Consider the following 68,788-nt stretch of genomic DNA (forward strand, 5'->3'; position numbering starts at 1 on the left):
ATTAAAGACACACCGGAGATTAATATCTTACAATACCATTTTAAAATTACAGTAGAGGCCAAATAATAGATTAAACAGCATCATACAAGTATTTCACCCTTTGAGGACTGGTCAATGTTGCTGAGGACCTGTTGTTTTGTCACCTTGAAGGTAACCGAGGGAAATGGGCATTGGTTGAGAATGAATATCAAGATCTAAATGGGAATGTCCACTAGTCCAATGAATTGATCAATATCGGATGTTTTCAAGAGAACGTCAATTACATCTCTGTATAAATTAATACAGGTTATGACAAACCTCGGGGACTAAATTCCACCGCCAGTGTTTACCACCTGCAATCTGGAAGGGTTGTACTTAAGAGGCATTTAACTCCAATGTAGTATGATTTCATCAAAGGGTTAGTCCTGAGGTGGAAATGTCTACGTCAGTTGTGATAAGGTCACGCTCATTAATACTTTTCATTGAAACGGAATTTTAAATTACTATCGACTCCATTATTTACATTTTAGTTTTAAATGCATGCTTTAATTTCTGTTTTGTTATTTCAGACCATCACTGAAATGTTTCACGAGATAATGTATTAACTGGTGATATATAAAGCAAGGGTTGAGCACAACAACACTCAACATCGTGATTTGGGTGTTAGAAAGTAGGACACTGATATATCTTTCCAATACGAATGGTACATCTAAACACGGATATGCCCAACTTAAAAAAAACATCCGCGATCAATTAAAGGATTTCCTTTTTGTTGGTAACAAAACTATTTTTGCACAAGGTACAAGGTGACTTGTTGTGCAAGATTGTATCGATCGGCGATCGTATCCCCCAAATGAGTCCTCATATCACACGTTTCCTAGTAACGTAGATTAAGGAGTTATATATCTAGATCCCTTGGGGCCCACTACATGTATTCAAATACCCACACCTAGTATTTTTATTACATAAGCAGTTACGTATACGACAGTCGTTGTCTTACAGCACGCTGAAACCCTGGTACTAGTGATAACACTACTCCATCTTACAGACTAGATTATCTAGTGTGTACATCGCCTAAGTATTTACTAAATAATCCCTATATGTACACAGGGTTCCGAAGTGAAATTCGAGTTTTGCGGAATTACAGATCGAAATGCGTGGTATACATGTAGAAGCATATTAAATGATTTCATTTATTCTTGACATATTTAATAACATGGCGGTTTTCGCCGACATATCTGATATTCTGATAAATTTAATGTTGGTAATTCCACGGAATGTTGGAACGTTGCATCGTGTATAGAAGGAATCCAGTAAGCTTATCACAAAGTGTTTATGTCTTTTATAATTTCAATTTTAACAGTTTAATGTCTTTGTTATCACATTTTTACTCCACACGCCCAATAAACCAAAACATATGTTTGAAATATTTGGCTATAAAAGATGTTTATGCAACTCAAACGTTTTATTTAGACATCTTTTTGCCCAAATTTTAAGATACGTGTAGATACCATAGCAATCTTCGAACAAGCCAATGGTATTTGCGTTTATCAGTATACTGAACATTAAATAAACAGTACTTTTTAATCGTATGCTGGAATTTATGACTAACAGATAATATCGTGATGTTTTTTCATTGTTTAACCTTGGTTTAAGAGAAACAGGATTAAGAACACAACGATATCAAACATGACACTTTATGTAGTAGACTTAACGAATTCCGAACATCCCCTTAAAACAAATGGTGTTTCATTATTTTGTCTACATGATGAAGGTGACGACACTTAAAAAATCACGGAAATATCCCATGTAACTGTGGCAGTGAAAGGCTGTTTGCTATGACGTTGCATTTTTGAATACGATTTATGTATTTGTATTAAAATGCACTTGCCAACTCATGGAATGATTACTACTTATGTGTGTCAGAGCGAACGAAAGATCCATTATCATGAAAAATAGAAATTCGTTTTAATATATATATCTACTACCATTAATCTGTATGCTTTTAATTCACTGGAATAGTGACACGCTTCATAGCATACATATGTAATTAGTGTCCTTTTAAAACTATCCGATATTCGAAAATTATGAAGTTGTTCGAAATATGAGGCTTGTGCACATCTCCATCTAGATTTCGATCATTTTGGATTTTTCTCAGTTGCCTGTAGGTTTTAACCGAAGGGCTTAGGCATCACTGCCGAATCAGTTGTTTTGTGTGTATAAATGCATAATTTGGCGCTACCGTGCCCAATTTCAAACGAGTGAAAGGTATTTTCTCTCGTGTCTGGTTTTTACACATTTATTCATCTGTTCATTAAATTGTGTGCGATGCAAGTACATGTATTCAATTCACGTACATGGCGTCGTCATGGTGGAGGAGGGTTATCTTAAATAGAAATTACGTTACATACAACAAAAACCCATTATATAGCTTTCGCATTTATTTTATGTTTTTAAAGGGTTATAAATGATTACATATGGTTCAAAGGTGTTACATAAAAACATACATTTCCCTGAACGTGAAAGATGTACGAATGGTTTTTGATGCAAGTACAGTACACGAACACTTCCTTACAGATCACATTAAACGCTTTACCACAAAACATTGACACCTACATACATTTAACTGCGTTCAGTTGTAAACATCAATACAAAACATAGTGTGAAAGAGGCTCTTTCGCGAGTTTCGCTGTGCTTATGGAGCAAGACTCAATCGTAATTCACTAATGCAAGCTCCCATGATGGTCTTTTTGGTTTGATATCCGGGTAGCAAATGATCTGGATTGCCAAATTAACCGGTTTATTGGAGTCAATATTGGAGAATAGGTGAACAAGATACCGCGCATACGACATATTTAGTTAAGTACAATGAGACAAGTTGTTCGCTTATATATTAATTCAAATATTTTATCGTCCGATTCAATATATATACGGAACTGACTGTAAATAATCTGCCTGTATCGCCAAATGTCAATGTAGATAGATCTAGATCCATAAAACAAGTCAGTAATTAGACTTAGCCTATCTACATGTTCTTTCACACAGAACAATACGGTATAGCATTAAGATGTAGTCATTCCGAGTTTTTCGTCCTAGAAAAACAATTTCAGAATTTTAAGGAGTAGAAGGTTTCTTAACGTCCACCTTTATTTTGTAGATTGATTCAAAGAACTTGTCAGTTAAGGATGTAGGCAGGTACATGAGGACATTCGCTCGAAGGTTGGACATGAAGTTAGGTACATAGCGCACGCGCGGCTCCTTGGTAGTGACTGCCTCTACCATCTGATCCACCACCTCCTCGACATTGCTGCGTGCACGTTTCATTTGACCCTCAATACTCTTTAGAAAGGCGTCAAAATACTCCTCTCCATACACGTCCTTCACCTCTGTAGGCGTTTCCGCCCACGACTTCCGGTTAGTGTCAATAAGGTAGTCCGTGGCGGCTATAGGTGTCCTGTAGAGCAGAAATAAATTCAAACGTCTTTTTTATCGTTTATATTTTTATAAACATACAGGTAAATTTAATATTTAACCAACGTAAAACATATATACATTTCAAGAGTGAGTTACCGGGTAGTCTCTTGTGTAAATAAAATCCACTGATATTTTGGCTAGCTCAGAACATAGGTTTAAACGATTGCTTTCGTGTGCTGACTAGGTTTGTCGATATGTTGCTATTGGATACAGGAAAAAAACTATCCCCAAAATCCATATTTCAATTGGGTAAAACATTTTTTAAACAAACGAAAACATTAGTGTCATAAATGACTACTACAGTTAATTCAACTTCTAACACTGAAATGGTAATACTTATAGCTAGCACTTCCGCACATGAATAAATGGAGTAAAAACTGCAATTATGTTTATGGTAAGGATAACGTAGAAGAAACAAGTCTTACTTGTACAAGCCCGGTTCCACAGTGATCACTTTGATTTCAAATTTGTGCATTTCTTGGCGTAGTCCATCCGAAAATGCTATACATGCCTTCTTAGACATCGAGTAAGCAGCAAACGATGGCACCGTGAACCGACCTGTAAACATACAGCACACATTAACCGTGAACCAACCTTTAAACACATAGCACGTGTTAGCCGTGAACCAACCTTTAAACACAAAGCACGTGTCGACCGTGAACCGACCGGTTAATACACAGCACACGTTAAACCGTGAACGACCTGTAAATACACAGCACACGTTAAACCGTGAACGACCTGTAAATACACAGCACACGTTAACTGTTAATTGACCTGTAAATACACAGCACACATTAACTGTTAATTGACCTGTAAATACACAGCACACGTTAACTGTTAATTGACCTGTAAATACACAGCACACATTAACTGTTAATTGACCTGTAAATACACAGCACACATTAACTGTTAATTGACCTGTAAATACACAGCACACGTTAAACCGTGAACGACCTGTAAATACACAGCACACATTAACTGTTAATTGACCTGTAAATACACAGCACACGTTAACTGTTAATTGACCTGTAAATACACAGCACACATTAACTGTTAATTGACCTGTAAATACACAGCACACATTAACTGTTAATTGACCTGTAAATACACAGCACACGTTAAACCGTGAACGACCTGTAAATACACAGCACACGTTAACTGTTAATTGACCTGTAAATACACAGCACACATTAACTGTTAATTGACCTGTAAATACACAGCACACATTAACTGTTAATTGACCTGTAAATACACAGCACACGTTAACTGTTAATTGACCTGTAAATACACAGCACACGTTAACTGTTAATTGACCTGTAAATACACAGCACACATTAACTGTTAATTGACCTGTAAATACACAGCACACATTAACTGTTAATTGACCTGTAAATACACAGCACACGTTAACTGTTAATTGACCTGTAAATACACAGCACACGTTAACTGTTAATTGACCTGTAAATACACAGCACACATTAACTGTTAATTGACCTGTAAATACACAGCACACGTTAACTGTTAATTGACCTGTAAATACACAGCACACATTAACTGTTAATTGACCTGTAAACACACAGCACACATTAACTGTTAATTGACCTGTAAATACACAGCACACATTAACCATGAACAGAACCGACCTGTAAACACACGTTAACCGTTAACCGACCTGTAAATACACAGCACACATTAACTGTTAATTGACCTGTAAACACACAGCACACATTAACTGTTAATTGACCTGTAAATACACAGCACACATTAACTGTTAATTGACCTGTAAATACACAGCACACGTTAACTGTTAATTGACCTGTAAACACACAGCACACATTAACTGTTAATTGACCTGTAAATACACAGCACACGTTAAACCGTGAACGACCTGTAAACACACAGCACACATTAACTGTTAATTGACCTGTAAATACACAGCACACGTTAACTGTTAATTGACCTGTAAATACACAGCACACATTAACTGTTAATTGACCTGTAAATACACAGCACACATTAACTGTTAATTGACCTGTAAATACACAGCACACATTAACTGTTAATTGACCTGTAAATACACAGCACACATTAACTGTTAATTGACCTGTAAATACACAGCACACGTTAAACCGTGAACGACCTGTAAATACACAGCACACGTTAACTGTTAATTGACCTGTAAATACACAGCACACATTAACTGTTAATTGACCTGTAAATACACAGCACACATTAACTGTTAATTGACCTGTAAATACACAGCACACGTTAAACCGTGAACGACCGGTTAATACACAGCACACGTTAAACCGTGAACGACCGGTTAATACACAGCACACATTAACCATGAACAGAACCGACCTGTAAACACACGTTAACCGTTAACCGACCTGTAAACACACAGCACACGCTAACTGTTAACCGATCTTTAAACTCACATTATACGCTAACTATGAACCGACTTGTAAACACACAGCACCCGCTAACCGTTAACCGATCTTTAAACACACAGCACACGCTAAGCGTTAACCGATCTTTAAACACACACCACACGTTTCACTATGCACCGACCCGTAAACAAATATTGAATGAATCGTTCTGTCAGCAAGTTCCGTGATGAATTGTTAACAAATTAATATAATGTCATGAAACAACGTAGAAATGGACTTGAAAGGAGTACGCTTTTAAAAAAGTAAATATCATGTACGCTAAACAACGATCACTAGGAATATTAAGTATGCTACACAACGAGCATAAGGGATATTAAGTATGCTAGACAACGATCACAAGGAATATTAAGTATGCTAGACAACGATCACAAGGAATATTAAGTATGCTAAAGGTAATATATCATGCACGCTAGACAATGTGCATGAAAGAACACATTCAGTATGCTAGACAATGAGCATTAAGGAATAAATCATGTACGCTAAACAATGAACATAGCCCGTTTACACTTAAGACTATACTTACAATGAGTACAAAGCAGCCTATAAGACTCACTTGACACTGTATTTAATAGGACTATACAGTTTATACTTGGAAGTAAACTATCAAAGATCAACAGAGATCCATTAAACTCACTTGACAATGGACTAACAAGGACCATCCCACTACATTTGATCTAACCTTACAAATACCAAAACGGAACCCATAAGACTCATGTTATCATGGTGTTAATTCTAGCTGCAATAAACCGCTCGGCTACAAAGAACTTCTCTTTTACTCAATCGGTTGAATGTCACACTAGTAAACCAGAGGTCGCGAGTTCGAACGCTAAAGATGGTCATGAAATAAAAATAACCTCTTTTAAATTTGCGCTCCTGCTAGAACTCGGACATGGCGATTAGCATTGTACAAACGACATCGCTGTAACCCCTGAAAACTCGAGAACATATTCTTTCCTGGAAGGGGTTGGGGTAGGTAACCATGGTAAATACTTGTCGCAGTAAACCGCTCTGTTACAGATTACTTCCCTTAAGGTCGATCGTCAGACTAGTAAACCTGAAGTCCCTGGTTCGAATCCTAGCGGTGGCATTGAAACGAAAATTAACTTCTGTTATACTTACTTGACGCAAGACTTTTAAGGAACATTTCTTGTAAACTTCTTACTAAACATACACTGACCTCCAGGATCTCATTAAGCCTGCTTGACAATAAACTTATAAAGAAACCCCCATATACTCGCAAAATTGGCACAGAAAAGACTAGAACTGCGTGATCCTAACATGGTTTCTTGACATTGAGCTTATACCCTGTATCTTTGGTGGTATTTGACGTTGGATTGTTTGAGCATGGTTTATTGAGTTATAAATGGAAGTAAACGAATTCCTCATTTAAAAATATCTCAATGTTACATGAAAAATTACACATGACATTGCCATATTACCGACGTGACACTATTGATCAATGTACCTGCTAGGCTGGCCACGTTGACAACTCGTCCTTTGGACGCCCTTATGAGCGGTAGGAAGGCCTTCGTTACCCTGACAACACCAATCACGTTCACGTCCATGATCTGTTGAAACTGAATAACCGAGCACCATTCAATCTCCTGGAACACGGCGATACCGGCGTTGTTTACACAAGCCCATAGTGCTGTAAAACACACCGAAACACGTTAATCAGAACAGGATATACACACACTACTGTTTACTCGAATGCTTTGAGGGCAAACAATGATTCAACGGAGATCAATAGAATAAATACATTTGTAGCAATTGAACCAATATTTTTTTTCTGATTTGATTCGGATTTGATATGTATGTAACTTGAACTCGGTTATAAATCTGTACAAACAACAGACATGATGTCAGCTATATGCAGTTTTCGGTCGATATTATAAAAGTCATTCATTATGGGATGATAACTTAAGTCCAATGTCCTGCTGTTACTTTTTCATAAACCAAAAACTGAAGATATTTTTTCGTTTAAAATCATCTCAAACTCTCAAATAGTTCTTTAATTATTTTCGGCTACAATCAATGTGTGTTTTCTTTTGTTTTCCTTTTTAAAAGAATGACACAGATGCTGTAGTTACTCACTGTTTTCGCCAAGATTCTGTTTGACGAACATTACAGCAGCTCTTACATGCTGATCATCTGTGACGTCGAGTTCAACCAACTTAATTCTTCCAGATGAATCTTCCTCGAGCTGTTTAGCCCCCTGACGGTCCGGAGCTAAACATCCGGCAAAGACCATGAACCCGAGCTTGTCCAAGCGTCTGGCCAGGCTGTTTCCGAACCCACTGTCGCATCCTGGAAAACATCATTATCTGGTATCAATAATAATTTGTTTTATGATCGGTTTAATTTGTTTGAAATGTAAAGTTACTTAAAGATCTGACTTTAAATAATTTAGTCTGTCAGTGTATCAGTTTTCAATGAGAAATCAATACCTGTCTGGATTGTTTCTTTATACAAAAATTCAAGACTAAAAGTGAATTCTCTTCCAAAATACGTCGCTCTATTTGTGAGTTAAGCATCGAAAGCAATTTTTGATGTTGGTCAGTTGAAGACCATTTTCATTTCTCCGTGTGTATGTAGTATCAATTCCAAGCATATCGTTGGAATTTCAGGTATCAAATGACGTTTTAAAACATGTTTTCATCTATCACTTGATAGGTGTTGGACAGGTAACGAGGCTGTGAATTGATAGGTAACGAGGTTGTGAATTGATAGGTAACGAGGTTGTGATTTTAAACCAGTTGATGTATCTACCCTCTCTCACCAATAGATCGATTCTATCAGATTTAATTATGATAGATCACCTCACTTTAGTAAAATTTATAAATATATAATGATGTGCCGTTGTAGTATACAAACTGGACGTCTTAGACGCAGATGTCTTTAGATGCAGATGTCTTTAGATTTCTCGATTTGGGTTGTTTTACAACTTTTACAACTTTTGCAACTGTACAACTCTCAGTAATATAGGTATTCGGCGAACACGTGACATTCTCACAATACCATTTTCTTTTTTCACGATCGAATTAAACTCAAAAGCGAAAAATTCTCATCTGTGAAATTGTCATTTTATTCTTTAGGTAAGCTGCTTTGAACAAAACTTTATACCCACAATTGTTCTGCATTCATTCATTGAAATGAATAGATAATTGAACATCTGAGAAAATGGTGATGGAAGTTCTATTGCTGACAAGTTGACATTAAGCCTTGTTAGCTTGTCAACAATAGCCACGCGTATTATAGGAAAATATTTATAATGACCGTTGTAATGGACTTTTTAAAATTCTTATCATCATTATAGACTCGTTCGCGTAGTGATATGACGTTATGAATGAAGAAATCTCGCGTAACGTCACCGTATCACACGCTATGTTTCAATTTCGAATGATTTAAATGCCTCCGCAAAATGAGTTCCATTTGTCATTCTTTGTCAAACTTTTGAGTTTTTTTTTTAATTTACAAAATCTCAATAAAATAATCGTTTTGTATTTATCAAATGATACATGACTATATGTAAGACACTTTCTAAAACGTTATTTTTTTCCTGTGGTATCAGGTTCCCAGATAGTAGGTTTTAGGGCGGCTAACTGAATGTTGGAATCATTGAAATGAAGAAAAATGTTTATTGAAGAAAAAATGTAAATATAAGGATTAAACTCACCTTAAATAATGCGATTTGCTAAAACATCCATTGCTGAATACAAGTGTAGCTCTGCAGTTAGTCTCGCTACATATAAAATTTAGGTGCAGTAGAGCTTGGTTCAGCTGAGGGTTTAGCATCAATATAGTACCTGATACATGCCTACAATACACGTACCTTGCAAAATGATATCTTTGAGTTTGTGTTTGTTAAACAAAGTGGATGGCCAGATGTTTAACTGTATTGTCTATCTACGTGCTGAAACATGGATCATATTACCGATGTCTACAGACTGTGACTGATAATCGGTAACGTAAATGTAACGAAAAAACATCCGTGGTCAGTAATTGCACGTTAATATCATGTTCACGGACATTTATCGCGTGCTTATGGTGATATTTAGTTCAGTTATCTGCTGGTTGTTGACCCAGTTGTCTGTAACAATATACATATTCACCTGTATTCAATTTCACTGTTTTATTGATGTAAATCAATAACCAGGCATATCAACCCACGACACACTAAGATGAGAGGACGAACAGAGTGTTTTAATTATGTCAGACAACCTGCCGCTCGCAGAATGATTTCCCCAAAGTATAACCAGATCTCGTTAGTCCCCATTCGCTTGTTGAGGTTTATTTGTTGTAAATGTACGATGTCAGAATTTCATCAGCTTGATTTCCCACTTTGTAAAGTGTTTAACCTGTAGAACGATGTAAATTTTCGGTCACGTTTTCTGGAAGGTTTGAACGCCACGGCCGTTGATATACATATTTCTCCCACAGTTTCAAAGACTTAAAAGTCACAGCGTTGACTCTGAATTTCTAAGAATAAAAATGAAAAGAGGTTCAACTGTTTCTGCTGTGCACACAAACTTTATGGAAGTATGCCGTTCCATGTACGTTCTTTGTATGGCCATGGGTGCAATTGCGTGGTTGAACTGAATTGCGGACACATAACTTAAATATATTCTAGCGGGTGTAATCTACACTGCGATATCATGAAAGCCTTGTAGGTATAGGTCCCATATGTTCAGGAATGTGGGTCAATTACGCCGTGCCGATAAAATAACGAATGTTGGAGCCCCGATCGCAGCTTGACGTGACAATAGAGGACGTCCTCAGATAAGTTTGATCAGGTGACCTATTCCAACGTTTTCTCCATCCAACTATGTTAATGTACGTGAAACCTGGTGTGTATATGGCATGCCATGTATTAGATACATTGTATCAATTGTACGTTAAAGACTTGACCAAAATAAAGACTCGCCATGATGGAATATTTGACTATTTTGAAGGATTCCTATGTCAGTAGTTCTACCTGGTCTTTACTTTCACTATTATATTCCTTTCTGACCTTTTGCGACACAGTTCGACCAGAATGGCGGTGTCGAATCAATGACGTCACTGAAATGGTTACAATAGCATTACCGGAAGTTACGTGACTCGTTTCTTTACTGTACATCTGCAATCGGCTACAGGATGAGGCGGTTTACGTCACTCTTAATGAGTACTAAGGAGGGGGTAATGTATTGCAGGTTAGAAGGTGAATAGTAGACTTTTCAAACGCTTAGAAAAGCCATTACCTTTTATCTATCACAGGGACTATATTGACAGAAATTACAAACAGTTTTATCCTTGATGTACGTAAGTGCATGGTCTTGTGGTTGACCCTCTTCACGCCCGACTTCCCATCGGAACACCCAATCAAGGTACATAAACGTATATAGATGTTGTATGTTTCCGTATAATCATGTTGAAAAAAACATCAAGAAAATACCAACATATCACAAATAACATCAATCAGGGGTGTGTCCGGAACAACCTATCATATTCCTCTACTAGTTATGAGAGGATAACATGTCTTGTATATCGGATACAGACCTTGACACTCTGACTGAAAAATTGGTCGTTCCTCTGGTTTTGGGTGTGGTTCAACTCGTTAGAGAGCATGTAACAGGTATAGCGAGTAAAATCCTAAAGCGTAACCATCATTTTATGATTCATATCTGAAACAGTATTTGTTGACGGGGCAAGAGTACATGTAAACGTGTGTAATCTGTTTCAGGTGTGCTCATTCTCATCCAGACCCTAACGACATGATGGAAAGGTTGATTAAATGGTTGTGTTGTTACCATTCTGTCAACTCGTGGTGATAATTGTAAATGCAAGCGCTACCCAGCTTAGTACCAAAGTACTCCACATATCGGCATGGTGACCAGGAAAGTTATACTTTCTTGTGTACTTCAGTTCGTCAAGTATTGTAGGAAGTAATGACATGTCTTCATCATCGTGTATGTAATTAGGTAACAACATATTAAATAATTTTCTCTTCCTTGTGTCAGTCATCTTGGTCACATGTTCTCCTACATCTGATTGAGGAAGGTGACGCAATGACCTTTAGTCTGATTCTCGCTAAGTGCTGGAGTACTCGCCGCATTCTGATGCCGCTCCGAGTCTCGTGTGATTTCAATTGGTAAATACCGATTTCAATTTATGTGAAAATGAAAATTCAGATATCCCGAAAATCGCTGATTCAACAACAACATAACAAACGTTGTTACTTGACATTCGCAGCCGACCAATAGAACAACCCTTCCCAGTGGGCATTATTTTGTTTTGACGGCGTGTGGTATTTAAGTTTATACTTCGGGTGACAACCGGGTAGTATGAGCGCTGTCAAATCGTCAATTCAATCCAACCGCAATTATTTTAAAGTTATAACTACGTGACCATAAAAGTTCGCCTAGACCGTCCTGACAAATTGGCTTGGTGTCACAAAAGGCGACTTCATATCCTAGGGGTTCGGCGATTCAATCTTGTTTACCTGACTAAGGTACATTGTATTCCAAAGGTTCGTTAGAAGTAAACAAGGATCATAAACAGGTGCGGAGGGGATCGATGGAGGTATGGGTTTAAAACGTTTTACTGGCGCTTGCTGGTATCCTCGTCACTAGAGACATGCATGGCTGATTCCTCCTCAAAACATGTTAAGATATTTCTATGATTAAGTACGAAAGATGCATGCTAAATAAGTTATTTAAAATTCACATTACACTACATTACACTAGAGGCGAATGTCGGTTTAATATATAACGCACACATGTACAGTGTAACTTCAGTGGTGTATATATTTACATACAGATTACAGTCGACAATAAACTTACCTGTAATTACAACAGCTTTTCCAACAGGACTAATACAAAGTCTTGGGCTTTTACTGGTCAGGAGAAACACAGCGGTCAGTCCCAAAACAGCATAAAACACAACAGCATACAGCGGTTCAGATAACACGGAAGCACACAAAACTTGCGGTTGGGTAAAATATATACCAAACCCCAACACTAATGTGACGAGTCCTGCTACACGCTTCATATTAAGTTATCAGTTGTCGCATGTAAATAGTGAGTGCGTATATAAGCACAGGTAATAAACACATACAGGTGTGTCACCCGGTGTCCATTGTCATTTGTATATTAAGAGTAGGTCACCCCTCCGTTCACCGCCCCTATAAATACCTACGGAGATAGGTACTGAGTTCAAAGACACCACAAGCTCTAATGTTTACAAATGTAGCCCAGTCCATTTCACGGTTAGGGGTATCGGGGTTTTATGGCGATCCGCTTGATTCCTACCTGGATAGCAGTTACCTCTAATTATCATGAAACGTTTTACACACGAACAATAGATCTCGAAATGAAATGTATATTGTAATACCGTACCAATCCCCACTATATAAACAAAACTCGTAACATGTCATTCGATGACGGTGCGAAATCCACTGACGAATTGACTATTTGCTGAAATCCATTGAATTGATTTCATATGTACATGTAATAGCACAAATTTAATGTCATGTCGTTAGATCACTGTTTCTTCATCGCTGTGTCAATTACATAATGTATCGAGTTTCTCGAATTCCTCATCCATAGTAGATAATGACGATCGAATGTTAATTGCCAGGAAGTTAATTAAGCTTATTGATACACTTAATTGAGAGGCACAGTGATTCACAACACTTCCATTACCCAGACACTTTCCTATACAGAACGTGCCTCTGGCAATCTGATGCTGCACGTCATGGAGCTCTCAGTTATAAGGCTGTTACTATCCTATAAATGCTTACTACTAAGGCGATATCATCTGGGGAAATCACTTTCGAGATTTGTTTGATCTCGCAAGGTATTTATAGCAATTGAGTCTGTCCGCTGAACAGAGACGTCGAAAGTCATCGCTATGCGCATATTTAATCTGTAATTCTCATCCCAGTATTGTTTTGCTTATTGTGATTGTCAATTGCCACCAATCGAGTTGCCTACAGGTATTGACGTTACGGTTAAATCAATATGCCTACACAGTTTTATGCGTGCTTGGTTTATTAGGCGTTGTATTTATTTACCTTATGGTGCTTGAAAACGGTATACCTGTCTAAATATGTCGTGTGCTTGCCTATATGTGTGTTGAACGCTTTCCTAATAGCGCATCTTCAGTTGTATTTGCTTTCGTGTTGTGAACCTTCTTTTATTGGCGCATCACCTTATTGTTTGCTTTACCTGCTGTAGACGTTCACGTTGGTTCATTATCTGTTGTACATTCGTATGTGTTGTAGGATTTCCTGTTGGTGCACATGTTGTGTGTGCATCCAGGTTATGTAGACGTTCACGTTGGCGCAACAACGGTTGTATTTGCGTATGTATTGTAGAGTGTCCGATTAGGCATTGGGGGACACAAATGTCCTGGTATTTCCTTAGATGTTCTATTTGCTTAAATGTTCTAAATTTTCCTATTGGTGTATCATATGTTGTGTTTGCACACGTGTTATAGACTTTTCTGTTGGCGCTTACATTTAGTAGAATTTATACTTGGCACATTAGATCTTTTATTTGCTCTAACTACGTTCTTTGCATGTTTTAAGATTTTTTTTCTATTTGCTTCATGTTTTGTCCTTTTACGATACAGATGTTCCCACATATTATACACAGTTGTAGTTTCTCTATTAATCGTGCAATCTCTGTATATTTTGCTTATTGCGAACTTGGTTTTAATGACATAGCATTAACCTGATGGTGTATTTTCAAAGTTGACCTACATATGTGTAGGCTTCAGGTTCATGCCAATTTACTTGCAATTGCTCGCGAATTAAAATCAAATGCAATGGTAATGATGCGTGAATGTTTTTCCTGTACACTGTATATGTAAGCCATGTGCTATCGCCTGTATCTAAAGTATATACGAATGTACCAAAAATAAATACAGAATTAAATACGAAAGAACCTAGAATTTCAGTGTCTGACAGCATTTTTAAAAGAGTGGACATGCACGTATGAATAGACACACGTGGACGGACAAATATATTTAATATTAGAATTCTACATAAAAAAATAACCTTATCACAAGCATGGAGTCATAATTAACCATCGTTCCTCAAAATCTTATCCTCTCTCTTATTCAAATTACTAGATTGTATTTTCTGATGTTATGTTGACAGTTAAACATCCTTGTATATGAGATCTCAGTTCACTGATAAATATATTTTTGACAATATTCAAAATGAACACGAAAATATGTAACCAGAGTTAGTACTTGGAAAGTTGTGTGAACCCAGCACACTGGAAAAAAATGGCTTCCTTTTCTCCTGTTTTGTAGCGCATGGCATACTGCCAGTGAAGGGAAGAGGGATTTAAATGTGTTTTATTAGCTGATAAATGTACAAATTGTATTAGCGGCTGTCCGATTATAACTTTACACCAACACGATAAGACCACTCACTTCAAAGTCACTTGTTTAGTTTCTCTCACGTCTTTTACGTTGGACAAGTATCATCATGATTTATATAGGGAACGAACCCTAAAGCATGACAAAAATCTATCCTTATAGAGCGTTATGGTATGGTGTACAAAAGGCTGTCAATACGCCACGAAATCTCTCAGCTAGTTCTGTCCCTAACTATACCAGTACATGTTCGTGTCTTACCAATGCGATCTACTGTACTTCGACAACTTCAAATATTAAACCCTTGGCCAGAAATCTCAATGGATTAATCTCAACCAGACAATCAGAACCTCCATGTAAAAAGCAGATGGTGCCCTTTGTTTTAGACGTACAACCAGACATGACAATAAATCAACGACAGAAGAGGTGCCCCAAGAAGTTACTTGGATAATAATTGAAATGCCACGCGCAAATTACGCGAGTAATGTAAATACCGGCCCAAGTTAGGCTTATATTGAAGATACCACACACAAGCTAGATTAATGACGATAACAAAGTCTACAGACATTTCTTCAAGTAGCAAAAATACCTACTCCTCCCTCACAGTAAATTTGTGTCAAATAAGAACAGTTTATGTGTGCCAGCAATTACTGCATGTAGCCCAGGTTTCAGCTGAGGCGACCTTGGTTATTGGCCTACTGGAAAGCTTCATTGCCGCTGAATGATGACAGCTCCAGGCTTATATTGAGATAGAGCGGTTCTTATACTGCATCTGGAACAACACAACACCAGCATTGTTGATTGCATCGTTAACGAGATAGTTGCCTTAATATTACACAACAGATACAATGAAGCTTTTCACTTCAACTCATAAACATGCGTGGGCAATCATGAATGGATATTTTTCATGTACCAAATTTATTTTATCAAAATGGAATGTACATATCAAAACTGCGGCAACATAGATACAGATCACTGCAATGGAGTAAAAACGATTAGCATGACGTACATGGGTTATTTTTATAGAACTTTCTGCGCAAAGTCACCTCTTTTTATCTTTGTGTAGCTACGTATGCTCAGTATGAAGGTAATTCATGCAAAGAAAGGAGCTGTTCAAAGATGTCTTATCAAATGACTTCAGTTCAAGTCATGTGTGGCCATAACTTTCTAATCCATTTCTGATAGGTTGGGTGCATTCTTTGGTGTTCAATCATCCTATCTCTGAAAAGCAAACGATTAAATAATTTGTATATCTATTCTTATTATAAAAATTGGATCGAGACCAGCGCACGTATCTAGCCGTTGACGTTGGTCTTGTTATGTGCGCATTGGATGTAATACCGAGTATCCAATGAGCGTGTTAGACTTGAAAATAGTTACCAAGAAATCCAAATAAGATGTAATATAGTTCATAGGGCGCGTCGACTGTTTAAATCAGTGTGAGACAAGGACAAGGTAACATAGGTATATACACAAAGCTACTAGTTAGTATGCAGGATCTTCACTTGTCTTGGTTGCTTCCGCCTGTTTCCTCTATCGTCATGCTAACTGTTGTCAGTCTTCTTCCTGTTTTTGACTGTGTCGCAGACAATATGGAATATTGTTGATGCTAGTACTAAGCGAGAAATGGACCTGCTGAGAGTCCCATATTAAGACCACTGAAATAGACATGATCGAGTTATTCACTTGTCATAATGATTACATAAGGAACAACTATATAAATACATAATAGGAGATCAGGTGGATAGAGCAAACCAGAATGTAAAGACTTTACAACAATATCTAAAAACTGTTATGCGCACTGAAGACGCAACTGTCGGAAGTGTTGCACTAAGATTTTCTCTTACATGTCCATGCTGATATACCCTGGAGGGGGTGAGGGTGGGGGCTGTGCACTGTTAAAGAGGCAAAGGCTCTAATGGTTGTCAATGGTCATTATCCATGCGAAGACTTAATGGATCCAACAAACATCAAACACTAAATGTGCGTTTGATGTAATTCCCAAATATCTATATAAATCTTTGTAGCTATGCTATTGCGATTATATTTTGACGTTTTGATTTTGAATGTTACTGATGCTAAAGCAAAATCCCCTTCCACAGTTAAATTTCTGTCGCCCACACTAGGATCATAGCGTTGAAATTACTGAAAGGTTAAGTGTGCTAATAACACACTCATACATAATTGTAACTTCAAATGTGTGACATAACGCCAAATGCCGACTTGGCACCCAAGTAATGTAGAAAACAAAACCCCACACAAGTCACATGAATATGAGATCATCTGTGTCCTTGAGCACCAAAAACAACTAGATAATGACGAACATTAGCGCATGTGTTGTGATATGGTTTATGTGCTTATAGCAAGAGCGTTATCATTTGTTGATAGAGTGAATTCTTTAAACTAAAATTTATATTGCATTTGTAATAAAACAAGTGTAGTTTTTGCATGACGTCTAAAGCATGCCAATTTCAATTCTAAAGTTCATTGCCCAGACACTTCTGTTTACTGTTAGTGTCTTCATGATAAATATTAAGTTATTAAGGTTCGCAGAACATGCTGGGTATATGTATTAGTTTTGTATTCTTTATATTTTGCAGTATTCCCTCTTGTCCTTTGAAACTATGAGTACATGTACTGTATCTGTAGAACAAAATTTATTTTATTGTAATAATACTGTCGTCATCTAGGTAGGACGTAAGAATTGTCCCTGTTGCTCCATGTATGATCGTAAGACGCGACTAACTTTGACCAAGTTTTACGTGTCGGATGTTGTCGATGCAGCAGGCGACGAATACTCTTCCGGAATACCTGGTCATTTTCTCCTTGTACTTTTCTGGAGTCTCGTGTTAATCTTTCTTTGGTTTATATTTTGCCTTGGGTGAAATAAATTTGAGTGTGAGTAATGATTACGTTGACATTTTCTTGTTGTTTTTGGGGACGTAATGCTTTCTCTTCTCACGTCTGGCCTTTAGTAAAAGCATTCGCACTTGTGAGGAAGGCTTTAGGATTTGTCCTCCGGCCAAGGCTTAGCACAACCATTACAAATTATAGTAATTTAACGCTTAACGCTCAGCATATCAATTAGTACGCGCGTTAACAGTACAGTATGACTAGTTGGGTTGTCCCAATGGGTCATTCCAAGGTATATTTCAGTGTGGTAGCACTATTCAGTTTCACACTATCAAAAAGTATCACTCGGATTCACCTGCAATAACCTCCAATACATACCGGATGTCGTCTTTAAATGATCATTTATTATTGATAGGAAATTGAGCAATATTAACCAAACCATACCATACCAAACTTACATTAAATTTCACATCGTCAAATAGTCTATTTTATGCATAGAATATAAAGGTAGACGATAAAACTATAAAGTAATTACAATGTATGTACACATGTGACGTCAGCAAACAATACTATGAAGTAATTACACTGTATGTACATATGTGACGTCAGCAAACAATACTATAAAGTAATTACACTGTATGTACATATGTGACGTCAGCAAACAATACTATGAAGTAATTACCCTGTATATACAGATATAACATTAGAAGAAAGACTGTACAGTAATTACGCTGTATATACAGTATACACAGAAGTTAACGTTGTAACTACAGGTATGTCGTTGGCTAACAAAACTACAGTGAGAGAATAGTATTAAACAGCGGCTACAAAGTATACAGGCATAACATTAGACAATGCAGATATTGCGTCATATAATAATGTTATACAGTATTATACTATATAAACAGGTAACGCAAGAAATTAATACTACACAGCAGTTACACTGTATGTACAGATATAACGTCAGACAATTATACTACACAGCAGTTACACTGTATGTACAGATATAACGTCAGACAGTTATACTACACAGCAGTTACACTGTATGTACAGATATAACGTCAGACAGTTATACTACACAGCAGTTACACTGTATGTAAAGATATAACGTCAGACAGTTATACTACACAGCAGTTACACTGTATGTAAAGATATAACGTCAGACAGTTATACTACACAGCAGTTACACTGTATGTACAGATATAACGTCAGACAGTTATACTACACAGCAGTTACACTGTATGTACAGATATAACGTCAGACAGTTATACTACACAGTAGTTACACTGTATGTACAGATATAACGTCAGACAGTTATACTACACAGCAGTTACACTGTATGTACAGATATAACGTCAGACAGTTATACTACACAGTAGTTACACTGTATGTACAGATATAACGTCTGACAGTCATACTACACAGTAGTTACACTGTATGTACAGATATAACGTCAGACAGTTATACTACACAGTAGTTACACTGTATGTACAGATATAACGTCAGACAGTTATACTACACAGTAGTTACACTGTATGTACAGATATAACGTCAGACAGTTATACTACACAGTAGTTACACTGTATGTACAGATATAACGTCAGACAGTTATACTACACAGTAGTTACACTGTATGTACAGATATAACGTCAGACAGTTATACTACACAGTAGTTACACTGTATGTACAGATATAACGTCTGACAGTTATACTACACAGTAGTTACACTGTATGTACAGATATAACGTCAGACAATTATACTACACAGTAGTTACACTGTATGTAAAGATATAACGTCAGACAGTTATACTACACAGTAGTTACACTGTATGTACAGATATAACGTCAGACAGTTATACTACACAGTAGTTACACTGTATGTACAGATATAATACTATATATACAGATATAACGTCTGACAGTTATACTACACAGTAGTTACACTGTATGTACAGATATAACGTCAGACAATTATACTACACAGTAGTTACACTGTATGTACAGATATAACGTCAGACAGTTATACTACACAGTAGTTACACTGTATGTACAGATATAACGTCAGACAGTTATACTACACAGTAGTTACACTGTATGTACAGATATAACGTCAGACAGTCATACTACACAGTAGTTACACTGTATGTACAGATATAACGTCAGACAGTTATACTACACAGTAGTTACACTGTATGTACAGATATAACGTCAGACAGTTATACTACACAGTAGTTACACTGTATGTACAGATATAACGTCAGACAGTTATACTACACAGTAGTTACACTGTATGTACAGATATAACGTCAGACAATTATACTACACAGTAGTTACACTGTATGTACAGATATAACGTCAGACAGTCATACTACACAGTAGTTACACTGTATGTACAGATATAACGTCAGACAGTCATACTACACAGTAGTTACACTGTATGTACAGATATAACGTCAGACAGTTATACTACACAGTAGTTACACTGTATGTACAGATATAACGTCAGACAGTTATACTATACAGTAGTTACACTGTATGTACAGATATAACGTCTCACAGTTATACTACACAGTAGTTACACTGTATGTACAGATATAACGTCTGACAATTATACTACACAGTAGTTACACTGTATGTACAGATATAACGTCAGACAATTATACTACACAGTAGTTACACTGTATGTACAGATATAAAGTCAGACAATTGTGACATTAGATATACTTTACCGTAATGTTACGGACTTTAATCAACTCAATCAGATACCAGATTCTCCTATAGAAATTTAGATGTGGGATCAAAATATATGTACATCAGATATATATACATAATATTTATGTGCTTTTAGATGTGCTACACGCTATCTACAGTCCAATGTACGGGTTGAGGTCCATGTAAACATTCCGAAGGTGAAAAACACCGACGTCTACAAGCTGTAATCAAACCTTCGTTATAACAATCTGTCATAATATTTTCACACCGCCTGTAATCTAGAAGTAGATAACAAGTGGTATTTGTATCGTGGATGTCTGTTCAATGTGTCCTGTGCATTGGCGAATTTCCAAAGAATATTCAACAAGTTCACAATATATCATTATCATTAAAACCGAGATTTCTTAAAACAAAAATTAATCTTATGGAATGTTAGCCAATGCACTCAAGGATAAACAAGCGCTAACACATGAAATAAACGTAAGCAATGTCCCCTTATAATAGTAGAAAGAATACAATATAAAAACATAAAATGTATATCGCAAAAAGACCATATCTGTTGATAAAAATTGTTTACAACACTGTTTGGAAGAGAGGCGGTAGATTATAAACACATATAATCACAACAGTTATGGTAAGGTTCAGGGAATTCGATTAAATCAAATCGACTCTGTATGTACAGGGATACGACAATGTCAGCAAAATCTTAATTCAAACGCAAATGCAATGAAACTTTGGCAAAATATTAATAAAAAATTTACAGAGACTTCTGAAAAAGTAGAATGATATTACGACCAGTTGTTTTGGAAGCATAAGCGTCTTCTGCTCCATCGACGACACCCGTCATGTAAATCTTGGTCGATCAAAATAAGTAATGTCACGTTCCAAAAAGAACAAGTTAAACAACAATAGGTCCGTTGGGACTTTATCGCTCACCCGGTTCAGTTTGTTGAAATTACTTCATTCAATCTATAGGGGAAGTATTTAAAATACTTCTATCATCATTCCTCTAGACGGCCTCGTCCCTCTGTCCTGAAGTGGAACGGATGCATCGTTTATTCAAAATTCCTTTTTTTAAACTCAAAAATGCTTCAGATCAAATTTGGGTAAATTGAATTATTTCAAAAGAAAATTTTTTAAGAGTTTCCCATATTGGGCCCGCTCCTCTAGCCCTAGGGAGCCAAGATCCACCGTTATACAAAATTGATCCCCTTCACTCAAGCAGGCATAAGACCAAGTAGCGAGCGAGTTGATATCGTGACAACGTATTACGGAAAAATCTCCGCCATCGCAAAATGTACCAATATGATACTGTTAATGTACACGTGAAAATTCTGAGCAATGTTCATAATCAAGATTAAGTCTGTTCAATATTCTTGAGCCCGGTTAGGTCTGAATCGAGAAACAACAAGAAAATACCAACGTGTCAACATAATTATAATCCAAACTCGAATTCAATAAAACTAGAGCAAAATATGGACAAAAGAATTTTTTACACCGAGACTCTTGAAAAAGCACAAGAATAAGAACAGATGCCCCGGAGGAGTAAGCGTCTTCTGCTTCATCGACGACACTCGCCCTGTAAACCTTGGTCAATTCAAAAGTAATATCACATTCTCTTATGAGAACAAATTATACAACTATGGAACCAACCGGTAAACTAACGAGCAATAAACACGTCCAGCTTCATATCGCACAAAGAAACAAAGAACACTATGACAACTGTAAAACGACCATAATTTTCTTCAATCTGCAGCTTTTGAAACCCTGTGTTATGTGTGTTGTCGATCTGTTGACGACATTTTGCACGAAAATTGTTATAATGGTAGCAGGTCTTTGAATATCGAATCAACTGCGTTGTGTAAACGCCTTAGGTTGGGGATATTGCTATCCAGAAATGGAAAATTCACAACAGAGAAATTGAAATCATCATTATATTATGATACAGCTTGGTGGAAATCTATCCTTGTTAGTTTCGTTGTAGGAAAATACCTAGATAAGCGACTGATGTAGACGAGTTAGTTCGGTCTTTGTTTCCAATTCGCGAGGTATGTACGATGGGCGTGGTCAATATATCTCTTGTTATTCAAAGACAAGACGTCATTGATATATCTGGAAGTGAAATTAAACGACTTTGCACAATCTTAATGACCTGTTTGATGGGGAACCTTTATTGAGATCTTTTTTTTTATATCTTGAAAGTTCATACACTGTGTACATTTTCTTTAAGCAGGCACAATGATCAGGTTCTACTTCAGCAGCGCTAAATTCATTGTAGTTTGGTGTATTCTAAAATATAACAACATATACACACATAAGCGAGTGTGAGCATATACCGAGGTGGATTGTCCCTAGAGATAATAGACCAAATCCAGACACTAGACACAGCGATATCCAAAAATCTATAAGTCAGCTGCTTATCTGTAACACGTGCGCCAGAAGGAAAAGTTTTAACATGGTGATATTAACAGTAAGAATCAAGAGTTCATACTGGTTAGAGAATTTACAGAATACACCAAATAATCAGTAGCTATTCTCATCTAAAGTTTTAATTCTTATGCAAAGTCACGGGGTTAGAAATAACTCTGCAACGTTTTGTGGTTATCAGGCACCGTTTGTTTAAAGGCTGGTTAGAGTTGACTAGTGGTTAGTGAATTTCCAAACATAAAGTAAACAAAGTTTGGACCATTCTTTATCATTTCATACCCATGTATTCGTAGAGACTGGTCAGATTAGAATACTTTGAGCATTAATTTTGCTCCTCACGCTTTTGGTTAACTCTCACTAACCTTCCAGCAACCAAGACCAGATGGTTACTATATAAATATCAAATACCATTAGTTTGCTTTTCAGATAAATCCTCGTCAGTTTCGTGTATCAGTTAAAATCGACGAAACGTTCACACTAGTTTTAAGTGTCGTATACGTGTAGATACATTAATAGGGCTATCCATACCTTCGGAAAGTTCAACATTTGGTTATTACATAAATCAATGGATTTGAAACTCTTCAAGTTGTACATAAGGGAACGTTCTGCAGTCAAGGACTTCCGAAGATCAGACGAGTTACTCCCCTTACTATGGGAACGTGGTGAGATACAGTTATTTTCTTCTTCGAAATAGTGTCTGAATAGAGCACATACAATTTGAAATACTGATGAAATACTTCACCTGTTTGAAATCGATAATTTGAGGACATCCTAAGAGAGAGTACAAGTGGGTCATACTAGAGCATCTATGTATCAAAACACTAAAGTGATAGAAATCTTACAAACTACCTGACTTGGTGTTTAGAATTATATTGAACCTCTGAAATCTGTTTTGATAGCTTTATAACACCGTGTGTGTTGTTACATAGCTTATGAAAACATGTAACTTTGATATGAACACTAATTCCGTTTTATGATTAACATTCTTGATATTCTGAGCGAGGCGCTCTCTCTTATACAATGTATAAGTTAAATAAATAAAATAAAAAAAACTCGTAATATAATGACCCCAAAGATGATAGCTTTCGTGGAACCAATTCACATTTATAGAGTCACATTGAATATGTATACGTGTTGCCTTGATAGTAGACTCTTGTGGTAGACACTGCTTGTGAACTTTTTGTCCCCGCCGTTTGCCGTAACCTGTATGTCATGTTTTAATTTATAATCTAATAGGGGCTTAGTTCAGAATATGTCCATGTAACTGACATTCTTCTGACAAACAAAACTTATTAAATTTATTGAATTTTGTGGAAGTATTTATCAATTTGGTTTTCCTAGGTCGAATATCCTGGGTTTAAAAATTAGGCCATTAGCATTACTAAGGTGAAACACCTGTATGATGCAGTTTGTTTCATAAATTCGCTAGGGCTAGTCAGTGATGTTGGCGACTAAAAATCTTAAGTTATCCTATGTCAAAATCTAGATGGGGAGGTGCAATGGCCTTGAACTTTGTACAACTGCAGCCTTACAGATCATATGTACACTGTTCACGTTTGATATTTACCTCTATTGGGAACATATTAGTTTAACAAGAAAATAATTAATTACCAATTCACACTTGTTAAAGGCTTAGAATTTGTGCTATACTGCGTCAAACTTTGAAAAAAGATTAAGTCATATGAAAACAATTAAAAAGATATCAAATAACACATTACCCAATAAAATCTTCCTTGGAACTAGTTCAAAAACATGAATATTCCTTTTACTAGTTATACATCATAAATATGTACAAAATACTTGGAGTCACTTTTCATCATTACTGAAGGACTTATCACCAGGGCTGTATTCATGAAACCATTCTCATGCTCAAGCATACATTTTGTGCTCAAGCAAACTTTTTAATAATTCTCCTAAATCATATCAAATAATACAAATGTCAAATATAAATATTCATTTTAACTTTGACTTGAAGTCCTTTCATATTTTTTTTTTTTAAATCTTTGGCAAAATCAGCTTTATTTATTATTTTTTAACTAAAACAAGACATAAGGCTTGAGCATGAGAATGGTTTCATGAATACGGGCCCTGGTCTCAAAATCAATCAAAGTTCAAAATGATTATATTCTAAGAGTTTACCAAAGGAATCCACATCTACATATTTGTCAATATTTTAATTATCTTAATAAAGTACATGTATTACAATGTATCTGTCTGTAAAACAAATTTGGATTGCTTTTGGGATTAATCATTCTTTTTGATAAACTGAACAAAACTACTGGATGTTATCACATCCGGAAGAGTCACCCTCCTGCAGCTCCATCTCGAATGACATGAGGTTCATGGTCGAACCACAACCTATAAGAAGATATACAGCATGAAGATATAGCAAAAACAGAACTGAGGGTACAACAAGTGATGGTGGAGATGGAATGGACAATGCCTATGATAATATTCCACTGTCATATACCTTGTTCTATGTCCCTCTGCTTTTGAATTTCCATACAAATCTCTATGGTTTGACCTCTCGATTCAGGAAAAGTAGTATAAACATTATATTATCCATTGATGCTGTTATGTGAACTAATATAAATAAACAAGAAAACATCAGTTTTCATTTATCTAATATACTTTTTTCATTATCAAACATCACACATCTTTTTAATATCCATGGTAAATGAGTTCACTTTAAAAGCTATGATTTAAACATATCGTTCTGAGTAATACAATTCTTAAATACTTGCAGAGGTGGTCAGTCAAGTAGCATTTTTAACATCATGGCAGTGAAATACAAGAACATTACAATAATAATATGTTTGTATTTGTGATAATAGGGATACCATTTCAATAGGTACACACAGGTACTTGGCTTTTTTCACACATCCAATATTCCATCCATTGGTGTTGTACTGTTGATTTGCTTGCCTTTACTGCATTACATTTATACCAAGTAGTCATCAGTAAAGTAGCTATACATGTGCATTATATATGTTATTGGATCAGGATAACCATGTATCCCCCGAAGGGTTGTCTTTCCATTCCTCAAACTTGACTTATTAAATATTCCCAATTGTGAAAAATAGGACATTCTGTTATACTCGTGACTTGCACATGTAGATGATATTTCATGGGAAACCATTAAATTTCCTTTTCTATTACATTTCAACAGAAAAACAAATCCTATCCAAATATGTTCTGGAAATATCATCACATTGTTTAACATCAGATAGTTTGACTTTACGCTTGACAACCAAGACAATGTCATTTCACATTGGCCACTTTACATCAACATTTTTTTATGTTATCTGGTAAGAATCGCTTAGAAAACTGTTTTTAAATACCACATTAGAGAAACCATGAAATATACATGGACAGGATTTGATAGAATACCAACATATTCAACTTTCGCATTTTTAAAGTCCAAACAAGAAAATTGGTAAATTTCAATACAGTAACTAGAAAACACTGCCTTGAAAAGAACCTAGGTTATGTTATCACTGGAAAAGTTACATCATCATGATATAAGGTTTTATCAGACTGATCAATTCTATACATTTATTTCACTGTCAAGAAGGTAATTTCTGTATTTTGATGGCACAACCGTAATAAACATGTAAATGACATGTACTACCTGGTCCCTTGAACAATTCACCACAAATATTCAACAATTGTATAATATCCAAAACTTTAAAGTTCTAACATCACAGCAGGATAACATGTCGTCTTTATGATCAACCATTGTAACTGTAGACGGACATAACTATATCCCATAAACCATTATTATTAATGATTTCTCAAAATACTAATATTTCAAACATGATAACACTGCTCATGTAATTTCATAAACTTACTACATGTAGCCTGAATTTACATTTTGTTTGGGACTTAACTGAATACCATGAAATGACTTTTTATCACAACATCTGAATTCATTATCAACTGTAGGTACCATGTGCTAGGTATTGGAGTGTCCTATATATGTAAATGATAAAAAATGAGCTAAACTCCATTGAAATATAAAATGAAAGTTAAAAAACCACAAGCACACACACACACTTCACAATCTCAAAAATCAAAATAAAACATCAATAATTAACTATGCTTCCTCATTCCTCAGCTCACAGGATGCATGTTTAAAATGCTTTTTATTCCACCATATACATCTACGTGTTCTTGTATAGAACTAAATGCAAAAGGTACCAAGCAATATAAAATGTCATATGAAAAATTGTATAATGTTACAGAAACAAGAGGCCCATAAGGCCTGTATCACTCACCTGGTTTATTTTGCTATAATTGATTTATTTTAACTTAAAGAAAAGTATTGAAGACACTTGTATCTATTTCCCCATCACAGACTCAACCCTCCATCAAAAGGGGGTTATAAGATGTAGCTGTTTGAAGTTTTAAACACAATTCAAATTGTAAAGAATTTGCTCTGTCCACTATTTGACCCCACCTCATTGATCCCAATGGGCCAGAATTTGCCTACTTTCCATACTGGGCCCCATCACTCCCAATATACTATATACAATATACAAAGGGCTAAGATCCATCGTTCCTACAAAATTGATACTGCTTCACCCAAGCATGCATTAGATCAAATTGGAACAACATCCAGGTATGCCTAAAGAAGAAAGAAGCATGCTTCAGACCAATTTTGGACAATATTCTGCAATTCTTGAAGAACAAGATAGATTCTAAAGATATTGATAGATTTCCCTATTGGGCCCCATCCCTCTGGCCCCAGGTGGCCAAGACCCACAGTTTATGCAAAACCGACTTGTAAAAATAAAACATTTGGACAATATACTGCAATTCATGAAGAACAAGAAAGATCTTAAAGAAACTGATAGTTTGTTCCTATCGGACCCCCCCCCCCCCCATCCCCACCCCACTATTAAAAAACCTTATTTCCCTTCACAAAAGCATGCTTCAGACCAAATTTGAACAATATCCTGCTATTCCTAAAGAAAGATGGATTTTAAAGAAATTGATAGATTTTCCCTACTTATTTCTCTTCATCCACGCATGCTTCAGTTAATTTGATTAAACTCTGTCGTTACGAGTTGCAATTTCTAGGAAAATTTGACAGACAACTGACACTGCAGTATCCCTATAGCTCACTTATTATAGTGCTGTATAGCAAGTGAGTACTATAGCAGGCGACATAAAAAAGGGTTGTATACTGCCTTGTAGTATACATTAACACATTTCAACAGGAACTTTTACAATGAATTATAGCAAAACAAATGAACTGACAATGAACCCCATGACAATATTTAACTAGCTGGCATCATAATTACTCCAACATTTTGATTTCTGTTATTCACTAGGATTAGGTGGGTCCTTTATCAGAATAGTGTTACATTTTCTCATCCTTATAACCTTCAGTGTAATGAAGTAATGTGATGTATTTCAAAAGTTTCTGAAACATTACTTTGGGTAAAGATGTTTCTAAGTTGTGATAACTTGTGCCTAATCCCATTTGTTATATTGAACAAATAAAAATATGTTTAAATCAAACATTATTTCTATAATCTGCAAAAGAATATTGCACAAAAACATACCCTTGGTCATCTATTATTTGCAAAAACTTAAAAAAAAAAAAAGAATTAAAAGAAAAAAAAAAAATTTGTAAAAGTAGAAACATTTCGCTGGTTTCCATTTATATATAAATGTATAACAAAAGCACTTCCTGAACACAAACTGATCACATAACATTGTTCATAGTATAATCTGCTTAATCTAATAATGATTCACATATTTTAAGCTAAGTTATAAATAATACCTGGTACTCTATTTGAGTATATTCGACAGTAAATTAGTTACACATATATATGTTATTGGTTTTTTTATGACAACAGCACTCATCATTTAGGAGTGAGTAAATTATATAAGGTCTGTATTGCATTAAATCAAGTTAAAAACAATTGTAATTGTGGCTACGGCCAAGTACAATACATATGTAGTGATGATATCAATATGTCAAGAATTGATACTTACATGCCTTTTATCACTTAACGAATCAAATTTTGGCAATCACATTGATGTCACGCAAAAAAAAAAAAAAAAATTCCCTTTTTTCTCTTCAGAAACCATATTTAGCACCTGTGTGGAAAATATCACTCTATACTGAGCTAGAGGTCCAGATTCAGTCACACTTGTAACAACAACTGAAGAATTCTACTGACATTTATCTCAGTTCATATCGACTTTTGTACTCCACTTCATTCTGTAAAAAATGTATTCTAACTACATAATTTAATTCTAATTTCATATCATTGCAGTCATATAGAAGGCTGTTGCTGATTGTAGCCCATAATCCTGAATATAGTCGCTGCTATTTTTTCATAGACCATGAACATGAGGGCTGCTGTGAGAACAGTTTGTAAAAGCTTGGCCTCCATCCCTTTGTAAAGACCCTTTGCACCTTGTTGCCTGTTGAGAGAAAAAAACTAGCTGACACAATGCTAACATTTAAAATGTAAACAGAAAAAACTATCACTATTACATTCTTAACAGACCGTCAACACATAAAAGGTCATTAGAGCCATCTAACGGTAAAATACACAGCGATCCAACAAAAGAAATAACATTAAACAAACCAATAGGTAAAAGACAAATGTTAAAAATCTTAAATGGGTATGTTAACACAAAAGATTAAAATGGTACGTCATAGTCTATTATATAGACCAACATCTTTCAGGTAATGTAGAATTTTACAATTCTCAACAGTTTCAAAAAGGGATTTTAAACAAGTAATGTTACGATAAAACATTCTCGAGTAGACAGAAGGTCACTGCAGTCCAATAAAAATTGTTTACCAGAAAAAAACATTTGTTAGAATCAACTTCATTTCGTTGGAATTTGAATGTTTACCTTTGATTTATCATTAGACTGATATTTCTAAACAATACTGGATCAGCTATCAGTCTGGTTGATGATTAACCTCCTTATAGATTTGAAAATAGAGTCGATGAGAAACCAGTACATCAAAAGAAACTTCATTTCCTTCATTGTTTTGTAGTTTTAAAATCTATCACTAAAGTATATAGTTAAAACATACATAGCATGCTATTAAAGATTTGAAGCATTCATTTCGTGTTGATCAACAAACTCATTTTGACAAGAGATTTTGACAGCAGTAATATCTTAAGTGAAAGTCGCTTACATAATTTTGTATTTCTTGAATCCAGTGACAAACCTACACTCTGCAATTTGCAATTCATCATTTTCTTGCCTACAAAAAGACGGCATTGACTCTGCTAGCTTGATTACAAAAAACACCTTCAATGTTAAAAAAAAAGTTCTAATAGTGATCAAGTGTTACAATAAATTAGTGTATGAAGTAATGACAAGGGTGTGAATCTGCTTCATTCACAAAAAAATTCCAAAACTTCCAAAAGAGTCCTTGTAGGGGGCATTTCATTACTGGCTAAACTGGTTGCTCAGACAGGACTTTATTCAATTGCTAAATAATTGACAAGAGTTCCCAGAGGAATCTTGCTTCCCATCATTGTTTGATCTTCAGTTGTTCAATAGATGTTAAATCTTTTCCCTTTTTTTCTCTCTTCCTTCCTTTTTTCTTCTTCTTAATAATATGAAATTTGAACAAAGTCATCATTTAACTGCCAAATCCATGATGGTTGCTGCCTGTCAGCCAATTCTTTTTATCTGATTAATCCTAAAATCAAAACAGCACAATTTGGGACCAAGAGGAACCTACATATGAAATTTGAGAAAGATCGATCAATATCTCTGAAGTAATAGCTATAACAAACTTTCAAAGTCAATTTCAAAGACGGCTGCTTGTCAGCCATATTGTTTTTTCTAATTGGTCCCAAAATAAATGAGCACAACTAAGGACCAAGGGGAACATACACATGAAATTTGAGAGATCCATCTAGTACTTCTGAAGACAGAGAGATAACAAACTTCATTGTAAAAATCCAAGAAGGCCATCAATCAGCCATTTTGTGATTCTGATCACACCCAAAATCAAACTGGCACAACTAGGGATCAAGGAGAACCGACATATGAAATATGAAGTGCTACTCAAGAAATGGCGACAAGAAATTTTTTTTACAGATGGACCACATACATAGGGCCATTTGAACAGCCCAGCATCTGGTGATGGTGGGCTGGTATGAATGAAAACTCAAGAATATCTTTTTATTATAGGCAAATATGATTGTATAATATACATAACAGGTTTAGTTTGTTTACATCTGTGATATCACCTGAATCCTTCAAGAGGTTGAAGCAACATGGACAAAAGTTGTCAGATATGTAGTTGATTACAACATTGTGTACCAAAAGTCCTAGAATGCAGCTTAGTCATTGCATGGTTGTAACCAGGCATAACAGTGGATGCTTGGCTTTTCTTGGATAACTAGGATAATAAAAACATCTAGGAACCTGATATGGGAGATAATTTTACACCAGCTACACAAAATGTCACAGTCATTTGGATGTTTAAAAGTCAATGTTATCATTTGCTGCACAATATATGCATATACTCAGTCCTAATTACAACAGAAGCTCTCAGATTTCAAATAGAGCAACATAGCATTTCAGTGTTAATCAACATCCACGAAAAGTTTACAATATTTCAATAAATCAACATGTCTTGAAAGCATTAATGTCAATGACAACAGCAGCAGTACCAATGGACTCAGAGATCCAAATGGCTGCATATGAAAAGAAAACTGATATCTATTTCCTTGATAACATTGGTGAAGAAATGGACAAAAATATGGAATGAAGATATGTCTGTTTTTAACAGTTAAGCATTTCCTTTGAAAATTTGAAAACTTTAACAGATGAAGTTGATGCACTCTACACATACATGTTTGCAGATTTTTGCCTGGCCATCAGTTGTCATTACCTGAGGCGATACTAGAATTTTACAATAAAATGAGTAATCTTGAAAGAAAATAACTATACTAAGTATTCTTACTATGGCTCGACTTTCTTGCATTGTTTCATTAGTGGTATAAAAAAAATCAGAGTTTGTCGTCTCCATTTACAAGAGATTCTCAAGTAACGCTTGTTCATTTACCAATATCAGCTTATAACCAGGCACTCAATCTTGTGTGAATTAATTTTATGAAATTTATCAGAATTCTATTTCTAAATTAACTTGTGTAAACCATCACAGACAACAGAAGATATATTTTTCAATCACTGAATTGCTGATTAAAAGCTTCAGGAGAGGATCCACTATCAAAGGCGGATCTAATTTTATCTTACCAAATTGTGCAATCCTTGGTGTCAAGAACTTGATAAAACAATCAATCAAGAAATGGAACCCTGGTGTTTGATTGTTTAAACATTCGAGAAGGTTCAATTATTGGACTGACATACGCTAATTTTATTACTTGTATACATTGCCGTGTACACAACAGGACATCTCAGTGCGTGTACATCAGTTGTGTACAATATGTCATGTTTCTTTGTATAAAATGAATGGTACGGTCTATTCCTTTTAATTTTTGGAAAAAAAGTTTGTTCATCCTCAATATTTCCCAACCTTCATCAATTCATGTAACATTTAAATGTACATAATACTCAGATTTGAAGAACATCAAAAACAACCGATGCCCATAAACATCACCATTTCCTTACCTTAACAGCTCTTTCAAACAGCTCAGTATACTTCCAGACCTTTCTTCTTTGTTGTACCCAGCCTGGTGCAAGAAAAAGTTAACATTTTAAACAGACAGAAAATAAAACTTTATTCTTTTTCTGGACAACAGGTTAGGAAAATTTGTAATGTCTTCACTTCTGATATAATTCTTGTCCCAGTTTGATACAGTAAATAATGAAGTTGGCAACAGATTAATTAAAATCTTTCCAACTCTACATTTATTGCTGGTTGTTTCATTAATATTGACATATTGGCAGATCTATTCATCTATCTATCTATTTATCCACACTCACACATATTACAGAATACAAAATATACATTTTCATGATATAACTAGAATATATATTGTAACTATTTACCCGGAGACGTGATTGTACAACTTGAAGAGGGTACGTTATGATGGTAGCAGTTGCCTTTGCGATGGCACCAATGACAAAGTACAGAAGCCCGCTGAGGTCCTACAAAAATGGAAAAAAGACAAATAAAAGCAAAAATAATAAAGCTCTTGAATTCAATTTCATGTTGCCCATTTACATCTGGCATTACGTGTCAAGGATAAACATTTAACATTTTCAATTTCAATTCTTCAAAATGGCTGTATGGATTTCATCCATATTTGGCAATAATGTTTAGAAAGTAAGGATTAGAATTGATACTTGACAAGTGACAGAGCCAAGGGATGGAATGCAGGCCCTAAAAGAGAGTCACAGAGTGCATAACCTTAAAATGACTTCTCTGAAATTAACCACCAGATTTTACAAGAATTTGGCCAAAATTATCCTCAAAATATTTGGATTCAACACTATACCTGACAGGAGGCTGACCACAGCATGATTAGGGCAGGCCCTAAATGGGCCATAGAACACATAAGCTTAAATCAACATCTCTTAAATTGGCCATTTCATTTTGACCAAAAATGGATGAATTTGTTTCTTAAAGGGTGAACATTGAAATTTATACTTGAAAAGTTGCTTTTTGTGTATATGTATCATCCTGCAGGGGCTTGGCAACAAGACCAGAAAGGGACCAACACCAAGTGCAATACTTTTATTCAATTTATATCGCTGAATTGCATGAAGTGTTAAGATGTTAGTTCCTCTTGTTTGTAAAACCTTTCACTGATATACACAAAAGTAAGTGCAAAACAGCTTGTGACAGATCAAACACTGTTAGACACAACATACATAAAAATCTTGTGTATAATGTCCAGATGTGAAACCCTATCATATCCATTTATGTATTGTTGGTACTGCTTGTTACAGCAACATACCTTGGTGACCAGTAGTTTCTGGAAGTAACGTTTCACCATCTCGTAGACCATAAACTGTATCGATGGATTGGAAGCCAAGGCAAATGCTGGAAGAGTGCCATTCCATAATGTACCAATTCCTTCCATCTTAGCGATCTTAAGCAGAGCATCTGGAAAATTGAGAGTCACATGACAACCTACAGTTAATTATATATGGAGGTCTCTAAACTAAGACATGCTTTGGGTTGTTAAGATTAATAAATATCAAATAATTAAACAAGGAAGGTTCATGGCCTAATGAAGGACACAACACAGTATACGATACCTATATACCACATTCCACCTTGTCCAAATATTATAAGGAAATTTTTTTTACACTTAACATAAACATTTTAAAATAGAAATATGCTAGCCATGAACAGCTTTTCCCCATGACACTCCTAACACCATGATTTTAACCTTTTGTACAGAATGTCATATTCATTGCATGAAAGTAGGCTAGTAGCTATTTTATTTGTCCACTATCATGGCGTCAAATTGCTGTAGTGAGAAAAAGTTCTGATAAAATAAGAATAAGTCTTTTCAATCCAGGACACAAAATAGTAACTTTTTGCATCTTGTACAGAATTTATCATATGGTTGTCATATAGTTGCACTGAATTTTATATTGATTTTAACAAAATCAAGTCAGATATCATCAAAGCACTGTGTGGCTGGCTGGTCATCTTCATGGGGATAGTATTTTCCCTATTTCCTGATACACCAATATGATCATGAAAATGTAATCCATGAAATAAACCAACCATATGTATAAGATGTCCTTTAACATACAGATTGCTAAATGTTAATTTGTTGAAATATGATTTGATCATTTTTACAGAAAATTGTCAAAAATTTGACCCATGAAAATAACCACTTATGCTGTATACCCTATATACCATTATTTGATAAAACCAAGGTGCACCATGAATGGAAACACATAGTACCTTCTTGTTCTAAAGAGATCTCTTGTTCACTATTGTAGGAAAGAGACTTCGCTCAAAGTAGGACAAGAGAAAAAAGCTGTAGTCAATGTAATTAATATTTTATTTCAACAAGTAATCTTACGAATCATACAAAAGCACAGAAAATCAAGATTTCATCGTTCCACTGAATGACCTTAGAAAAAACTTATATATGTACGGCAACAGTAAAGACAAAGTTTGAAGAATGCTTTTTTACAACAGATGAAAATAATTGATTTAAGGCTGGTCTTGGATCTTTCTAATAAAAGCTTGTATGAGTACACTGTTTTCCTGATTACCAGACACTTCGGCGGAGAGAATAACACTATTCCACCTATACATTATACATGTATGTACTTGTTTGTCTGATGGTTGATTAGGTGTGAGCTGGGAAAGACACTGACTATTATATCTTTAATTAGTGTATCAATATCGGAGCTGTATTGGTGAAAGATACATTTCAATATTTCTGGCGACCAGGATATCCATCATTGATGCCAGGCTGATGTTTTAAATACATTTACTTCGTGATATGAATGGGAAATTTATGAACTGTGACAAATTCTCTTTCATTACTTGTAGCCATAAATATTCCTAAATTGGAAATACAAAGAAAATGAGACCACATGTCCAGTGAAAAATCTTCTTAAAGTGTTGGCAGTCTTCTGGAGAGGATTCCTGATGGAATACAGAGTCCAGTTCCAAAACAGTGATCAAAGTTAATGGTAGATATGACCAGATAACCTCTGTTGGAAGGTTCAGCAGGATTTATTGGTTTACATGTTTCAACATGCTAGGTACATCGTCATAAGAACAGTGGAAACAATTCAAAGTACTGGATTGCCGAACATGCCGACAGATGTTGTCTTGTCATATCTACTGTTAAATTAGAAATAGTCAGTAAATTTGGTTGAAACACCTCTTTCAGGTAGACATACATATTAAGGATAGAGAATTTGGCACCACTTTCACGTACATCTGTATATGTAGGTTTCATTACCAAATACAGTTGATACAATACCGGTATCTTTTGTACTGTATGATGACACATGTATGTACTTGTACAATCAAGACCGGATCCTACCTTCCTGAGAGCATGTTGTCCTGTTGTGACTGTTTCCTTTGGCCAGTGTCCAGTTAGGACAATATTAGGCCAAAGACAACTTTAGATATAGTGTTATGTATAAGGAACGCTGGAACAGCCTACTTCATCTCTATCCTGTCCCTCTTCTCCCAATATCTACAACATCAGAACAGTGGACTCCATCTCTTATCCCTAATATCTACAACAACGAAACAGTCAACTCCATTTCTGTTCTGTCCCCCCTCTCCAAACTATCTACTTACACTCACTGTTTTGCCAAATACATTCATTTTCCTATCTTTTTTCTGTTGGTGAGGGTATGTAATACAGCTTACATAAGCCAGATATTCATCAGTTTACAGGGAGATTGTGAGATAAATACTATTATAATACCATTCTGTAACTCGATTTTCACAAAATGTTCATTTCAACTCCAATTTTATTACAATCCACTCAATAATCTTGTCAAATTTTGCTGATCCCTGTAACATTATGAAAGTCAATTCCCAAACACATACATAACAGACATACCGAGTATTAGATATTAATGAAACTAGTCAGAGGATAACACTCAACTGTTAATTCTTTTCGTACAGTTGACTATAATTACAAAGCTCATTGTACGACACAGCTCACTACTAACACGTAAATTGGACAGGACATCTAAGCATGCTGACTAGAGCAGAGACAAGGTAATTAATTATCATAATCTAGTTGATTGAAAAAGGCCATCTGATCACTAAAGGGAACAATAGATTATCGAGAGAAAATGAGATCCAACACTTTATAACCAATTAACACATGAAGATTTCACATTAATTACAATTATGTGACTGTGTGGCAAGTGAGTGCTGTGTTTTATGTTGGTAGAAAAATAATTTTTTGCACAACTAGGAAATTTATTGTTTTGCTGAACATTCAATTGTGAACAAGAGTTCAATTCATTTTTAACATTATACCTTGAAGGTCGCTTTGGGTCTTGCCACTGATAATAAAATATTTCAATTCTCTGTATCTATTCTAGCATGCACCTGAACTAAAATCAATAAACAATACTATGATACAATCATCTGTTCAATATTTAAACACCCTCAGAACACACAAGTCACGTTGTGTACCAGTTCCACCAGTAGTATATTCCTTGACATCAGATAAAGAAGCCACTTTTACACATTTTTACAAACTCTCTCTTAAAGACAAGCTAATATTGTTGAAATTTTCTTCACATGGAGTACGGAATAAATACCACGAATTACCCTGACAAAGTTTTTGGTCTCAAAGCTAACGGATAATTAAGAACAATGCAACAGACCAAATATAGAAACATTGTGGAGTGAGAATATTACCTGGTGACATGGAGAGATGAAAGACCTGGCAGGTATCATTAGTGGTACTGATGCTGATAGAATAGATTGCTAATTATATCATACAAAGTCTTATTGATTTTAAATACCAGCTGTCAAAAGACGAGAAGAGACCATAGCTATTGTGAAGTTCCTAGGTAGTGATTCTACAAATGATTCCGGTGACCGAATGGTGAGTATAATGCCTACTTGGAATATACGAACATGTACATTACTTTTGTAGTAATTATTAAATAGTATTTTATTTATCACCACAACAATACTTTTCATATGTTTGTTAAAGTATTCTAATTAATGTTTCAGAAAATATTGCATAGAATTTAAATGAAAGTGATCAATTAGTGTGTTAGTGCAAAAATATCCCTAGTTCACGATGAATGGATAACTGAAAATCTACTGACTTGCTTGCATAATGTACATATAAGTGTGTCTGTAAATTATTCTCGTTCCTTTTATCATTGACCACTAGTTTGTGAATCATTGACCACTGGCTTGTGAATCACTGACCACTGGCTTGTGAATCACTGACCACTGGTTTGTAAATCATTGATCACTGGTTTGTGAATCATTGACCACTGGTTTGTGAATCACTGACCACTGGGTTGTGAATCACTGACCACTGGTTTGTGTGATATGGATCATTGTCCACACCTTTGTGAATCAATAACCACATATTTGTGTATCACTGACCACTTGTTTCTGTGTTGTGAATCACTGAACACTGACTTGTGGATCACTGACCACTTATTTGTGTGTTGTGGATCAATGACCACTGGTTTGTGGACCACTGACCTCTTGTTTGTGTATTGTGGATCATTAATCACTGTTGTGAATCAATGACCACTAATTTGTGAATCACTGACCACTTGTTTGTATGTTGTGGATCACTGACCACTTGTTTGTGTGTTGTGGATCACTGACCACTTGTTTGTGTGTTGTGAATCACTGACCACTTGTTTGTGTGTTGTGAATCACTGACCACTTGTTTGTGTGTTGTGAATCACTGACCACTTGTTTGTGTGTTGTGGATCACTGACCACTTGTTTGTGTGCTGTGGATCACTGACCACTTGTTTGTGTGTTGTGGATCACTGACCACTCGTTTGTGTGTTGTGAATCACTGTCCATTCGTTTGTGTGTTGTGAATCACCGACCACTCGTTTATGTGTTGTGAATCACTGACCACTTGTTTGTGTGTTGTGAATCACTGACCACTCGTTTGTGTGTTGTGGATCATTGGCCACTCGTTTATGTGTTGTGAATCACTAACACTTGTTTGTGTGTTGTGAATCACTGACCACTTGTTTATGTGTTGTGAATCACTGACCACTTGTTTGTGTGTTGTGAATCACTGAACACTCGTTTGTGTGTTGTGGATCATTGGCCACTCGTTTATATGTTGTGGATCACTGACCACTTGTTTGTGTGTTGTGGATCACTGACCACTTGATTGTGTGTTGTGAATCACTGACCACTTGTTTATGTGTTGTGAATCACTAACACTTGTTTGTGTGTTGTGAATCACTGACCACTTGTTTGTGTGTTGTGAATCACTGACCACTCTTTTGTGTGTTGTGGATCATTGGCCACTGGTTTGTAAATCCATACAATACGATCACATTGATCATAAACATAGATAAAGACTTTAGTAATTAAATGATCATAAACGTAGATAAAGACTTTAGTAATTAAATGATCATAAACATAGATAAAGACTTTAGTAATTAAATGATCATAAACATAGATAAAGACTTTAGTAATTAAATGATCATACACATAGATAAAGACTTTAGTAATTAAATGATCATAAACATAGATAAAGACTTTAGTAATTAAATGATCATAAACGTAAATTAATACTTCAGTAATATAACAAACTTAATTGGATTGAATTATCTTTTTTCATGTATTTGTGTTGATATACATTTTTTCAGTCAAGAGCACTCTGTCAACTTCATATAGAAAACATGTGAAAAACAGCTAACATCTGATACAGTACAAAGTTACAGTTAGACACAAAACAGATAGAGACAAAGCTTATAAAAACCATATTTCCAGACTGAGTCTATAAATATGTCATCCAACATTATGCATAGAAAGGTCTGCTTTGACTAGCTTAACACGAATAAATAACAGTCATTTTCATCTTCAGTGATTTGAAAATAATATTATTCACTGTTGTTGGGCGAATGAAATTACTTAAGAGGTATTATGGTGGGAGGAGGTCGGAGTACCAGGGAAAAACCCATACTTTACATTTTCACATCTTTTGCTGGAATCAAACCCTGGATGTCTATGTGAATGGTGAGTGCATTAACCAAACCATCCTATGCAAATATGATCATAAAGTATCGTTGAAATAGGCTGGCATATACTACCAATGAAAGTGATGTCAAACTTCTTTTTTCAAATGAAAATATCCTTAAGACATGAAATGCCTCTGCATCCATACATATACAGGTTAGTATCAATGATCAACAAAGTTCTGTAAATAGTAACAGTGACCTTGATCCTGAAATACAAACTCATGTAGGGTATTGTCCTTGTTGACCTTTACATAAAGTTTGATTAAAAGAAATGAAGGCACCACTAAAAGTGATGACCTTGGCACGTAACAGGACAGGATGTGACAAAAGTGAAGGGACAGGACATACATGGGTCACACTCTTTATAGGCCCTTGCTGCATTACGATGTGGGTAAAATGTGACAGACAAGCAGACAGACACAGAATAATCTTACAAAAAACAGACAGATTAACAAAACAAAACAAAGTTACAGAATTGAAAGAGATACCATAAAATACATATTCAAGTGTTGATAGAGAAACCACGTAAATCTTTTTCCTAGAGAATGATTATTTAGCAAATGTTCTATGTATAACACAAGTCCATTTGATAAATTCATAAGCAGAGAACATGTGAACTTTCATTTTAGGTAAATGTATGTTGATCTATGTTTTCTTTCCAGATAATTATGTAGATCATACCTACCTAAGATTCCTTTGTATTTTGGCATCTTTTTCTCTCGATACTTTTCTGTTTGAAACTTGATTCCCTGTAACTTTAGTCTGGTGTTGACCACCCATAATGGTGTTGTCACTAAAACATTGATCACACCTGTGAAAAGTAAAAGCATGTAACTCTGTTACCTCTCTGTTAAAGGCATATTATATTTCATACTTTATATCTTGCATATGTTTTACTCAAACTAAGAATTTGGAAAAAAGACATGTATTCTGATGTTTTCATTGGTACAAGCATTTCAAACATCACTTGCAAGAAATTAGAATGCTATCAGGTCAGAAAGGGTCCTACAATGTGTCTGCAAACTCTAAACCTGACCTTAAGAGAAACAAATGTGCCAAATACACAATACATTTGATACGTTATAAAGACCTTTCAGGGCAAATTTGATAGCTATTTAACAACTTGACTTCATTAGTGTGAACTATGTAAAAATTAAATAGTGATCCTACTTTTGGCCTCAGGACCAGAAAATGATTTTCATACAAGCACTGTATTGGATTAAGTTTGAATGCAATTAGCTGGACAGCACTTGAAATTTTGTGCCAAAACCAAAAAACGGACAGTCGTATAACGTTACCTGATTACTATAGGGCAGTCTTACTTAGCATCTCTGAAGTTAAGTATGTTATGCTGCTTTCAAAAGCAGTTCCATATTGATAAAAAGTTTGTGATGAGTAGCTGTTCTACCATTACAGGACCAGTGTGAATTTATTTCAGTGATAAAACAGAAAGGAGAACGCTATTGTAAGAAATCTAAATATAGACAGCTCTCTGAATAATTCATGATCAGTTTTTGTTGACTATGTACTAAAAGTGTCATATATCCCACAAAATGATGCTGCAAAGAAAGGCAGTGTCATCATGCCTCCTCAGGGAAATCAGTCTAGTGTTAGCATGTGTGTTACATTGTAAACAGTGCTCTTTCAGGTGTGCCGGATACAAACCTGCCATAAATGCAAATGTAAGGTCTTTAAGAGCATCAGGCTTTCCTGTGTGACCTAAAAATATGGCCTTTAGTCCATTATATGTGTAGAAGTAGACAAAATTGGAACAGCATAGCGACGTCAGCACTGGTATCAAACCTCTGTACAGCGACAACCTGTCAATAATCAAATGCCTATGTAGCAAGAACATATCAAAGATCAAACCTCTGCATAGCGATAACCAGTCAATGAGCAAGCCTCTGTATAGCAACAGCCAGTCAATGAGCAAGCCGCTGTATAGCGATAACCAATCAATGAGCAAGCCTCTGTATAGCGACAACCAATCAATGAGCAAACCTCTGTATAGCCACAACCAATCAATGAGCAAGCCTCCGTATAGCCACAACCAATCAATGAGCAAGACTCCGTATAGCGATAACCAATCAATGAGCAAGCCTCTGTATAGCGATAACCAATCAATGAGCAAGCCTCCGTATAGCGATAACCAATCAATGAGCAAGACTCCGTATAGCGATAACCAATCAATGAGCAAGCCTCTGTATAGCTACAACCAATCAATGAGCAAGCCTCTGTATAGCTACAACCAATCAATGAGCAAGCCTCTGTATAGCTACAACCAATCAATGAGCATGCCTCTGTATAGCGACAACCAGTCAATGAGCAAGCCTCTGTATAGCGACAACCAATCAATGAGCAAGCCTCTGTATAGCAACAACCAATCAATGAGCAAGCCTCTGTATAGGGACAACATATCAATGAGCAAGCCTCTGCATAGCGATAACCAGTCAATGAGCAAGCCTCTGTATAGCAACAACCAATCAATGAGCAAGCCTCTGTATAGCGACAACCAATCAATGAGCAAGCCTCTGTATAGGGACAACCAATCAATGAGCAAGCCTCCGTATAGCGACAACCAATCAATGAGCAAGCCTCTGTATAGTGATAACCAATCAATGAGCAAGCCTCTGTATAGGGACAACATATCAATGAGCAAGCCTCTGCATAGCGATAACCAGTCAATGAGCAAGCCTCTGTATAGCAACAACCAATCAATGAGCAAGCCTCTGTATAGCGACAACCAATCAATGAGCAAGCCTCTGTATAGCGATAACCAGTCAATGAGCAAGCCTCTGTATAGCGACAACCAGTCAATGAGCAAGCCTCTGTATAGGGACAACCAGTCAATGAGCAAGCCTCTGTATAGGGACAACCAGTCAATGAGCAAGCCTCTGTATAGGGACAACCAATCAATGAGCAAGCCTCTGTATAGCAACAACCAATCAATGAGCAAGCCTCTGTATAGGGACAACCTATCAAATAATATAATTCCTGGTGTACTTTTATCCCTACCTCAGATGTTATCACCAGTTTAGCATGATATTTTATCAGAAATCCTAGAAGTATTAAGCAGGTCTAAAATCTTTGTAACTCAATCACCCATCACGATCAAGTACAGATATGATGTCCTGGTTTTGTCTCCATGTGAATCAGAGCCTTGGCTAATTATAAGGTACTATACTAAAGAGAAAATGAACAAACAGATTCCAAACACAACTATTTAAGGTCAGAAATTTCTGGGATATCTTGTGCCCACCATTGCATGACCTTTATTTGTTCTTAAAACATATTCCTTTTTATTCTATTCTTTCCTCTCATTTGCTCATAATCATATGGAGAGGAACTTGACATGTGTGATTAAGACACACACACATATCTACTTCAGTAACAATCATTCAGCATCAGTAAAGCAATTCATTAAAGAAATCTTTTAACAGATTTCTGATTCGTTTAATAGTTTTTGGAGTTAGTAATTACTGCCTCTGATGACTAACCAACTGGAAATACATTGTACTTTTTCGGGAACCACACAATGGTTTTGCCAAGTTTTTATGTCCAGTGTTGGGACTAATTCATCTATCAACAGTCATGGTGGTCAGTGTTATACTTACACCCCTTCCTCCTTCGCTATCTCTGCCATTACAACAGGGGTATGCTTGGCTTTCCGGTGATCATCAACTTCATTTAATGATGAAAAATGTATCATACAATCAGATTTCAAAATTAATAAAAGTCAGACAAAATAAACAAGAAGTACATGGTAACATTTAAAACAGTGATCTGAAATGAAGTATACTGTACACTTATGTAGTAATTTTAATTGTTGAGAGCTGACATAATAATCATCACATAGAACAATGATATATAATCAATGCAATTCAAATATGGAAGCTGTTGTCCTAATCATAACAAAATCATACTGGGGAGTGTGTAATTCTTACTCTTCTGGTTTACGAGGAAGACTCAAAATTTTTGGCTTCAATTTTAGATCTATATTATCAATAGATCAAATCCTTCTGTACTGTTCATCATTTCAAAGATTGAATTCAAAATATGTAATTTGTCAATCAGAAAGAGCAACTGACAAGATGTTGCTAATCAAAGGTATTAGTTTGTGAAAAGTTGGTCTGGAAATATTTCTCTGAGAATATAAACTTGTTATGTGCGTCTGCAATCTCACTTACCGAAGTTCCAAAAAGTCAATATGTACTTAACATAGTTTGAAAAATACTGATTATGAAATATAGAAGATAACATAAAAATTGAGTGACTTTCAAGTGAGATGATAAATACTATAAATCTAAAAATGTTTTTACAAAAATACACCTTAAAATGATTTTTATCACAATTAAACTATAGTACCATTTACCTTTAAAAATGACAAGGGAGAAATGGAAAAGTAATCAAATTATTTAAACACAACTCTTAGTCCTTGTTTGTAATTTAAAATTTAATTCAAGTTTTAACTTGTGCTTACTATGATAAATATGGTACTATGCCATGGTTTACCTAGTGAAACCACTGAAGGGTGAATATATACAAATTATTCATATCTGATGTATACCAGTAAATGGAACTGCTAAAATTAGAAGCTATAAACCATTACTTCCATTTTATTTACAAAATGTGTCCTGCTGTTGATTGTTATTTGATAAACAATTGATATTCATGCATGAATGAATCATGACTTGCTTTATATTAAAGTGATGGATACATGTATACATTCACACTGTCAGGTAGTGTGTCCTGGAGTGTAAAACAGAACAGTGTGTCAGACATTTTTCCCCGTTGAGATGACTTCCCACCTTTATATTTAACACTTGTAATAATTTCTGTCAACCCCTTGACAATTACATGTAACATGCATCTATTGCAGCAAAAACTGAATAAACACGATCTTAAATTTAAAATCGACTTAACAATAATTTTGAAAAAAATTCATCTTAGATTCTGTACAACTCATTACATACAATGATCTTGATCAAATACCATGTGACCACTGGCTGTGACAATCACACTGCTGTCTGGTTTGTCATACAAAATATTAATATCCCATATTTTTCACCCTGGTTTTGAGTGTTGGGTGGGGCAAAAAGTCTATAGGGTTAGTTATCTCCATTTTGTAAATCTGTAGTGATATCACTTAAATGGTCAAAATTGTCCTGTGGACCTTGAGATGGTGTCACCAGAAGAAAGTGAGCAGAGGCACATGAAGGTATACCCCAGCCTCCTTACCCTTTTCATCTCATCTAAATCTACTCAGGCATAAATTCTATTAAGGAATAAAAATTTTCAAAAGTGGTCAATTATGACTTTTGACCTTTACATTTATCCCAATGACCACCATAATCTAATAAGATGTAGACCCTGTCGTGGTGATGCTATGATGTTCACTGGTTCATCAATGTCTTGTACACAAGACAGAGGAATGTAAAGCACAAACAAAGTGACTACTACAGGCTCCCTCCCTTATATAAGTGGGAGAAATTTGAGGGACAGTAAAATGGTAATAGCATGTACTTAAAAAATTAGCAGACATACATGATGAAGGACTAAGGATTGTATCAAATAGTTATTGCGTGTTAATTTGTTAGTAGAGAAGGGATAAATGGGAAATAAATGTGGTCTATTATCATATGAATCTTTATAGGCAATAATTTGAGGTGCCTCACATGATTACATATTAAATACATGACCTTCACCAATCTGGTGTTTCTAGTTAAGGCACTTACTCTGTAGCCTTGTTCTTGCTGTATCTAATGGGTAGAAAACCACCATAGCAACCACACTGCCCTGTCAATTCAAAAGAAATGTTGTCTCATTTTCAAGATAATTAGTACCACACCAAATAGCTTAGCTAGGAAATTCTACAACTGCCTAACCATTACACCATCACAAACATCTCAAAAGAGGAAGTTTGGAAGTTGTTGTGATAAACAGGCAGAAATTCTCAACATGAATGGCAAATTGTCAATCAATTATAAGAACATGTGGATTGTAATGTATACATACTGACATGCAAAAGAAACACAACCTATATGAAATGTCAACATTTTAAAAATATGAACAAACTGTTGCTAGCTGTTTTGTTTAAAATGATACCACGCACATTTCCGATCGATTCACGGTTGACTGAACTCGGTCACACTACCTGTTGTCGTATGTGCGAGACACTGCCATTTACCCCGATTTGCACGTGCACGCGTACACGTGGCAGTACTTCATGAGTATCAGACCTGTTTGTTATCCTTCAGGTATTTGGTAAGAATTATCTACTATTGATTAACATTTTTGTTGCGCAAACAAGATGCCTCGGCTAACCAATGATGAACGTAACAGAGCAGTGCAGTTACTATTGGGTGGAAACACCCAAAATGCTGTGGCAAGGGTATTGAATGTCCATAAAAGCACTATTAGTCAACTATACGCCCGCCTTAGAACTACTGGTACAACTGCTGACCTCCCTAGAACTGGCCGACCGAAGGTTACGACACCACGCCAGGACCGTTTCATGAGGTTGCAGCATCTGCGCAACCTCTTCTGAACTGCACAGAAAACCGCAACCGAGACACCTGGGACACTATCATCGGAGAATAAGCCGTGATATACGATGCGATCATACGGTATAAAACCTCAACGCGTTGCAGTAGGAATGCCACTTAACCGTCGACGATGTAACGTCAGACTTCAGTGGTTGCGACACCGTCCAAATGTGTTTCCTATGCAAAGATGGCGCCATGTACTCTTCTCTGACGAGTCCAGATTTATGTTTTATCTTTCTGATGGACGTCAACGTGTTTTCAGACGTTGTGGTGAACGATACACAGACAACTGCATGTTGGAACGTAACAGATTTGGTGGTGGTCGCGTAATGGTATGGGGCGGTATTTGCGGTGGTCGCAAAACCCCTTTAGTAGTCATTGAAGGCAATTTGACCGCTCAGCGGTACATAGACACTGGCCTCCAACCTGTCGCGGTCCCTTTTGTTTGCCAGCATATCTTCATTTTTCAACAAGACAATGCCAGATGTCACGTAGCGCGACTTGCAATGGATTTTCTACGCCAAAACAATGTGCAAACACTACCTTGGCCCCCTTACAGTCTCGATCTGTCACCAATAGAGCATGTCTGGGACTTGCTAGATCAACGCATTCGAACGCACCCAAATCCACCAGAGACTATACCCGCTTTGCGTCAAGCACTTATAGAAGAGTGGCAGAACATCCCTGTGGCACAAATAAACCACTTAGTAAATTATATGCATCGCAGGATTCGAGCTGCATAAAATGCAATCGGCGGGCATACTCATTATTGAATTTGGAAAATTTCAGTGGCTACCCCATCTTGAGCCTTGACGTTTTTTACAGAATGGATGAAGGCAAAATGAGAAATCGACAGTGTTATTCCAAAGAATACATTTAAATCTTGTATCAGGTGTTAAATTAAACGAGAAATTTCAATGAAGTAAGAAAATTCTTGCATAAAATCACATGTTGCATTTCTTTTGCGTGTCAGTATACATTTATACATGGATAAGAATTGTCAAAAAAAAATCCAGGTACATTTACGACAAGCAATTAAAATCTGATCTACATACATCACTGTATATGATGTAATGTGTTAATTTATTGATATTCTGACATAGTAACAGATCAGAAAGTATCAGATGTGAATTATCTGTCATATAATTATGTACACATGTAATGAGTTAAACAATATAAAAAGGATCTCAAAGATTACAAGATATATCAATTTTTCTTTAATAATGGTCTTTGACCAATATATCCCGTTAAAGCAAAATTGAGTTTTGGTAGTACCCATTTTGCAAACCTTATTGTAATAAACAACTTATTGTAATAGACCCCGAAATTATTACAGTAAATGATAATTATTGTAATAAACATGGAATTTATTAGAGTAAGTTATGTTTATTGTAATAAACCTGAAATTTATTATAATAAAGTTAACTTTATTGTAATAATCATTGCAATAAGTGTTCCAACTACACATGCATTTACAAAATTATGCATCTAGATTATTGAAGTAATATCCAAATCATTCTGTGAATGAAAGTCCCTTTATAGGGGATTATGAAGTTACAGTCATAGAGCGCCATGTGCACACTTGTAGTACTTCAGAACCATGTGACATAAACGTGTTTGAATTTTTAGACAAGGATAACTTTTGAGACAAGACTATTTCCTAAATGTAACCTCATCTGAAAACTTAAATAATTTGATTACCAAATGCTGCAGAACACATTTCTTCAAATCCATTATTTGATTAGATAAAAAATCCTCAAGAATTCACCCTTCTGCTCCATTTGGGATCAGAAGCTAAATCTGTACAAAATTTAACCTGGGTAGTCCTGATAGGATGTTCCTGACAAACTTCTATTCAAACTGAGGATTGAAAATATCAATGAATATCTCACCCCTGGAAGGTGGCACATCCCCTACTGATACAAAGTCAAATCCCCTTCACCTAAAGTTAATAGATGATCTTGATACTACAAACAGAAGATGGACACACAACATGTAACATACATATGCTGTTTACTATGCAATAATTTTACTATTACATGTACACAGCAGTTTACATGTATAGACAAGGCAAGCAGCATTAACAATGTGAAGAAAACATTGAAAGATACATAATCCTCCACAGGGCCTTAACAAGAATCTACAAGTCTTCAGCAGGATAATTCATGACTCTACCTAAAAACCAAAGAGTTATGCACTATAAGCCAAGTGACAGGGACCGTATACGTATTGAACACAATATATCTATGCACAAGCCACATCATCCTGCTCCTTTTACACTGCCCCCAATTTCCTTGAGATTTCCTAAATCGCAACCCAAGACTCAACAAACTACAACTAATGGATTTCATTGGGTGACAATGTAATAGAACAGGAAAAATACATTCCTGCTGATGCATGACATGAGATGAACCTGAGTCTCTAATAATTCATGTCTCTGACATGGCCAATCACAGCTGAGCCAATGAAGCATGCCCCCTCGACTGAGTGAAAGCGTTCATACATATCTGACATAATGTTCACACCAACCCGCTCCTTTCACACCTCAAACATTACTATTCTCAATACAAACAAGAACATAATGAAGGCTACAAACCTGTATAAATAAATTATTTAATATTGTGTATCATTAAAATATACTCAGACATGCAGTCACTATAGTCTGCATTACAGAAAAATGTGGAGTTTGCCTGGCCAACAATGATGATGTTTGCAAAAGATCTGTCATTTAGGAAGACTATTAATGCAATATGTAGACCATAAAAAATAGCAGAAGCATATCTATTGTATATATGTGCCAATGTGAACTTTGACCAGGAAGTGTAACACTAATCATACTTTTCATACTTCGAGTCTGTTAATACATGGCTAATATGTACCTGTTTATATATACAATATAGATTGCATACAAGCTACATTTATGTGGTCAGCTTACAGGGTACCCTCTAACTTGACCCTGTTGACGACACCATAATATAAAGTACCATAAAATTAAAGTGAAACCTAGTTTTACGTTTATTTACACTCATGCAGCTTACCGCAGCGCCTGAAACTGCATGGACCAGATTGTCGTAGGAGAAGACATTTTTCAGCAGTGATGTCCTCATACTACCTGTACTCGTGTCAAGTTTGGAATGCATAGCTGAATATCACAGATATCTTTTATACGACTTTAAGCGTCATGTGTGAGTTCAGATGCGAGTTTAAAAGCGTGTGCTTGATACAGATTTATTTTGATCCTGGACAATGTAGTCGCAATCGTTTGAGCCAATTACCGTATTTATGTTAAAGTGTCAAACAACATGTTATTTGTAGAGATGGCATTAACGACTATACTACACATAACCTCCACATCACTGACCAACAATCTCGGGTCACAGAGCTACACAACAGGAGACTTCATATATTGACAAGTGAAATATGTACATTGTATATATACAACTCGACTAAAACGTTTGACATATCATTCAGATAAACAAGATATACATCGTAGGTCCTACATATTTGCATATTCACACAGAACCAGTACCGCACGTTACGTGCTGTTTCCCCCTTCTTTATTAATCGCTCAAAACACCTGTTCCACGCAAGCAGCATCTGACACAAGTTAATTATTGAAAACCAACTTCACACAGGAGATTTTAATAGTTGTCATCATTATTCGATTGGGAAATATAGAATATATACATATTTTATTGCAATAGATATACTGCACTGTGACCATGGTATGTTGCTGTACTGTATCAGTTTATAAACTAGCATTACTTCGATTTGACAAAGAATGACGTCACGTCAGCAATGAGAGAACAAACCTCACATCACCGATAGGTCATGCATCACTCAAACGTTAATTTGGACAGCCACAGACAAATCTGCGAACCATTACTGGAACCCAATTGTTGTAAACTGAATCGAGTAGAGGCAGTGCAGAGCTATCACATATCACATTCCGAACAGATGCATATTTTATTTTTAATATCGTTCATGATGTTTTCAGACGTGCATTTGATAAATTTCATAGTCAAAATTGATGACGACATGATCTAAAAATGAAAACGTGAAGTGTCTGAGACAAAGTTGGGGATTGACAGCGAAAAGCACATAAGAAAAATAAACATGGAGATTTTTGGGTTAACATCTTGTCAAAATGCTGGGAAAATACGGTCGGTAGAAAAAAGGATAGTCGGATGAGAATAAAACTTTGATATAAGGACCGACATTTTCTCCGAGTCTTGTCTGTAAAACTACAAACCATCAAATGGTTAAACAGTTCAATAAATCAAAGTTATTTAACAGAAAATTCTTCAATACTGCTACTCCTTCGTGAACTCATATTCATGATTGATGTTACTTGAAGTTTGCCTTGAAGTGAATATTTTTACAGTATTTTATCATCCAGATTTCTGAGATTGTGTGAACTTGTTTAAACTTTTGATTACATCACACTGTATTAAGTGACCTGTATCTTCCCATCTAGAACATTTTACATGTATGGATTTTTTTATTTGAACGGTTGTAATCTGCCACTGGAGGAAGACATCCGCCGAGCTATGCTTTAACTATACACAAATATAATACACGTATGTGTTTGTTTGTATCATTATGTAACTATTGGATTAAGCCAATCAGACTCAAAGAAATGCGACATTTCATTAGTAAGACTTTGATGCAAATTATAACAAATTATAATTCCCCAGTGTTAAAAGCAGAGAGAAAACAATTCAAATATCTTAATAAAATACATCTTGTAGATTTAAATAGAACAAGATGTCCACCGTGCCTGTATCGTTCACTTGTTTCAGCTTCGGAAATCGCTTCATCTTAACTAAATGAACTTTTTAAAAAAAATATTTATTTCTCCCATTTATACAAAATTCAGTTGCCCCTCCTCAAACTAAATTTGGACAAAATTCCATCGTTCCTTCAGCATATAAGAACATTTTCAAAGAATTTTGGGGGAAAATCACCTATTGTGTCCCTTGACATTTGCTTAAATATACTTCAGCACTCTTTACTTCATGTGTACAATGTACCCATACAAGCTGTATTATGTACAGAATTACAACTGAAAGCGTTAATACAGAGTTAACGCAAGTGTTTGTAACTTAACTACACGTACATACTACCTAGTATGCTGTACCTAATTGTCGACTTTGAGACCTAATTAAATGAAATAATGGTCGTGACATCTGTAACTGTGTTGATTAACTACCGTAGTCTCTGCTTGATCGTTGTCACTGCATGTCAATGCTGCACAATGGCATACTATGCATATTGCATTGGTACATGGAGAAATTAATGAATATTGGAAAGGCATTTGTCGTCCTTCTGATTCCGGTTTAACCATAATTTTGACATTCGTGTACACTGTACATTGAAATGATAACATATATACTGTAGTTATAGTATATTACCGAGAACAAGATACGATATAAGGTATTTTGTAGACAAAAGAATTAGCTACATTTGTACAAAGGTTTCTGGATGCTTGTGACATTCGTTTCCATCCTTTTACGACCCAACTTTCGTTAAGTCGTTTATGACCGTAATGACTATACATGATTTTGTTAAGTATTGACATTGTTCGGTTTTCTGTATAGACTTAAAAAAAACAGAAACAAAAAACCCCACTTCTTAACTTTGTAATTCCCAGCCACAAAAATTGAAAGAACAAAAAGTATTACGTAACGAATGATGAGATTTACTGAAAAGTAATTTCGAGTAAATTGTTTTTAAAGGTGAGCGACTCTGAAGACGCAATGGTCTATAACATGCGGCTGATCACTCTTATTGCCTGTGGCTGTGCTGCTCTGTCGCTGTCAATGCTGACGATTGGGTTCGCCACCCCTGGCTGGCTTGTTGTCAGGGTAACGCCCAAAGATACTTCCATATGGAACTTCAGCCACAAGGTAAGTGTACTTAAATCCGTCATCTCCTGATAACATAGCAAAGACGATTTCGTTATAATTGTATTATACTTAATGTGAGCAATATATCAAAACTACTGAAAGATACAAGAAAAAACTGACAGTAGAAAGTCTTAGTGTCCTCTACCTCATGGGATACATAACAATACAGATACAGAGTAATGTAACGTTTTCAAAGTGAAAACAGGGTTAATAGGAACGAAACTACCAGATATACTTACGAGATATGTTTCCCAATGAGATCGTCAGCTTTAGTTATATCAATTTGCATATCTGGAGTCCTGATATTGGGAACAACCCATCAAATATCGAATGCAATGAGATAGATAAACACCAAAGGTTTTGGAAGTGGAATGTTTCTACCAAACAATTGATCTGGAAAGTTTACATGAAGGATATTGAAAGAACCTTGTTTTTGTTTTAGTTCCGTTAGTTACATTACAAGTAAGATCGAGGTACTGTGGAAGCGTCTGATGTTGAGGAGTCTGTCGTGTCCTTAATTTCAGATTCTGATCGGTATTGACATGGTCGAGAAGTGTTTTACTACTCAAAAGCATCATTAATATGTGTAATGGTGAACTTCATCTAGATAAGATCATTGATAACCTCTGTTCTGAAATGCTATACATATTCAATAAATTCAGCCTCTTACGATAAACTTACCAAATAAATTTACGCGAGTTTGAAGTAAGAATTTTAGTAAGAATTCAGGAAGAGGAAAATTTAAAGATCAATTTTCAAATATATTTCGGTTAAACACCGGGATTTGTAAAAAAAAAAAAAAAAAAAAAAAATGATGATGATGATGGAAACATTTTCATTTCGATTTTTTCGATGCATGATAATATCTTTACCCTTTTTCTATATTTAATACTTTTAGGACCGAGAAGTGACGGTATATGTCAGTGTGTTTTTCGCGAGGACCTGTACCAGTCACCTGTGTGTAATGACTAGTATACAAGAGGGTATGGCCAAGTCGGAACAGAACATGGTTCACAAACACCTCTGTAAGTGTACAACCGGAAGTACGAGCATGGTCCACAAACGCAGTGTTAGTACAGAACGTGAACTACCTATATAGAAGCACACAACTAGGTGTATAGAACATGGTTCACAAACGAAAGTACGGGATATGATCCACAAACACCTGAGTGAATATACAAAGTTAAGTATAAAACATGATCCACAAACACCTAGGTACATATGTAGGTGTACAACCGAGAGTATAGATCATTGTTCCCCAACACCTGTGTAGGTTTACAACCGGGAGTAGTAAACACGGTCCATAAACACCTAGGTACATTTGTAGGTTTACAATCGGAAGTACAGAAGATGGTCTACAAACAAGTTTAAGTATACAACCGGAAGTATAAAGCATGGCTCATAAACACATACCATGGTCTACGAAACACTTGATATGCTTTATTAATTTTTGTACTAGATTGTCTCCCTTTAGTGTACAAGATTACCTTTTGAAAAGATATAATGACATATCCAGATAACATACAGTTGTATAATACATGCAGTCAAACATACATTACCATATGCCTTAATAGTAAATATCGTTGATTATTGTATGTTGGTATAATTACTTGTTTATGAAACGACCTTTATATTCTATCCTGAATCTCAAACATATTCAATATACATTAATAGAAGGAACATTAATAACTTTAAAAAGTGAACTAATTTCCTCTGGATTGACAGTGTAATCCCGGAGTGAATTTGATGCATGTCTTACATCTTAGTAGATACAAATGTATCATAGCCTTCGTAAACGGAATATATGATTGAAAACACTGACCTCATGTATATGTATTAATAAAAGTGATAACTGACGAAATTTGCACGGTTTACGTTTTTACGATTGAATGTATTACACGATGGAGACTTTCATCAGAAACAGTCTCAAGAGTTTGACATCAGCAAAATAGATATACAAATATATGATAGATTCAACTACCAAGAAAGATATTTTAGCGATTTTCATATTTCATTGGTCGGTAGCACCACCATCAGTCACAGGAATTTTAGTTTGAAATCTCTACAACTATATTTGTTCAACATTCCGATACTTCTACGCGTAAAGTGTTTGAATTTCATATTGATAGGGAAACCTTTCCTCTCTCGTTAGAACTTCCAGTTGAACGTTATTTCTTGATATTTCATACTCTTGGCAATTAACTCATAAGAGTCTAGTTAATAATATACACCATTCAAAATGCACTCCAAGGACTACTATATAAAGATGACATGAACAGCTGTTCTCAGTCACAAAGAAGGCAAAGGATCATGCCTTTTTTTCATGAAATCACGTTGCTATTTTGTATTGTATAATAATGAACGTTTTGTTGTTTTACCTGTTTTACTGACAGCGAGAGGTATGAGCTGGAATGTAGAGATACAGGTGGAGGCAATCATCACCTTGTTCTGCGAACTAGTCGGACTAGTTCTCCTCATTACGTTTAACAGAACCAAGGCGACGAAGAAGGGTCTGGGTATCGCCGGGCTCTTCTGTCACCTGGTCTCAGGTAAGATCTGATCACTGATGTTTAATTTGAAGGAAATCTGCTTCTCATGTGAAGCTGATGTAAATCCTCAACTTTGTTTAATTCATCCATCTTACCGCGTATATCATCATTTTAGGAAAAAAACAATTGATAAAATTCTCAATTATTTTTTCCTTTTTCTTTTTGCTGCGAATTTGAGGTAAGACGGAATAGCTTAGAAAAAAGATAAAAACAAATAGTATAAAATAACTTGGTGTATACTTTCAGCTAATCTGGTGACAGTTCTCATACTGAAAATGGCAGCAATCAACGGTCAGATGGAGTTGTACGAAGATAACGAACTCCATTTTGAGGTGTGGACACCGTACTCGATCGCCATTATTGGAGTTGGAGGACTAATGTCCTACTTCACAGCTCTGTTCTGCATTGTTCTGGTCTGTGTTCAGCAATCTAAAGACGTACCTGTAGTCGTTGATGAGGAAGACATGCCCGGGAATATCCGGCGTCCAAATGGCAACTGTATTCACTCAAATCTAAACGGTTATTCTGTAATTCTACAAGACGTTCATACATGTAATTCCATTCCAGAATCTCCCAACAATGAATCCTACAGATAAAGTAAACTACTGATTATATTTATGTAAACAAACGTCGGTCATCTGTTTATGAAGTTAAAGTGTTACTTAAAGTGTGATATAGCAACGATGAATGCAGTATTTTGACTGACCAATTTGGTTTATGCTTTTTACTGGGTGCCATATGCTCGGATATATATTAACAGACATTACTGTTGCTGATATGGTGGACGTGCCTGCTAATTTTTCTTTTTAAAATGTATAGAGTTGTCAAATTCCATAGACTCGGTATGTGTTTGATTTCCTCACGGTCATTAAAATGAATTCGACAAATTAGTTGTACGGGTTCTTAACATAATATACTGTCCCGATTTCCCTGTCAGGGTTTTATGTACTCTTAACTGAAGGGTACATTTGAAGATCAGGGTAAGGATTTAAGGACCGTATACCCTGTCAGAGACATGTGTAAATAACTTGTCATATTGCAGAGTAATTTTAATGATCATGGAAAAATTAACCAGGTACCGAGTTTATGGAAATTTAAAATTTGTATCGATAGTTTTATGCATTCCACGACAAACTTTTGGAGAGCAATTTCTCCGTCTGAATTCAATGTGTTTTGGACACTTCAGTGGACATAAAAATGAATGTGTAAATTTTCTAGGTGGCATTAGATATAAAACGCTTCAATCCGTTAGTGGGTATAGCATTATTTTGACATTTGAAGTAAATCATCAAGTACATGTAGGAGATGTAACTGTGTTTACGTTTCCGTTCAGTGGACAATGTTCGAACCTTCTGTTGGAGTGTAAGATAGTGTGTTTGTACAAGTGACCTCTTCAGTAGGCATAAAGGAATGTGTGTGTGTGAAAAAGTCCTATGGATATATGATAACGTAAATAAAGATATGAAACAACATGTATATACAAAGATTCCGTAGGTCATTAATTCTAAGCAATTCATTCGTTGTAAGGTTCATTTAAACACATCTTTAAAAGTGACTTAATGTAACAGAGGTCATTTTTCATTTCTATGTCGCTAGGATTCGAGCCCGGGAAACCTGGTTTACAAGTCTCACGCTCAACAATTCGAGCTAAAGAGAAATTCTCTGTATTGCGACTAATATTTACCAGGGTTACATAAATATACTCTCTTTGTTGGATTCCTTAGAATTAACGTAGATTATTTATGTTGATTCATATGATTTGTGACCATGAATGAAAGGTAATGTTTAGGAATTGCAAACGTCTATCTAACTTTAAGTGAACATTCAGAGGAAAACTAGTGAAAATCAGTATTTAACGTGAATCAGTATTCATTTAATTGATATCGGTTAGTTAGCAAGATCACACAAACAAAAAGTCATAAATCTGATAAAATTTCATATTTGATATTGACTTCAATACACTTACTTAGTATTTATGAGACCCAGTTGCTCATAAACCAAAGCTTTAATCATCGTACATGTTTAAACTACTTTATTAGAACATTGTAAAAAAATATAACGTTATAATTTCTATTGAAACGGGAGGATTTGTCAAAATTATCTTTCATGCAAGTAAACGAATGTCTGGGTTTGATTATGAAAGTTTTTGAAAATATTTCGTTTTGTTTATTAGATAAGATTTTGGTTTGCGTATGTCAACTCAGTTTTATTGTATGCACGTAATATGGAACGTTTGTGAATGTCGTTTTCGGAAGTTTAAAGCTTATGCACTAGAAAAGAAAAAAACGACCATTTAAACGTAGGGAAAACTACGCTGCATTTTTCTTCACGATATCAATACATCTGTTATAGTAGCCTACAAAGTGAGAATACAGGCGGATACACCACGTTATCCAGTAGGTGCACGCATATGAGTAAATATAAATTATATAACTTGAGGATGTGTCTGTTTCAAAATTTCAAACCTGAAAATTATTCGTATATCTACAGAAAATACGTCGTATGTCTAAAAATAACCATTTCATAAATGGAAATTTGAATATGTAACATTTGATTGCTATATTATTCTGAAACGGTCAATAAAATATTATTCACAATTACCAATCAAATAAATTATTGAAGGATTTGGCAAAGAGGACTGATGCCTTTCTTGAGAAGTTCCTAGATAGAAGCACGGGTATATCGAATTCCGTGATCAATCCAAAACAGAGACACGGATTGTTTCATCGTATAGAAGATCTTGCTACCATAGTGAAATTTTCGTAAAGGACAGTTGATAGGCTACTCTAATACTAAATGATAAAGTCAAAGAAAGACAACTGTTATTCAAACTACAAGCCTTGCACTTTCCAGCGATATTTTACAACGTAGTTGTTCAATTTCAATTTATGAATTAATGTGTGATAATTAAAGTACCGGTAAACAATTTTTTTTTCGATACCAAGACTTTTTCGCCAATAATACTGACAAATAGAATGAAACAGCGATTTAAATGTTCATAGAAAAGAGTGAATAGAATATGACTCATACAGCCAGCAAAGCCCGCTAGTTAGTCTCTTTTCGAATTTTAACAATGTCACATCCTCAAATGATTATTATGGTAGTAACAACGAATTCACTTAACACACTTCGTTGTCCGATTTATTGCTAATGAGCTTATAATGATGACATAAATTTGTTACACTGATCATTAATCAGCATCTCTCTTGATCCTGCGTTTTAATACACATTGTTGGCTCGTCTCGCTGTTCAACCAAACCATTATCAAAACCTCTTACTACCATTCCTAATGCTATCTGGGTTATAGTCTTATTGTGATACTGTTTACGCAAGAAATAGAATTGATAGTATGTGGATTTAAAGAACTACAGAAGTCTTTTGACTTCTCTACAACACCCTCTTCTAAAATCGTTTTTATTCTATAAGAACATTTGATTTTTCCACTCTTTACACCAACAAATTCCTATTAACCTGAGTGAAGGTCTTCATTCTCTTGTATGAGTCTGAACTGCGGTACAAATATATGGTTGTGAACTTTACTGAGCGTGATTTGTGTTAAATATGTCGAAATCAAGGAAGAAATATATGGAGAACGAAATCATGAAAAAGATTGATTTTTTTATTGACACAATATCTTCGTCGAGTTTGATGGTAGGATCTTCCAACAGTATCTAACCATACCTATGGGATATAACAGTGTCCCTCTGTCGGCTGCCGTCTTCTTGTTTTCATACGAGGCTGAATTTATTGTTTCTATAATTTGATACTGTAGATCTCTTCAGTCGTCTTGATTTTGATGAAATAATCTTGTGATATTTCCAGATCAAGCATTGTAATAACGCATACTGAAAGTACGTAAAAATGAAACTCAGGTTTACTTTGTAGGATATTTGTAACAAGCATATATTCATAAAGAATTTTCAAACGTTCTTGAAATTATGATTGCTGGTGAATATAAGCTTGCCGTATCATGATTATATAGTTTGTGTGACTTTTACAATCATATACACACGAGATGGAGAGAAGGATTTATATATTGGAGAAATCCACGAAGGTAATAAACATAAATATAGTTTTCAAGATCTTCCAAAACACTATTGGCATAACTGTGTCCCTCTGTTGGCTGCATTGCGTTTGTTTTGATACGAGAATGAAAATATATTAGAGCTTATCATAATAACAGGTCACAAAGACCTTCAATTCCGCTCTAAGATATATTGATGACGTATTGTCTTAAAGAAAATAGATTCATTGATCACGCCCATCGTCTGCCCACCAGAAATTGAAATCAAGGATATGACACTCTTTTCTACACCAGCTTCTTATCTCAGTTTTTTCCTACAACGAAAGCAACATGGATAGCTTTCCACCAAGCTATATGATAAGTGTGATGATTTCCATTTCCCTATTTGTGAATTTTCCATTTCTAGATAGGAGCATTCCTGCATCCGAAATTATGATATTTACATATCGTAGTCGATTCGATATTCAAGGACCTATTACAAATATTTCTTTGTTCGTGCAAGATGTCGTCAACAGAAAAACTCATAACAAGGTGTTTCAAAACTGGAGGCTAATTAAAATTAAGGTGAAGTTTTACGGTCGTCATAATGATCTCATTGAGAAATATTATATTTCTTTTTGCGGTATGACGCTGGACGTGTTTGATACTGGTTTATTGCCGGTTGTTCCTATGATGTATACCTTGCCCCCCCCCCCCCCCCCCCCCCCCCCCCCCCCCTTTGAGAACGTGACGTTACTTACTTGGATTGACCAAGATTTACATGGCGGGTGTCGTCGATGAAGCAGAAGACGCTTACTCCTCAATCTGTTTCAGGATTCTCCGTGTAAATATTTCCTTCGTTCATAGTTTACTCCAGTGCTAACTGATATCACGTAAATACGGCGAATGTATAAACATTAAGTGTGGACATTTTAAAATCCGAATGTAAATTGTATGTCCCTGGTTTTATGAACGACGTTAAACAAAGGCGAACAATTGGCACAGAACTTTAATTGGTGTCATGCATTACTATACTCCAGTAGATTTCTTAATTTATTCTTACATTGGAATTGTCGTGACTTTCTACATACAGGTGGTAAAATGACCTTTTCAGTATATTTATACTACTCCACCGTGTCAATGTAATCATGTCATGCGATATGCATTGCTATACATATGACTATAACAGTGAACGTATGCATATGATAATGAGCAACGAAATGGTTTTCTTGGGAGAAGACGTGTATAGGCTATAGCCTGCTGTCTAATACTGTTGATTGTTTACATCAATAAAATATTATGAAATGAAATTAAACAAAATGGTTAGAACTTTTTACGACATTTAAAAATTACATCATGTTGAAACGTCAGCCACCAGTTTTAACCGGATTGTTTTCAATGCTCATGAACCTTGTCCGGTTCAATTTATATTTTGCTTGTGTGTAATATGTTGTACACTGATCTGCATGACGCTAACATTATGACAACGGTATAGTTCATAGTGTTGTAGGTATGCATTGATCTCAAAGTAATGGTGGTTCCATAGCATGCTGGTCTGTTGGCGCCAAGTAATAACGATCAATGTTTCAGCATCATTGCGGTGGAACTTAAAACAAGTTTACCCAGGATATTATAACTTACATAATAGAGGTAAGGTACTGAAGATTCCTTCACTTTGGATCCAGCGCTATTTTGAGCATTGATTACACACGGAATCACTTGGTTGCTATCAACAGACTGGGTGTTTTATGATAAATACGTATAACTCACTCTGTACGAATCGCAAGCCACAGTCAGCCTAATTCTATATTATATTGAAGTGTGGGGTTACATTTGGTAAATGGTTTTTGCTCATTTGAAATGGCAGTGTGTATCCTTACAATATCAGTATATGTATTTATCTTATCACATGATTGACTTGATATTCATTGAATACATCTGCTATATTTTTAACATTACACATGTAATACATAGCTTATTACGACGACACTGTAGATAACGATATGATATTACAGTATCGATGTAATGTATCCATGTTCTATAACGGCATGACCTTTCATCACATAAATTTACCAGGCATCATGAAGCTAACGAGATCGAACGAATGTGTATAAATGCACCTAAAACTGCGTTGTGCAATCTAACACCGTGATATCCATCAGAGTACTAAAAAATTCGATCCTTAGAAAACAAAAAGAAAATACCAATATGTCAACATAACTATAGTCCAAACTCAAATTAAATAAACACGATCAAAAGAAAGATTTACAAGCAAACTCCTGAAAATGGACATGAAAAAGAAGACCAGGTGTTTCGGAAGAGTAAGCGTTATCTGCTTCATCGACAACAACCGCCAGTTAAATCTTGGTCAATGTATACAATGAGAACAAGACATAATTTAACTGCATTTATACGTCAAGAATAAATTTTACATGGGAATTTGTTTTAAATGATTACTAGACTGTTGCCGTCATTTTCAAGAATGCGTCTACCCGAGAATACACACCATGACTTATGTCCGGTAGAAACACTTAACATTTAACAGATATAATACCTTTCGAAACAGAAATGATAACCATATAGAAATAGATGGGACCGTAGGAAGTGTAATAGGTACATAGCCGTGAGGAAAGTACATGTAGGTATACAAACCATTATCACAAGTCGCGAGATGATATGTTTTTGGTAATAAACCTAAGATACTCAAGTTATGTAATAAATAGTATCCTTCATGTGTTTCCATTTAGTGAGATTTATGAATGTTTATAAAAAATATTTAAGAATAGTTACACATTGTACATATATGTGAATGGAAACCCGTGCAAGATCAGAAATATTAAATATCAATACAATCAATCAATAATGAAATTAAACAAAATGGTTAGAACTTTTTACGACATTTAAAAATCACATCATGTTGAAACGTCAGCCACCAGTTTTAACCGGATTGTTATCAGTGCTCATGAACCTTATCCGGTTCAATTTATAATTTGCATGTGTGTATTATGTTGTGCATTGGACTGTCTGACGCTAACTATACTTTAGAGTGTTGTAGGTATGCATTGATCTCAAAGTAATGGCGGTTCCATAGCACGCTGTTATGTTGACGTAATATTGATCAAAGTTTCAGCATCATGGCAGTGGAACTTAAAACAAGTTTACCCAGGATATTCTAACTTACATAATAGAGTTAAGGTACGTATTCACTGAAGATTCCTTCACTTTGGATCCAGCGCTATTTTGAGCTTTGACTCATTACACACGGAAGCACTTGGTTGCTATCAACAGACTGGGTGTTTTATGATAAATACGTATAACTCACTCTATACGAATCGCAAGCCGCAGTCAGCCTAATTCTATATTATATTGAAGTGTGGGGTTACATTCGGTAAATGGTTTTTGCTCATTTGAAATGGCAGTGTGTATCCTTACAATATCAGTATATGTATTTATCTTATCACATGATTGACTTGATATTCATTGAATACATCTGCTATATTTTTTAACATTACACATGTATTACATAGCTTATTACGACGACACTGTAGATAACGATATGATATTACAGTATCGATGTAATGTATCCATGTTCTATAACGGCATGACCTTTCATCACATAAATTTACCAGGAATCATGAAGCTAACGAGATCGAACGAATGTGTATAAATGCACCTAAAACTGCGTTGTGCAATCTAACACCGTGATATCCATCAGAGTACTAAAAAATTCGATCCTTAGAAAACAAAAAGAAAATACCAATATGTCAACATAATTATAGTCCAAACTCAAATTAAATAAACACGATCAAAAGAAAGATTTACAAGCAAACTCCTGAAAATGGACATGAAAAAGAAGACCAGGTGTTTCGGAAGAGTAAGCGTTATCTGCTTCATCGACAACAACCGCCAGTTAAATCTTGGTCAATGTATACAATGAGAACAAGACATAATTTAACTGCATTTATACGTCAAGAATAAATTTTACATGGGAATTTGTTTTAAATGATTACTAGACTGTTGCCGTCATTTTCAAGAATGCGTCTACCCGAGAATACACACCATGACTTATGTCCGGTAGAAACACTTAACATTTAACAGATATAATACCTTTCGAAACAGAAATGATAACCATATAGAAATAGATGGGATAGGAAGTGTAATAGGTACATAGCCGTGAGGAAAGTACATGTAGGTATACAAACCATTATCACAAGTCGCGAGATGATATGTTTTTGGTAATAAACCTAAGATACTCAAGTTATGTAATAAATAGTATCCTTCATGTGTTTCCATTTAGTGAGATTTATGAATGTTTATAAAAAAATATCTAAGAATAGTTACACATTGTACATATATGTGAATGGAAACCCGTGCAAGATCAGAAATATTAAATATCAATACAATTATCGTTGTGCATTCAATTAATCCTAAACAGTCATCGTTCTTTTACATGCCTTGTTTTACAGTTCTGAATATTGTTTTGCAGGGCATTATGGGATCACTGCTGATTTCATTTCCTGGATGGATAATTCACTATTAAAACACGTTATTAGAAAATGCTTTATTCAGCTCTCGGAAAATATACAACCACGTTATATTTGTGCACATTTGTACACGAACAATGCATTGGAAGAAGATGACTATTTGGCAATTCTTGATTCGAAAGAAAGTCAACAAAAAACTCAGCAGTTTTTACTGAAATTACCAAAGAAATGTACTTTTGAAATATTTCGGGATGCTATTTCTCAGAATTACGACTTTCTATTGAAAGATTTAGACCAGAGCCGTCTAGAATATGTGACATCTAAAAAGACAAGCCCCGAGAAACCAACGATCATCAACATCAACACCAAAGCACGACTGGTGGCCGTCAAACAGTACTACGATATCAAGCGCAGACACTGGAATGGAGATATTGCCGTTTTTGAACATTTTATTTCCACCACGCGTCAAATCTACCAATCTCAAATAGATGATATCAAAACTTGTAATGATTTCCACTCAAAAGAGTTTTTAAACGGACTTCATTACAGTTTGACGAAGATTGCAGACCTTTATTTTAAATCGATGATATTGAAATGGAGACACGAAATAGGAAAAACAAAGCCGACCATTCCTCGCATGCAAGAGATTCGCGCAATCCTACATGACATTATCCCTAAAACATCGGTACCCGCGCTGTACAATATGTCACTGTGTGCTCAGTATGCTTTAGCGATGCGTTCTGTTGGTGATCTAGACGAAGCATTACGGAATGTTTACACTGCTAAACAAGTAGGTGTAGCTATACCAAACTGTCGAGAGAAAGTAAGTATTCTTTCTACCGAATCGAACGCAGAATGGGAAAGAAGTGCGCGCAAAGGTTGGATAGATTCTACTGAAAAAGAACGACTTATCGGTTTGGTGAAAGAATCCAGGCTTGCAAATCGGGAATTAAATTCAACAAATCCCACAGCTGACAGCGATGATGAAACCAGAGCAGCACAAGATTTTGATAATGCTACAATTATTGTGGAGGCTCTAATTAGAGTTGGGATTGATGACAAAGGAAAAAACCTTCCTGAAGTGGACGTTACCGAAACAGACTTGGAGGAGGCTGACCGTTGTTTGGTCCACATTGAGCAAAAAAGAAACTGGCACAAACTTGCAGATAGATGGAAGATTATCTTTTTTCTTGCAAAGGCAAAAATGTCCCATTTTCAAAATGTATCTACGGATACAAACATGTACATTAAATGTGCAATTGAACATACTGCTAAAGTGCCATATTTATCAGAAATTAAAAGAAATGCCGATAATTTTCAATTATAATACAATTCCTTAATAATTTATACAACAGGTATTATTTTTGGGGTATATTGTGGATCTTAATAGCAATATTTAGACACGCATCATTTTTTTAAAGATAGGCGATTTTAAAGACATCCAACCACTGTTCAGGGATCTTTTGAGCTTTTTCCAATAACTTTATGTATATGTTGTCTCCAATGTTCGATCCAGGAGAGCCGACTAAAATTAGGATCTGATGTTGTTTCTAATTTTGCTACGAATCCTCGACTCATTTTGGTCTTTAACTGAGCGTTTGTTCGTATGAGACAGGCTAGGAGCTTTGGCCGAGTTCTAACTGTTTTTAAATGGAAGTTACTACATGTACTTGCTTCACGCTCATCCCTGTGGTAGTGTAATACTGGCTCGACCATTGTCAGTTTAATGTGACTGGGTGTATGTGATGTCCTGCAAAATGCCTTCGGCAGTATGTTTCAATGTGTTGGCACTATAACGTCGGCATCAATTTACCGAAGGCTCCCGAAAACACAAGCAATCAAGCCATGCACTCAACTCGTATACATTCTGTGACCGTACTTAAATGACCATAGGATTTAATTTGACGTTAAGCAATACATCAGTGTAGAATCAAACGAGTTCTTAAAGCTGCAGACCTAATCAAATTTTAAATTGATGAAAAGCCATATTAAGAAAGATTGTACAAAATACACAAGTGAATAATACCACCTTTTCATAACTGAGAAAAGATATACATTCGAGCCATTAGAACCTTTATTTTGAAATCTAGGAGGCAGCTAAGGAAAATCCGAAGTGGTCAAAATCTAGCAAAAAATATTGAGATTTAAACCATTTCTATATCGATGCGCCGCACCTCTTTTCATATTTTCTTTTAAATTCATCTAAGTTTTACTTCAAATGTTAATAGCAAGGACGGCTTAAGTGTAAGGTTTTGCCTGATACATTCTATAAACAAGAAAATGTTTTGATGATGAACCCCCACTTGTCTGTAGTACTCGAAAAATGATATATAAAACACTCTTAATGATCTTTCCATGGACATGTTAAAGTTTTGTGTATAAGTTTGCCATGGTGTTATGAATTTTGACTTACACATGGCTTTCCTTGAATAAGAAGGGGATCATTTACACATACTATAACTTATATACGTAAATACACCTAAAACAGTCACTTTGGCTAATATTTTTTAAAACAAGCGATTGGGATTCATAAAAATTGGAACTAGAACTCCGTCTCTGGAAAAGTCCCTTTCTGTACATGTATTCTTACCAATTTTAGGTGAAAGAAATTTATTATGTTTTTTCATATGAGCTGTCTTTCCAAAGCATATTGAAGTGCCATTGTAATGCTGAATACTACACTGAATCGTATATTGTGAAATAAATGATGATGAAATCGTGAGAATATATCGTCATTGGGGTTAGGTGGCAAGGTCTGAAAACAGACTATTGGCATTCATATATGAACTCTTTGGGTCATATTGTTTTTTTGTTGTCGTACGAAGCTGAAATTTTTTCGTCCTTGTACATTTTCAAGTGTCATCTTAAATCTCGCCTCTGTTAATAATTTCCCTTTGTTGATTTTTCATTGGAATTACGTTTTTGTTATCAGATTGATGTTTTTTTGTTAAGCTGACAGCAATTTAGATGTTACTGAAAGTCTTCATGGTATCAGAAGCATGCTGAACCAAACAAGTATTTGTTAAAAAATAACAAAATATTTTTAATCGGTTTAAAAAATTTATTTCAAATTAACAAACATCGTGCAACATTAACAACTGTTTACACTAAGTTAATAAAATATTTACAGTGATATTCTTTTGATATTTAGCTGCTTTGAAGTGTTTGCAGTAAATCAGTTGGCGCATGAAGGTCGTTAAATGTCGAAAGTTTCCATCACAACCAGAAATGTAAAATTAGTGGTATTAAAATTTATGTTCCTTTTAGAAAGTTTTCGTACTTTTTTGTTTGATAATTTCTTAAGCAAAATATGTGAAACAAGCACCAGTATGCAGACAGACGTCCTTCCTACGTAAAGCATCAACATTCAAGTCATTGTTCCGACAATAACATCCTAAAAATTTCTTTCGTTTTGAGGCATATTTGCTCACCTTATGAATCAAACTACAGTATCTTAATCTGCCATACAGAAATTGAAAGGCCAATGACTCTGCTACCATCTACCACTTTAATTAGACCTTGATAGTTGCACATTCAAATAGATTACAAATTTTGTTATAGACACAAGGCCAATAATGCATCTCTCACCCGTAATTCAAATTGTGGCCTGTAAAGAGAATCAAGTTTAAATTCATTAAGCATCTTTCTATTGAAAAGTAGTTCAAGGACACATCGTTTTAGCTGTATCCTGGTTTGTCCACTTCATAACATGGGCAGAGGAATGTTGTTCAAAGGATTATATTCTATATCAGATGAGTTTTACCTGTGGTTTTACCTGTTATTACCTGTACCATTTAACCTACCTCCAGACAACTACCCAAAACAATCCAATACTCAAATCAATGTGTTTTCTCCAACTTTGAAGGATTGAAATCATGATGTACGAAAATCACTTTTTCATCATTCTTTTGAATAACTCCAAAAGTGTCTTCCAATGTGCAATGTTCTGGACTGTTAACAAGAGGCACATGGCCCTTAACTGTCATCTGACAATTGACAAATAGATTGACAAACCATCAGATTTGCTGATGGTTGTCTCACATGTCTGATGAATTCAAAGTTTAATATCACTTAAAATTGTCAAAAACTCATAAATGGTATGTTCTGTTCATGAAAAACAGATGCACCACCATGTTACAAAATGGCATCCGTGTTTACCATGTTGAACTTTTCATCAGGCTGAAAAAATAGCAATGTATCATCTCTTCCTTTCCCTTAACAAATCAAACTCCAAATATTTTTATTTGGCGTGAATGAAACTCGAGAAGTAGTTCAAACTATTTGCTCCTCCGGAGTTATCTTGGTTTTTAGACCAAACCGTAAAAAAATAATATTTGCCAGGACAATCTCAAGATCACTTCATGCACATTTGATATCATTGCCACTCTTTGACAATATTTCAGGGCAAATTTGGTTGAAATCTTTCCAGGCATTAAGGAGAAGTGTCTTGGAGCAAAATATTGTCGGACTTCCCCATTAAGGGACTAGTCCCCTGCCCCATGTTCCTAAGAGTCAAAAACATTCTGAATTTAAGAACTTATTATTTATAACAATGATGTTTCAGACAAAACTTGTTGAAATCCATTCCAGCATTAAGGAGGGTAGCATTTTGAAACAACATATTGACTAACTTTCCCATTAGTGGGCCCCATCCCTATGGATCAAATCAACTTTCTGAATTCAAGAATCAATTGTCCATCTGTAATGATATTCCTGACAAAATTTAGATGAAATTTTATTTTACGCATTAAGGAAGACTAGAATTTTGAAGCAAAATTATTGACCAACTTCGCCATTTGGAGCCATATTGCCTAACTTCCCAGTTTGTGGCCCCGCCCACAAGTCCCTGGTGGTCAAATCAACTTTCTGAATTTAAGAAATAATTTCCCTCTCCCATCGATGTTTCAGACCGAATTTGGTTGAAATTCGCCAAGGCATTTAGCAGGAGTAGTGTTCTAGAGGAAAAGTTTATGGATGGTGGACAGCACATGATAACAGACAATGCACAATACCAATAGGTCATTTACCCATCGGGTCAGAAGACCTGAAAACACATACCTATGTCATGCGCTGGTACCTGTATTGTATATCAACCAATCGATGGTATACAATTCATATCTACAAATGTTTCATTATTGCATGTAGCGTGCATTAAGAAACGGAAAATTGTAATATGTGTTAAGAAGTGTAATAATATTGTATGCATTTCAAGTCAGCTAGTGTAATATTATACGAGATGTGTATCAAGAAATGTATTATTGAATCTATTTCATTTCAGGCTATTTGTTACATGATTCTGTTTTGTGCAATTCTAAAAAAAAAAAGATTTTCAAAATCATTTATAGTATTGTATCTCAGGTTACAGATCACACAAGTAAA

The 68,788-nt window shown here is 35.5% G+C and overlaps 4 protein-coding genes across 4 annotated transcripts; 2 read left to right on the forward strand and 2 right to left on the reverse strand.

Annotated features, from left to right (window-relative positions):
• Positions 1–2,445: 2,445 nt before the first annotated feature.
• LOC132544608 (17-beta-hydroxysteroid dehydrogenase type 6-like) lies at positions 2,446–13,429 on the reverse strand. Its single transcript, XM_060208230.1, has 5 exons — positions 12,725–13,429; positions 7,998–8,210; positions 7,369–7,551; positions 3,879–4,011; positions 2,446–3,433 (listed from the first exon to the last, which is right to left on the reverse strand). Exons 1-5 carry the CDS (start codon positions 12,930–12,932, stop codon positions 3,094–3,096), a joined length of 1,077 nt encoding a protein of 358 aa, XP_060064213.1. The 5' UTR covers positions 12,933–13,429; the 3' UTR covers positions 2,446–3,093.
• A 15,492-nt stretch (positions 13,430–28,921) lies between these two features.
• On the reverse strand, positions 28,922–49,622 carry LOC132544609 (peroxisomal membrane protein PMP34-like). The gene is made up of 9 exons (XM_060208231.1): positions 49,503–49,622; positions 45,655–45,715; positions 43,534–43,600; positions 41,585–41,739; positions 40,605–40,730; positions 34,184–34,332; positions 33,273–33,371; positions 32,892–32,953; positions 28,922–29,702 (listed from the first exon to the last, which is right to left on the reverse strand). Exons 1-9 carry the CDS (start codon positions 49,602–49,604, stop codon positions 29,552–29,554), a joined length of 972 nt encoding a protein of 323 aa, XP_060064214.1. The 5' UTR covers positions 49,605–49,622; the 3' UTR covers positions 28,922–29,551.
• A 2,601-nt stretch (positions 49,623–52,223) lies between these two features.
• LOC132544546 (uncharacterized) lies at positions 52,224–55,518 on the forward strand. Its single transcript, XM_060208156.1, has 4 exons — positions 52,224–52,373; positions 53,272–53,398; positions 54,767–54,922; positions 55,169–55,518. The coding sequence occupies exons 1-4, from the start codon at positions 52,224–52,226 to the stop codon at positions 55,516–55,518; spliced, it is 783 nt and encodes a 260-aa protein (XP_060064139.1).
• Positions 55,519–63,446: 7,928 nt separating this feature from the next.
• Positions 63,447–64,736, forward strand: LOC132544549 (uncharacterized). The gene has a single exon (XM_060208159.1). The coding sequence runs from the start codon at positions 63,447–63,449 to the stop codon at positions 64,734–64,736; it is 1,290 nt and encodes a 429-aa protein (XP_060064142.1).
• The last annotated feature ends 4,052 nt before the right edge of the window (positions 64,737–68,788 follow it).

Source organism: Ylistrum balloti, unplaced genomic scaffold (assembly GCF_031769215.1).
Source record: "Ylistrum balloti isolate Yb309-2 unplaced genomic scaffold, AGI_CSIRO_Ybal_v1 Utg369802, whole genome shotgun sequence".
NCBI lineage: Eukaryota > Metazoa > Mollusca > Bivalvia > Pectinida > Pectinidae > Ylistrum > Ylistrum balloti.

Excerpts from the sequence above, each read along its gene's own strand:
- LOC132544608 (XM_060208230.1), bottom strand. The coding sequence starts at position 12,932 with ATGAAGCGTGTAGCAGGACTCGTCACATTAGTGTTGGGGTTTGGTATA. Across the intron at positions 8,211-12,724 it reads AAAAGCTGTTGTAATTACAG|GATGCGACAGTGGGTTCGGA; the intron begins GTAAGTTTATTG and ends GATGTTTTCCAG. Across the intron at positions 4,012-7,368 it reads CAACGTGGCCAGCCTAGCAG|GTCGGTTCACGGTGCCATCG; the intron begins GTACATTGATCA and ends GTATGTTTACAG.
- LOC132544609 (XM_060208231.1), bottom strand. The coding sequence starts at position 49,604 with ATGCATTCCAAACTTGACACGAGTACAGGTAGTATGAGGACATCACTG. Across the intron at positions 41,740-43,533 it reads ATAGCGAAGGAGGAAGGGGT|GTTGTCGCTGTACAGAGGTT; the intron begins GTAAGTATAACA and ends GATTATTGACAG. Across the intron at positions 29,703-32,891 it reads TGTTTGAAAGAGCTGTTAAG|GCAACAAGGTGCAAAGGGTC; the intron begins GTAAGGAAATGG and ends TTCTCTCAACAG.
- LOC132544546 (XM_060208156.1), top strand. The coding sequence starts at position 52,224 with ATGGTCTATAACATGCGGCTGATCACTCTTATTGCCTGTGGCTGTGCT. Across the intron at positions 53,399-54,766 it reads CATGGTTCACAAACACCTCT|CGAGAGGTATGAGCTGGAAT; the intron begins GTAAGTGTACAA and ends TTTTACTGACAG. Across the intron at positions 54,923-55,168 it reads CTTCTGTCACCTGGTCTCAG|CTAATCTGGTGACAGTTCTC; the intron begins GTAAGATCTGAT and ends GTATACTTTCAG.
- LOC132544549 (XM_060208159.1), top strand. The coding sequence starts at position 63,447 with ATGGATAATTCACTATTAAAACACGTTATTAGAAAATGCTTTATTCAG.